The sequence below is a fragment of the Notechis scutatus genome, chromosome 1 (assembly GCF_049901735.1).
Source record: "Notechis scutatus isolate UNSWTSFEM ecotype Mainland chromosome 1, rNotScu1.2, whole genome shotgun sequence".
NCBI classification, from domain to species: domain Eukaryota; kingdom Metazoa; phylum Chordata; class Lepidosauria; order Squamata; family Elapidae; genus Notechis; species Notechis scutatus.
The window spans coordinates 315406575-315467522 of NC_142009.1; the positions used below are offsets into that span (position 1 = coordinate 315406575).

A 60948-nucleotide genomic window follows, 5' to 3' on the forward strand; every position below is an offset into this window, starting at 1 on the left:
ACTTAACTTTTTGTTCTTCCGACCACAATTTCTGCAGATGTTCCAGTACATTTAATGCATGCTTCGCTATCCTATTTTATTGGGACAACCATCATGGTGTGGTCCAAGGACACTTAGAGTCTCTCTTGGGAATATTGGAACCTAATATTCTCCTCCTTAGTAGAGCAGCTCAAATAATAAAATGTCCAAATTTACAACCCAGGAGCTCTCTTAGAAGCAGACTGTTTTCCTATTCACAGGAATCTTGCCCCATCTCATCTCCCATCTACTTTAATTGAGAGTTTTCTAATTAGATTTCATGGCAATCTTAACAGCAAAGCAGATCTTAATCCCTTTAAATAATTTGCAGCCAGTTTCTCAATCTCTGTAAAAGCTTCCTGATTTTGCAGGAACTGTTTATTCACCATGCAAATTTCTCTGTCCCATATAGATTTGAGGAGTATCCAGAATTGGGAGAAAAAACCCAAACACACCAGTCCTCAACTTACAACTATTTGTTTAATGACCTCCATTGACTTTGCTTGTTGAGACTCCACTGGGAAAATTGCAAATGGTGTTCACATAACCCAGGGATGCAGCGACTTTCATAAATACTGTACATATTGGTTGCCAAGTGCCCAAATTGTGACGACACTATAGATAAGTCAGAGTCGCTTAACAAATGTGGCAAAAAAGGTTATAAAATGTCCACATCATCTAACAACAGACTTCCAGTCCCACTTGTGATAATAAGTCAAGGACTACCTATAGTGGCTACATGCCTAGCCTATAACTATAGATGTAATTATTGGAAAAAGAGATCAGCTGCAAAATAAGGATGCCCTGCTATCATCACAGAATGATGTCATGCTGATAGCCAGATAGCTCTTCCCTCATAGCAAAATTCAAAACTTTTATAAATGCCCAGACAAATGGGCACAGTATATGCCCATACATGCCAGCAATTTACTTTTTTCGTGTTTCAGTGTGGAGCAGAATTAGCTTCCACTCTCCTGTTGGCTAACTGGAGTGAAGGCAGATTTGCTCAAGGTGCTCAGTGCCTTTTCTTAGTATTCTGAGGTCAGCAAGTACAAAAACAACCTTCAGCTAGGTTTAAAAGTGTTTTGGAAGATTTTTGAATGAAAAGGTAGCTGGATGAAAGTGCTATGAGATGGCAATATCTTTTTCAGAGTCTGATCCATCGATTTGTTCATTGATTCATTAGTTATTGGTTATCTGACTCCACATGTATTGTGGGGATCTGATGTGTATAACTAATCAGATCTTGGGATTGTTGCATATAATTCAATGAAGAGTGTATACAGAAACTGTTAAAAAAAGATACTTTTCATGTTAGGGCTCATTAGAAAAGAGATTCAAAATAAAAACGATATATCTGTATCTCAAGTACTGTCTATGGTTCTGATCACCACACTGGAAAAAGGATATAATAGAGCTAAACAAAATTCAAAAAATGGGAACAAAAATGATTAGAGAGTCATTATATCATCCCTAAAAGAAAAGGGCAAAATATTTACTCTTTAGCTCGGGTGGAGTGGGGTATAGAACAATTGAGAGGGGCTCTCATTCAAGTGCATAAAATTATGTTTAACATGGAAACAGTGGATTGGGAGAAAACTCCTCCTGAAAATTAGGACCAGGGCCATCCAGTGAAGAAGCTGATTGGAAAGAGATTTAAAAGAACCAAAAGGAATCCCTCTTCAAACAATACATAATTAACCTGTGCAATTCATTACTGTACCACAAAATGGGTAGTTGACCAGCCACTTTGATAACTTTAAAGAACTTTTGGATAATTGAATGGGAGACAAATCTAACAAGACCTATTGGTCTTAAAGATGCCAAGTTACATCTGATTTGAGGCAACATGACACCAAATACTAATTGCAAGAAAACAGTCACTGGAAAGTGCTAGATTTTTGTCTCCTGTTTATAAGACTACCATCCCAGATTGTCTACTGTGAAAAAATAAGAAACTTTGGAAATGAACTAATGAAAAAGCAGTATTTTTTAAACTAAAGTAATAAAGATTGGCCTTGACCTGAGCCAGCAGGGCTATTCTTATGCAAAAAATCTGCATTCATTTCTCTCAAATTTCATTGTTAGTTTCAGTCCAGTGCTTCACTCTGCATCTTAATGTCGTTTTCTGTAGTGTTGACAGCTTCACTTAATTTTGTGCTTTTTGAAGATTTAATAAGTGCATCTCCAACATCTCCATCCAGGTCATTTATAAAAAAATATTAAAGAGCAAAACAATCCAGGACAGAATATGCCATTTCTGCAAGTCTCCAAAAGCATTTGGTACACTGCAACTAATTAGATGGACTGCATATTGCACCATAATGGACTATTGCTAGTTTCTCTTGTGGGTGCCATTATAATCAGGAAGGCATTCTATTATTTTTTTTCCAATGGCTGAAACCACAGAGATCCTGGACTCCTGGGGATCCCATGTTGCAGCAGTAACAGAGAAGGATATAATCAAAGGGCAATACTTTGGCACTCCCTACCCCTTGCTGTTCCCTCTCCCACTGTTGTTTCTTTTCCCTGCATTTGTTCTGCTTTTTTACCGTTCAACCTCAGTATAAACACCAGTTAGGATTTCTCTATTGCAAAATGCTGTTCATTCGCCTCCAGGACCATACTTTAGATAGGATGAACTGCCCACATGAATCTGCCCTTGGTAAAGCTTATTTTGGTTTCTCACTCGGTGGAAGTGTTGATTACAGAAGGGGGGGGAAAAGTGGGGGAGGAGAGGAAAGAGCCATGTGCAGGGAAACCAAGAACCCCCTTGATGTAACTCAAATAGCTCCCCTCTATTTGCTTTTTTTTTTTCCTGGTAGAGTTGAAGTGAGAAAACCCAGGACGGTTTTAAGAATGAGCTGGCATCACCTGGGAATATACAACTGCCTTTCATCTTCTTGCTCCTCTTCCTCTCTCCCATGGCATGGTTGAGAATTTTGAGCTCCCAGCCGGCCTAACATCCTTGTTCTCCAAAAAGAAAATTTCCACCATAGAGTTGAGGGAGAACACTTCAAAGTGGCCAGACAAGGCACTGGCCAAACTGTGGAGTGGCACATTTGATTGCAAAGGGCTGGAATATGGCTGGAATACACACATACACACCTCTAAGTGTATAAGGGAGGGAGGTGAGATCACTAGCCTAACTGCTGTAAATGTCCTTGAACATTTTTAAATATCAAAGCAGATTTGCTGCTGCCTTTAATAGTTCTGATGATCAGCTGAAAAGCCACCCTGAGGAGAGGTCTTTAATACTGCCTTCCTTACACTTGATTTATTGCTGATCCATCTCCCTCTAAGGCATTAACTGTTTTCCTTATCTCCAGCCGTTCTTACAACAAGCTAGGGAGGTGAAATCACCACAATTTTCTTCCTTAAAGATAGGGAACTCAGGAGATAATGGCCTGCCAGCTACAGCCCACCCACTACTAAGATTCAAATGCAGCTTGCACAAATAAAGCATCACATATAATCCCATTCACATGGGCCAAGATACTTTAAAAGATAGCATTGGAGCTATGCACCATATAGGAACAGAGAATGAACCAGTGATGTCAGATGAAAAGTGATCAATGAGAGGGTGTGGAGCTATGCACCATGAATTTCATAGGTCTGGAGACAAACATATTGCTTGCCCATTTCATGCTTTTTACATAAATGTACATGAAAATTATATACGTAGAACCTCCTGTATACACAAAGCAAGGATGCATGCATGGCTCACAAAAGTAAAACGAGGACCCAGATTGTTGAGGACAATATGCTAACTCTGTAAACCACTTAGAGAGGGCTGTAAAGCATTATGAAGCAGTGTGTACTATAGTATCTATACTACTGTATATACCACAAAGAAGAGGGAGTCAAGCTATTCTCCAAAGCACCTGAGGGTAGGACAAGAAGCAATGGGTGGAAACTAATCAAGGAGAGAAGCAATCTAGAACTAAGGAGAAATTTTCTGACAGAACAATTAATCAGTGGAACAATTTGCCTCCAGAAGTTGTGAATGCTCCAAACAGTGAAGGTTTTTAAGAAGAGATTGGACCACCATTTGTCTGAAGTGGTGTAAGGTTTCCTGCCTAAGCAGGGGATTGGATTAGAAAACTTTCAAGGCCCCTTCCAACTCTGTTATTCTATTTGGAGAATTCTGTTCTAGTCTAAGTGCTATTGCTATTACTGTAGAAGTAAAACAACACTATCTTAGTCTTTTTCTAAAGAGAAAAGACACTCAACTGAATTCATCCTGAAAACAATCACATATCTAAGCCTAACATCATAACCATATATTATATTGCCAGTTACATTGAGAGAAGCTGTGTTTTTGTTGCAGTGTCATGGTTTAGTACTAATGGGAATCCAAGTTCATTTCCCTTGTTCTCTGGTGACTATGATCAGTATCTGAACTGGCTTATGAACAACATATTACAGAACATATCCACCTTCTCTCCCCCATCCCCCGTTCTGGTCTCCACCCATCCATCTTTTTGGTTATCACATTGATGTATTCTCATTGTGTTCTTTTTCATTGTTTATTCTATTTTGCTTCTGTTTACACTCCTTTAATTTTCTTCCTTTATTAAAGTAGCCTCTCAGTGAAATAGGCAGCAAATAAATTTAACAAATATTACGCTGTAAAATATTTTGTTTGGCTATCGATTAATATGGTTGAACTAGTTTTACTAGTTATAATTTAGGGTTTATAGGTTTAAGGTTATAATTTAGCAAGTTTGTGAATTCATTCCACTGTGATTAATTTAACTCAGCTGCTGTTGAACCAATCATAGCATTGCATGCTACTCTGATCCACTTATCTCAAATGATAAATGAGCTTCATACTTCTATAGTAAAGAATAGCATGAATGAAAAAGAATGTTAGATTTTAATCTCAGAAGGCGATTTTACTTGCTTTCCAAATATTCTCAATTTGATAATGTTGGACTAGGCATCACTTTAATGTGATGTAGTTAATTTAATTTTAATTTATCTTTTTTTTTTTTGGCTAGGAACTCTTTTGCTTGAAGAAGCTTTTTGTGGAAGTCATCTTGTGTTGATAAAAAGCATGATACCATTGATTCTGTATTGTACCAATATACTATTTGGCAGCCATATACTTTAAAAATATATTTAAAACAATGTCCTTTCTTCTGTTGTTTTTCTTAAGATACCAAAGTCTCTGAGGAAGATGAATGTCTGAGTATAAATTCAAAGCCCAAGTCTGTTGCCATTGCCATTGTTGCAGCCAAAAGCAATAATCAAGATTTCTATAATGTCTTTCAGCATGTGCACACCAGAACTGTTCACAAAGTGTCATTATGCTCAGGTAAAGAGAAAGAGCCAAGCAAAACAGCCATGGCTGGGACTTGGAAGGAAGTTTTTATAGAAGGCATCTATGAGATACCCAGCCAAATTTTCCAGGTGTTGTAACATGCCATTTGTAAGCTTCAAACCACTTTTCTTGAGCAATTTCATTTATGTCCTAGCTCAAGTCAGGAACTTGTGGTTTAAAAAGCAGGATTTTAAAATAACATTGTGTTCTTCAAGAACATCTCAGAAGATTGTGTGCATCCATTCCCACACACCCACACACCTCACAATCTCTTGGTGTGCAGATAATGTTCAAAGCAGCTAAACAGGCCCACAAATAAATTTATTTTTTTCATTATTAGCAATGTGTAGTAAAACCACTCAGTGTAAATGAGAATTACAAAAAAAAAGTACCATGTACATGCAAAGATTGTGATCAATCTTTGCATATACAACCTACACAGGTTTACAAACCAAAGGAAAACTGAACTGAGATCATAAGCCCAATCTTTACCTAGTGACTGCTTTAATAACCAAGTTGCAGGTCTCGATTATAATCTCTAAAGGAGGATTACTTGTAACCATCCCAACCCATCTAGATGGAGCCAAGTTGGAGAATTGCTTCAAAACATCATAACATTAATCCAACTAGCTTGTTACATTTGCCTTGATTGAATTGGTTCCCATGAAGATTCTGGCTCAGGATAAGTCACCATAAGACTGCCCTTGTCTCACAGATATCTTTTGGACATTTGGAGCCATTGCCTTTGACTATGTATTCAGGCTTACCTCATTTCCCGGTTCTCTGTGTTTGTTTCTCTGCAAAGATCTCAGGAGCAAAAGAGATGAAGCAAAAGGGATTTGAAGTCAATATAGGAATGTATGACAAGGTTTTCTCTGGGAGGTATGATTTATGTGGAAAGCAGGAGGTCAACAAAGATCCATCTGTAAACAGTGATGAAGTAGATGATTTGGAAGGAAAGGAGATAGCATTGAGAACATGCATCTCTAGATCTCATCTTTATCTAGTAATAATACCAGTGTTCACTTGAGTTTGAGTATCTAGCTGTAGCATCCATATTAACTGCTGGGTGTGACCATATCTGTGGGTGGATCTGCATTCTGTCAATGCGAGAACTTACTACTAACTGAGCATGCAGTTCATACTCTAGCCCAGAGGTGAACAATTAATTTTCCCAAGGGGCCACATGAGAAACAGGGACCTCTGTTGTGGGCTGAACCAATAGGCTGAAACTTAATTCTGTTCAATATTAATTTTATCACTTTATAAAAAGCAGTAAATTATATGGTTTTGACTAGCTGCTACTAGGTAAGAATATGCTGTATATTGTATCTTATTTACATTTGATTTTTAATTTCTGATTTACCTCATGCTGATCCGTCATGGACAGCCAAAGGGCCCAGGTCAGCTCTAGCTCAACCTGTTCTCTTTACTGATTCTGTTCTCCAAAAACCCGTTTTCCCCCATTGACTACATTCACAATGGAGCATTCAAGCAGTCACAATGCATACTTTCAAGAAAAATATGCTTCAGTGTTTATTGGTAGCTCTGGAAAGATATGAACTACTTGTGCAGGTAAAATCAAGCCATTTGTACAATTTTCCTGGCAGCATGACAGAAGCAGCTTCTGTTATGTCTCCTTTAGGATTTTCCCCACAGTCTATCCTACAGCTTTGACATATCCAGGTAGTTTCCAATCCAAGTATTAACCAAAGACAATCCTGCTTGATTTCCAAGCTCATCCAAGGATAGCCAAGTCTTGTTGTCTTTGGCCCTAGTGGCCAAAATATTTTTATAAAGGAATGTCTTTCCTTCAGTGTAGAAGTTGTTTACCATTTAGGTTCCATGTATCATATAATATACAGTATGTATAAATATAAAATAGAAGATCCACCCTGGACATTTTCCATGGTTCTTGGTCATTGTCTGTCGGATGTTGCCATGACACCAACATGATCTCTTATAAGAGATCTAAGAAACTAATCAAAGAGAGAAGCAATCTGGAATTAAGGAGAAACTTACTAACAGTGAGGACAATTAACCAGAGGAACAGCATGCCTTCAGAAATTGTGGGTGCTCCATCACTGGAGGTTTTTAAGAAGAGACTAGACAGTCACTTGTCTGAAGTGGTATAGGTTCTCCTGCTTGAGCACGGGGCTGGACTAGAAGACCTCCAAGGTCCCTTCCAGCTCTATTCTATTCTAAGAATTAGAAACTTAGCCTTGCTGGCTGCAGACCGGGCATCAGTTCTCCTATTTGATGTCTTACTAGTATTTCCTGTGTGTCTTACAATTGTAATTCCTAAAATGTCAAGCCAACTAAGGCAGCAGCCAAACTCCAAACAAACCAAGCTGATTTGGACATCTGAGAGTAGCAATACCAATACCTCTGGAAGGCACCTGTGTGGAAAATTTAACAGAACTCAAACCTAACCTCTTGATGGTGTGCACATGCTGAGTCCAGGAAAGACGTAAGCAAAACCTGGCCTTGTAGTTTTAAATCCATGCTTGAACTGAAGCATTCAAGGTAGTTTTTGCACATAACTTCTTCCATGCATCCTATTCCCAATTTTTTTTTTTAACGGCTTTAGCAGGCAGAATGCCAGATGTCCACTGTAGTTGCAAGGGATGCCTGGCAGGGAGAAAAGAGAAGTGGGAAACGTTTTCTTTGAGGTCTAGATTTAAGAAACTTGCGGGGGAGGGAGAGGAGGGGAACTGAGTTATGAGCTGCCAAAACACATGCAAATAACCACTCTTTTAATTTGCAAGAGGAATGGTGGGAGTTAAACTTTAGATCAAGAGGTGTGGGAGAAAGGAGAGAGCGCTATGAAAAAGGCAAGTGTTGCTCTCTCAAAGCGGTGGTACACACTCTCGCATCTTACTTTCAAATACACCAGAAAGTAATTTCAGAGCTTCATCATCTGCAGTCAGTTATACCGCAGATTCCTCTGTAAGCATGAACTGCTGGCTGTTGCCAAATCTCCTCTAACCGTGTGCTGAACAGGCCATTGAAAAGTTGTTCCCTCCAGATTATTGTGCTTTGCACCAGAATGACTGTCTGAAACCCAAGGTGGTCTGTCAGCAGTTTACCCTGTCAGCAAAATGCCACAAAATGAGGAATGGTAGGGAAGGGAGCATTGGAGTGCTAACACAGCAGGAGCAGCAGGCTGGATGCAGTTCCATGACTGAGTTTTGCTTGTTCAGATTTATAGTCCTCTCTGTGTCTTATCACAACAAGCCATTTTGCTAATCTCACACCAGTCTCACTCCTAAGCAAGGTTGCCCCCCTCCTAAAAATGAATTACAAATATTAGCCGTTGCTCAAAAAGCAAACACAGTGTTGCTCAAAAAGCAAACACAGCGTCACTGCTCCTGCAAAGATAAAATTATCTGTAGTAAGATAATTGCTTTTGCTGGCAACTTGTTTAGTCTCTCAGCTGTAGAGTGAAGAACGACAGAAGTCAATTTAATTCCATGCTAACCCCCATGCTGACCAGACATTCTGGATATTCAGCTCCGGAATTTTTTTTTAAAGAATATTAATTGTATGATTTTAGACAATTATTCCATTATTCGAATCAATTCGTGCACATGTAGTTGCTTGTGAATGATATCTCTGAAACAAAGGAACATTTTCTATTTTTAAATCCCTTGAGACAGAAAGATTGTCTTAGCAATAGAGAGATGACATTATGAGAGGAACATAGAGAAATGCTTTGTTTTAGGGGGAAATTGGCAATCTATTATCATTTGTTTTTAGACGTCTACTGCTTCATTAATTATGATTCTTTGAAGTATTTTTTATCTCTCTGAAATTGGTCTTCAGTGACACAAGAACGAACTGCACCAAAATGTTGCAGGATGCAAAACTGCTCCCAACTGGCTGGCAAGCCTCCTGTCCTTCTGCAGAATTCTGCATTTCTTGCTTTCTGTGCTTAGTTTCCTATTCGGGGTGACCTGATTTCTCTGCAGGCCCCATCCTCTTTCAACAACCATTTATTAGGGGGAAAGAGACAGGTTCCCAACCTTTTTTGCTTATTAGATCTGAACCGCTGCATTCTTTTGTCAGAGAATAACTGCCACTGCCCTCTCTTACCTGTGCACTTTGGCTTTGTTACAACAAGCTTCCTAAGGTTACTGTGGTTTACATAATATTGCCTTTAAACATGAAAACTTTTTATTAAATTTTTGTGAAAGGAATTCAAACTACATGACCAGTATGAAAAACGCCACGTCAATTATTTCCACACTCACTGAACTCTCGCCACTCTGTTATCCTAGGCAGCTATCTAGTGTGCCGAATAAAAACTACCAGCACCTCATCATTATTCCAAAGGTTGTTTCCCAGCCACTCCCGTCAAAAACACAATCTGTGAAGGAATAAATTAAAATTGACAACTAGCTCAAGTCATAGTTAATAACCTCTACTTTATTTTTGTATTTTATTATTTTCAGAAAAAAAGGACCAGTTGCTGTCAGAACTGAACTCAGACATAACCTATCTTCTAAATACTAACTTGAGATCATTAATCTTTCAAGTTTGAGCCTGACAAATATTTGAATGTAGTCATCTCAAAAGTCAATGTGTTTGTCATTGAGTACAAAGGGTTTTGTATGATTTGCTGTCATCTAAACAATGTTAATGAGAAGTTTGAAAATCACAACTGGCCAGGGAATAGTGTGAAGTAATAAATCTCTTATTAACTTATTGCATTTGTTTCAAATAATAAATCTTACAAATTTACTGTATTTTTTTTAAATTCCATGGTATATAACGGGCCTGTGGCAACAAACCTGAATCCAAAATGGCAAAAACTTCACAAGACTAAAAATTTGGATAGAAATGATTTCCTGAAATGATTTTTTTCTAAAATTAATTTCTTGAAATAAATTTGTATGTTTTCAATGTATTTTATTCCTAATCCTGCTCAACTCAATGAGAACTACTTTTTATTATTGAAGATGCTAATAGAATTATATTGATAATCTCAAATCCCTCAAAAGACCCACTAAAAGCATGGGATACCATTTTGGGGGGAAAGGATTTAAGTCGGGCTTACACGCCGCTTTCTTGCAAGAGCAGAGGGCGGGACTTCCTGTCCAGCTCTTAGTCTCCTGGGAGGGAGAGATTAGATTGAGAAATACTACTCAATTCAAAGTCACCTAATGTTAATTTTTTATGCCTCCCATTTCCTCATAAGGTGACTTTGAGCGGCTTACAGATTAAAGACAAATAGAACAATAAATAGGCAGATTAAAATTTGTTTGAGAATGGGTAGCAAGAGAGGTTTGCCACCAGATCCTTTCCTTGCACCTGCCAGATCTAGTCCACAACCCAAAGCCACAAATTAGCCAGAACAGCAGCTGACAAGCTCTGATGAGAAGAAAGCAGGACAAATAATAAGACAGGGGGGGAAAAAAGAGGTTGCTTGATGCTATCACTCTACCTGTAGCCATAAGCGCTTGATAGAGCAGCTTTTGAGCATGGGTTTAGCTGTCTTCTAATTTAAAAAAAAAAACATGTCCAAAAGGATTCCAGCATTCAGCAGTTAGCCTGGAAGAGGGACTATGGGAAGGAGGGGAGGAAGAGCAGATTACCAACTTATTTATTTATGTAGTGCTTTTCTAGCAGAATGATAACTTCATGTCTCCAAAGATCCTGACAATCTGTTTGATAGTCAGATTCTTATGTAGAAGGCTTCAAAGAATTGGCATGAGTTTGGAAACAGGGTGAAACATACCAATCTGGAAACAAGTCCAAAACAGCTTCTTCCCCAGTCTCACAAAGAAGAGAATAATTAATGGTTGTTTACAAGGCAATATAGAGATCACAATGGGAACAGCAAGTTTGAAGTTGGTTTCATTTTCTGCCAGCTGAAGGGCAGATTAATTTAAGAAAGTGTAGAACAAAGAATTAGTGTGGAGCATTCAGCAGCTACCTGGCCATGAGATCTAGAGGTCCCAGGCCTGATCTTTCTTTCTTTCTTTCTTTCTTTCTTTCTTTCTTTCTTTCTTTCTTTCTTTCTTTCTTTCTTTCTTTCTTTCTTTCTTTCTTTCTTTCTTTCTTTCTTTCTTTCTTTCTTCTCTGTATATAAGAAGTATCTTCCAAAGACAACACAAAAAAGAAAAAATCTGGAACTGGACATGAATGGCCTTATCTTTCTTTTTCAGCTTGCTAACCCTATTAAGTCATGGTCTGGTATGTATTTATGAACACATCAAAGCAGCCCGGGCTGACATTCAGAAATGAAAAGCCATCGATCAGCTGAGTAGCACTTTTCTGCCAGTGAAGGACTAAACTTTAAAAGGCAGCTTAAAGCTGTAAAGATTAAGTAGAAGTTTCAAGAGGTGAAACAGAAAATTTCCTGTTGCTACTTTTGCCCATTCTTTATACGGAACAACTTTTCAGTGTGTGTGTGTGTGAGTGTGTATACATACATAATAACAAGTGTGTGTGTGTGTGTGTGTGTGTGTATGTATGTATGTATGTATGTATGTATGTATAGATAGATGATAGATGATAGATGATAGATGATACATGATAGATGATACATGATAGATAGAGATGGGGGAGAGAGAGAGGGAGGGAGGGAGATCCTTTCTATACTTCGGAAGGATAGAATCTTTGGAAGCATAGATAAATTTTAATCTATCCATCTAAAGGATATGAGAGAATGTGCAAATGCAGGAGAATCTACGGGGTCAAAAAAGCAAGGTACAAGATAGAGCAGTGCAACTGAAACATGCATCACAAGCACAACACACATTAAAATGAGGCAGGTTTCGGTTGTATAGTCACACTGCCATCCTGATTCTTTTGATCCCAGAACATCCCTGAACATCCCTTTTGATCCCAGAACATCCCTGAAATTAGTCTACCTCCTTTTGTTGCAGTGTTAAGTGGCCATTTCATTATAGGAGAGGAAATATTTTGACTTATTATCTTATGATCTGGGGACACCTTTCCTACCCACCACAAGAACATGAAGACATCTGGTTGTTAAATATTTATTTATTAGATTTTAGCCCACCCTTGTTACTTAAAAGTAACTCAAGCCAGTGGACATATGTAATACTCCCTCCTCATATATTCTCCATAACAAGAACCCTGTGAGATGCCTTGGGTTGAGAGAGAGAAAATGTCTGGCCCAGATTCACCCTGCCATCTTTCATGCCTGAGGGACTAGAACTCAGTTTCTTGAAAGTCTGTAGAGATTCTCAGTCATCTAGGTCATGGTTGTCCCAAAAGTGTTTTTTCAAGTGGCAACTGGATTTTCTTGTTTTTTTCTTTGAAGACGTTTCACTTCTTGGATGAGACAAATTGCTCTCATCTTTAAAAGCTCAGAAGAAAAGGCCTTCTTAAAGAAATTCTATAAAGCAGGGGTGTCCAACCTTGGCAACTTTAAGACTTGTGGACTTCAACTCCCAGAATTCCTCAGCCAGCTTTGCTGGCTGAGGAATTCTGGGAGTTGAAGTCCACAAGTCTTAAAGTTGCCAAGGTTGGACACCCCTGCTATAAAGCAAAGCTACAATTGGTATAGGAATATCCCAGGCACGAATGAGCTGGATGAAATAACTTTCTCATTTTCATTCTCTACCATGTATTGTTTAACATGGAATAGTTCCCAACCTCCTGATATGCTTTGGTGCGATCCAACAGGGCATTTTTATTTTTGTTCTTATTTATGTTCCCACTGAAGATGGAGTCTTCTTCAGGGAAATCATGTATTCAGTTCCAATTTCTCCACCCTGTTTTTAAAGAATGAATAAACCGGAGTTGCTAATTTAAGAAAAGATTTGTAGTGAAACAAAATTGTTCTGATTAATTATCACATCTGCAGAGATAACCTGTGTTGGATAAAAAAAAAATAGAAACTGTGCTGCTGCACTGGTTATTTACGATCCAGCTGTTTTGGCAATGAGAATTTCTAATGCTTGCTCTTGCCAATAGAAGTGAAACTAAATTATTTCCCTCTCAAATCTCCACTCAGAAAAAGTAAAGAGTGGGACAGGGAACAAATTTGTTGCAATCACCGCATTCTTTTCATGGTAACTTTGTTCAATTTAAGATCAAAACAAATTGATTTGCAGGTGTTGATGATCACTTATTAGCCAATTACATGTCCATTTTGTTAGAAAACAAGGACTATAGAAGGATTAATTTGATATAATTCTTGTTTAAAAGGAAGTGATTACTGGAGAAAAATCTTCCTCCCTTTTTGAGGATTGTGTATTAAAACTGTGTTATTACAAATTTATTACAGAATGTATATGGGAATGTGCCTCAGAGATGCACCAATCCTTGGATTGCAAGCTAACAGAGTTGCAAAACTTAAAGAAAAAAAATCCTATTTATTGAAACTGAGTGTCAGCGTAAACTCTCTGTGATATGACCCAACTGAGCTCTTATATTCCTGTGTAGAAATAGCATTTCCATACATTCCTATGCCGTCTGAACACTGAAATAATGTTGCACAGTTCCCATTTTCATGAACACACAATGAACTCTGGGAATCTGAAAGACTAACAAAATTATGAAAGGGAGCGCTCACAAATTGAGTAATGTGTCGATGTCTTCACTATTCCCTTTTTAGGGTAAGCAAGATTATGCAGAGTGCTGAAAGGGAGTAACAAGTACAAAGCCAAAGAAATTAAACGCAAAAGGTAAGAAAAGGGAATACAATCTAATCTAGTTTACACCTACACCATTCACTATTCATCTTCCTGGCTAGCTATCTTGGAAAACCCACAAGTGTACACTGCTTCATACAGTGCATTTTGCTCTTCATGGGGAATCTGTATTTAGAAACTGCCTTGTTTAGTGACCATTTAGAGTTACAACAGTGCTGAAAAAGTAATGAAAAATGCCGAATCCTCAAATTTACAACTTCCGCAGGTCAGTAAAGCAACAGAAAAACTGAAATAAGATCATATGCACAATCGTAGCTTCACTCAGTGACTGCTTTGCTTCACAACCAAGTTGCCAGTCCCAACTGTGGTCATTAAAGAAGGACTACCTATACTTCTCTTTTTGAAAATCTCATCAATTCCATCCAACCAAAACTTCCCTTGTTTCCCCTTTCCTCTCCCTCCATACATTAGCTTTGCAGTTTGATTCTTGTTTACGCTCTTTATATGACCAAACCACCTGAATGTACTTTCATGCTGTTCTGACCCAAAGGTGCTTTTTTTCAAGAGGCAAGTGGACGTTCTGTAGGCCAGACAAGGAACAATGGATGGAAACTGAACAAGGAGAGATTTAACTTGGAAATAAGGAGAAACTTTCTGACAGTGAGAACAGTCAATCAATGGAACAGCTTGTCCTCAGAAGTTGTGGGAGCGCCATCACTTGAGACCTTCAAGAAGAGACTGGACTGCCATTTGTCAGAAATAGTGTAGGGTCTCCTGCTTGGGTGGGGGGTTGGACTAGATGACCTACAAGGTCTCTTCCAACTCTGATTATCTGTCTGTCTAGGTTCTTGTTTTTCTTTTGAAGACATTTTGCTTCTCATCCAAGAAGCTTCTTCAGCTCTGACTGGATAGTGGGGAATGGAAGGATTTAGATTCCTTGCAGATAGCTGGTCATTTGCATTCTTTTAGAGAGCCATTGAGGCCACTTGGAGGTTTATCTGAGTCCGCAGGGACAGCTGAGTAGTGCACATGGGTGTGGAGCCTCCAAGTGGCCTCAATGATTCGCTAAAAGGATGCAAATGACCAGCTGTCTGCAAGGAATATAAATCCTTCCCATTCCCCACTATCCAGTAAGAGCTGAAGAAGCTTCTTGGATAAGAAGCAAAATATCTTCAAAAGAAAACCAAGAAAGCCCAGTTTCCTCTTGGAAAAAGCATCTTTGGGTCAACCATGACCTAAATGACTGAGAATCTCCATAGACGTTTTTCATGCTGTTGATTTATTTTTGCATTTGATCCATATGCTCATAAAGCAACTATGCCTTCTTGAGCAGACTGTAATTCCTTGGATCACTTGGCTAAAACATTGAGACATGAAGGAAGCTGGTATTTCCGTGTCTCAGAAATATCGCGCAAAAGACACCCACACAGTCTTTTCCTATAATCTTCAGCAGAAGCAAAGAGAGCAAAAAATTCCCTGGCTTAAAATGTACAACATTAACTCCTGACTTGCTGGAGATGACTTGAAAAAAAAAATTGGTCTCTGGTGCCTTATGGCTTCCAAGGAAAGAAATCTGTCATTCTTAGGTATGAATATTTATGGATATTCAGTCTCCAAATGCTACAGTTCTTCCTTTGCAAGGTCTTTGGCTCAATTACAAGAGGGGTCGCTAACATACAGGCACATACACAAATCCTTTCAGAAGGCTTTTCAACCTCACTTAAAAGCGCCTGTGATTTAGTGGTATTTAGCAGACTTGAGGCCTCTTTGGCGCTTTAAGTCAAGGAAAGGAACCGGGTCGTAGGTGTAGTTTTGATTAAAGGCCGGCGTCTGAACACTGAAATAATGTTGCTCGTTTCCCATTTTCCTAAATACACAATGGACCCTGGGGACCTGAAAAGCTCAGAAAAGTATGAAAGGAAGTGCCCACAAATTCAGTAATGTGTCAATGCCTTCACTGAAGAGCTGGTTAACGGGAATGCGTAACAGCCATGAGTTTATAAAAATGGCGCTTTGTTTATAGATTCACAGAAGGGAGGTTGGGAGGATCATCTCCAATCCTCTTTCTGTTGGCTGGAAAATAAAACAACTAAGCAATTATAGGTAGTCTCAACTTACAACAGCTCATGTAGTGACAATTCAAAGTTACAATGGCATTGAAAAAAGTGACTTATGACAGTTTTCACACTTACAACCTTTGCAGCATCCCCATGGCCACATGGTCAAAATTCAGATTCTTGGCAAGTGGTTCATATTTATGATGGTTGCATTGTCCTGGGCTCATGTGATCAGCTTCTACAAACTTCCGACAAGTGAAGTCTATGGGGAAGCCAGATTCACTTAACAACCAGGTTACTAATTTAATAAATGCAATGATTCATTTAACAACTATGGCAAGAAAAGTTGTAAAATGGGGCAAACTCACTTAACAAATGTTTCACTTAGCAACATCAGGGGCTCCATTGGGGTTGTCACTCAAGGACTTCCTGTATTGCTGAAGTAAAAAATTTAACTTGTATTTTGTTGATTTGTTTTTTTAACTTGAGACACTTGAAAGTAATTTATTTACTTAATTATTTATTTATTTTTCACATTTCTGAACTTCCCATCTCCAAAAGGGACTCTGCGCTGTGCACAACAAAGTATTAAAATAGAAAAATGGTATCTTGAGTTTTAAAAAAAAAATGAAATAGGGCAAGGAGGATAGGTCACTGTTAAAAAATAATTAAAGGGCAAATAAAACTTTTTAAAGAATTCTAAGAAAGAAGAAAGTATCCCAAAGAAAGCAAAAAAAAAAGCTTCAGTTTGAAAGGATGGGAGATGGAGTGGCAAACAATTCTTCCAAATGCCACTGCCCAGACTGGCACCCTGTCCTGCACATGTAGCACAGTGACAAGAGGAAGTCTCTGGTTTCAGCATGGACAGTTCACTGTGGCATTGAACAGGCTTGATATTAAGCCGGGCTGTTGTGAAAATGTTGCTGAGTTGCCCTTATCCCTATTGTTTCTGCAGCCAGTGAAGATCGCAGAAATACCATGCTATAGAAGGGAAGGGGAGGCTAAGCAACTGAAAAACTCTCACCCTCTGGTAGAAAAAGAAAAGAAGAAAAATTGAACACGTGGCACCTCACCTGTGGTCCGTAGGACTGATGAGTTGGGGAGGCAAGAGACAGACGGGGGTGGGGGGGCACAGCACCCCAATAGCACAAAAAAGCTGGGTTTTGTGTAATATAAAGCATGAATCAGGGTGTGCAAATGCAAGTAATGCATCATGTTGAGTGAATGAATGGGAGTCCACACCTAACCAAAACACTCAGAGAAGAACAGCATCCAGCTAAGGGGAGGAAAATTCAACTGCCCTCTTTTGCTGATGTATAGAATGGTGCTCACCCTGTTTTTTTTTGGGGGGGGGGGTGAAAGTATTTTGCACATGCACAAGCAGGGCAGTTGGCTTCTTCATGTGCTGACCTCTATCCCCCAAAATCATGCAGACACCATATTCCATCATGTCATACTTCGGTCTCTTAAACTGTAAGAACTGAAACCAGAAAGTCCCAAAGCAGAGGTGCTATTCAGCAGGTTCTGACCAGTTCTGGAGAACCGGTAGCACAAATTTTGAGTAGTTCGGAGAACCAGCAAATACCACCTCTGACTGGCCCCGCCCCCATCTATTCTCTGCCTCCCGAGTCCCAGCTAATCGGCCTGAACAGGAGAATGGAGCTGGAAAGCAGGTTGGGGGGGGGAAGGAATGGAGATTTTGCAGTAACCTTCCCCTGCCACGCCCACCAAGCAATGCCCTCCAAGCAACACCACACCCACCAAACCACACCCACAGAACCAGTAGTAAAAAAAATTGAATCTCACCACTGTCCCAAAGGTGCTTTTTCAAGAGGCAACTGGATTTCTTTGAAGACTTTCCACTTCTCATCCACGAAGCTTTTTCAGCACCTTTGGGATAACCATCACCTGCATGACTGAGAATCTCCATAGACACTGAGACCAGAAAGGCAGCGATCAGCAGTTCCCAAGCAAGGGAAGGAGAACTTCTAAGTAAACATATATCAACTATTGCTCTCAGTGTATTTATCTGAAGGAATCTACTCTTGTTCATTTTGTAAAGGGCACTTCTTGAAATGATTGAAACAAATCCCAAAACTAACACATATGACAGCATATGCCCGTGAGAAAATAAGTGCAGATTGAAGTAGCAATAGCACTTAGACTTATATACTGCTTCAGGGTGTTTTACAGCCCCCTCTGTTTACAGAGTCAGCATATTGCTCCCAACAATCTGGGTCCTCATTTTACCCACCTCGGAAGGATGGAAGGTTGAGTCAACCTTGAGCCTGGTGGGATTCGAACTGCCAAATTGCAGGCAGCTGGCAAGCAGCAGAAGTAGCCTGCAGAAATGCGTTCTAACCCATTGCACCACCACGGCTAGTAGAAATATCTAATATCCTGATACTAACCCAATAACCTCAAATGTAATGTTTTAGCCTTGCTCTAACCAAATTTTGGTTCACATTAAAGGCAACCCACTAGCAATGTACAATTCCCACTAAATTAAATATTGTATTGTTTCAATGCTCATGATTCATGACCTAGCTGTAATAACATTTTAAATTACATCTTACTCTAGAGTCCGTGTAGGAAGAACACCACATTATTTTTATTGTTATATTGTTAGCTATTGAACATATTTATATTGTTTTCCTACTTAGAAGTTTAATTAAAGCATGAAAAGCGACTTTTCTTTTGCATAAACTCCCAGGATATCTGACAGTGAAAATTGAATTTTGCATTTGTACAGCACCGCATACAATGAACATGTCTAGGGAGCTGGGGGGAAACGCGTCTTTAGAACAGAAGCTCACACTATTTTATTACAATGTTATTGTGTATTTTAAAAATAGGTTAGACCAGTGGTTCCCAAAGTGGACGGTACCACCCCCTGGGGGGCGGTGGGATGACTTAGGGGGGTACTAAGAGGCAAGGGAGGTGGGGAGGCACTAAGAGGCAAGGATGGCAGCAGAGGAGTGCTGGAGGTGGGCCCCTCGCAGGGCGCATTCAGGGGTGGGATTCTACCAGTTCATTACCGTTCCTGGTAGTTCGGAGAATTGGTAAAACAGCCCCCTGGCTGGCCCCACTCCTCTCCACATTTTCCTCCATTCCCTGACCAGTCAGTCCTTACTGCACATGCACGACATTGCATGCATGCGCGACAATCGCTGACAGCCACAGCGGCATGTTGGAGAAGTGGAGCAAGCAAAGCCAGAGGTCGATAATTTTCACCGCAAAAAGCCTCCAGACACCGTGTCTTTTTTTGGGTGCGGCTGGAGTCCAGCCACACCTGAAAAAAACACGTGGTGGCTGGAGATTTTTTGCAGCGAAAATTACCGACCTCCGGCTTTGCTCTGCTTCTCCAATGCGCCACCGCTGCCGCATTCTAGGCGCCGCCCATGCAGCCTCACCCCATTGACAGCTGCACCACTCCACTCGGACTTGCTTGGGCAAGTCCCTCCAGTGCAGCAGGCTGAATGGGGTGGACTGCGGGGCCGGAGCCTAGAATGCGGCCACAGCAGCACATTGGAGAAGCAGAGCAAAGCCAGAGGTCAGTAATTTTCACTGCAAAAAATCTCCAGCTACCGTGTGTTTTTTTCGGTGCGGCTGCAGTCCAGCCACACCAAAATAAACATACGGCAGCTGCAGGCATTTGTGACAAGGGCAATGTGGGCTGGCGGGGAGGCAGCGACAACAATGGCTCAGCCCTGGTTTGCCTTCCCTGGCAGTCAGCCGCAGGAGGAAGGTAAAGTCATGGCTGTGGGATGATGAAAGATGATGAAAGAGGCGGTCCTGGGGGAGGAAACAGGGAGATTAAGGGCCAGGGCCTCTGAAAGGGGAAATGGGTGATGCAGGATTAGCCCAGGCCTTTGACAGTTTAGGCCATGCCTGCCTGGGCAGAAAATAGGTAGATAGGTTAGGGAAGGGATAGAGAGAGAGGGAGAGAGAGAGAGGTAAAGAGAGAGAGAAAGAGAGAGAGAAAAAGAAAGAGAGAGGGGGGGGAAGAGAGAGAGAGAGAAAGAGAAAGAGAGAAGGAACAGACAATAAAGTAAAGAGAGAAAAAGGGAGAGAGAAAGGAAGAAAAGGGATAGACAAAGAAAGGGGGGATGGAAGGGACAGAAAGAGAGAAAGAAAGAAAGAAAAAAAGAAAAAGAAAGAAATAAAGGGAAAGAGGAGAAAGTGAATGAGATATCTAATCCAATTAGAAGGGTGTGTGTGTGTGCATGGCTGTCAAAACTCCAAAAACAGGTCAAGTAGCTCTGGGGAGGTCAGTCATAAATTAGAACACTTGCTAAGCAACCAGCCATTAAGCGAAGACCACTTGTATTTAGTTTGCCAGTCACATGGCCACATGCCACACCCACCCAGTCACATGACCACCAAACCACACCCACCCAGTCACGTGACCACCAAGCCACGCCTAGCCAGCAAGCCATGCCCAGCCACTCACATGACCATCAAGCCACACCCACAAATCAGGCCATGCCCACAGAACCGGTTGTTAAGAAATTTGAATCCCACCCCTGGGTGGGGAGCACTGAGGATGAGTTTGTAGCACCAAAGGGGGTGGTGGACTGAAAAAGTTTGGGAACCACTGGGTTAGACAATCCTGTAGACTTTTATAATAAAGGATGCTGGAAAAAAAATAGCAAATTTAACAAGATTTCATTTGTTCTTGTCTTAAGTCACCCAAGAAAGTCACAAAAAGAACAGGTTTCAAAGACTGTATTAGAGGCTTGATTTAAAAAGATCACAAAACTTTAGTTCATGGTACAGGATTCCCTATACTGTAGCTATATTACTATATTATATATATATTATTATTATATATTATATAATATTATTATAATATATTACTATATTACATTTTAGGTGGTTTGCCTGCAGATTTGCTTTTAATTTGATTAATTAATCCAGCTGACAATTCTGCACAATGAGATGAAGATATACATAATTTAGTTAATTAAAATGTCAAGACTGGGTGCTAACTGTCTAGATCATCTAGATCAAATGAAAATTGATTAAGTACAGGTAGTTCTCAACTTACGACCACAATTGAGCCCAAAATTCATGTTGTTAAATGAGACATTTGTTAAGTGAGTTTTGCCCCATTTTATGACCTTTCTTGCCACAGTTGTTAAGCGAATCACTGCAGTTGATAAGTTAGTAACCCGGTTATGAAGTGAATCTAACTTCCCCCATTGACTTTGCATGCCAAAAAGTTGCAAAAGGTGATACGTGACCTTGGGACACAGCAACGGTCATAAGTATGAACCAGTTGCCAAGCATCTGAATGGTCACTAAATGAACTGTTGCAAGTCGTGTAAAATAAATAAAACAAATAAAACTTGTAAAATAAATAAAACATTAAAAGAATCATAAAAATCAATCAATCAATTAATTAATTAAAAAGAAAATTAAAAAAAAAACTCAAAGGGAAGACTCAATGGACCCCTAGGTCTTTTTCTGCCATCATTCTATCTTACTATTAAAATATTTTTAAGGAGGAATCCACTTAATAGCAGCATTAAAATAATTGGGAATGCTCTCTTTTGCCTCCTGTCACCCAGGTTTCTACTTTCCATTGATGTTTTCAGTTCTGATTGCTACAGAGATTTTTTTTTACATTGTTCTAGTCAGTGGCAAGATTAAAATTTGTTTACTACCAGTTCTGTGGGCGTGGCTTGGTGGGCGTGGCAGGGGAAGGAGACTGTAAAATCTCCAGTCAGAGGTGGTGTTTGCTGGTTCTCCGAACTACTCAAAATTTCCACTACCGGTTCTCCAGAACTGGTCAGAACCTGCTGAATACCCACCTCTGGTTCTAGTATTCTATTGTGGTACTTTATAATTATGTTGCTATTATTATAATCAGCTTTGTGATCACATTGGTAAACGTCCCTTTATTCCTCTAGAATTTTGCCTTGTTATGTGGCTGTATCTGTCTCACTTTGTTTTCACTTCTATATTTTCCCAGTTCTAAATTATCCTGAGTTATACCTACATATTAGAAAATTGGATAAAAATTTTTGAAAGAATGAATGAAAGCATTCGTTCATTCATTAATATTTATCTGAAAAAGAGCTGTCAGCTCTTTTAAGCCAAAAAACAAAAAGGCAAGATAGTATTTTTTACAATAATTATATCAAAGATAAGATCAGATTAAAAATCAGATCATCATCAGTTGTGACAAACGTTATTTTAAACAAGGTTTTGAAGCCCCATTATTGGGACCCATCGCCACCACTGTTCCCAGAAAGCACGACTGATGTAGAGGCGCAAGACAAAATGACCTCCCTCCTACATTTTCATATTCAAAAGCTGCCCAAAACTGCAGTTTAATTTTATTAAAGATCTTATTATCTTATTATTGACTCACTATTCTTGGCTGCCCTTAAAGACACAGGGTGTGTGTGTGTATGTGTATATGTGTGTGTGTGTGTGCGTGCGCGCACGTATGCATGTCTGTGTGTGTGTGTGTGTGTGTGTAGGACAGTGGATAGGGTTTGTGACCTGAATGATTCAGTCTCCTATTCTTACCCAGGCTCCAGCAAGTGTTCAGCATATGGAGCCAGCTGCTTAACAGGTGTTGTGGTTCACCGGCAGCAGGTGTGGACGACTGAGGTTTTGGAAAGCGAGGACTCGGATGAGGGACCTGCGACTGCGTGTGATGCAGGGATGGGGCCAGGATTATCACAGAGTGAAGTGCTGCCTTCAGAGCTTGTGGAGGCTGGCAGCAGTGATGCAGAGGACCCCAAGGAGCCTGTGACCAGTGCGCATGCGTGCAGGGCTGCTCGAAGGAAAGACCAGTAGCACAGGTGACTTGGGAGTAAGGCTGCAAGGTGATGGCACCTCCCTTAAGGGATAAAGCCAGCCCTCAGAGGTGGGATTCTTTGCAGGAAGCAAAGAAGTTCTTGCACTTCAAGTCTTGTGGAAGTTCGGACTATCCTGGTTTGTGTTTGGAGACTTTTGGTTTTGATTATTTCCTAGCAATTTAATCTAGTGTTCTTGGCAGCCTTGCACAACCATGGCAAGGCTTGTTCTTATCTGGGACAATTAGTTTTTAATAGCATTTTACTGTGAATGAACGGAATTCACAGAGAAGCATTAAAAAGGTTTTGCTTTTATCTCTGTTTGGTGTTTGTTTGCTTTGAACGAGGCTTGGGTCAGAACAACAGGAAGGTCGACCCTGTAGGGAAATGTAGTATAGTACAATTTATTTTGTGACTCTGAAAACACCATCGGTTCCCATTGGGTACTGATATGTATTGAATCTCAACAGGCTCAAGGTTAACTCAGCCTTCCATCCTTCTGAGGTTGGTAAAATGAGGACCCAGATTGTTGGGGGCAATAGGCTGACTCTGTAAATCACTTAAAGAAGGCTGTAAAGCACTATAAAGCAGTATATAAGTCTAACTGCTATTGCTATCTGCTAAAAAAAGGACTTGACTTCAGCTTTGTCTAGTATGTTGATAAGTATTAGAGCAGGGGTGTCAAACTCAATTACATTGAAGGCCACATCAGGGTTGTGTTTGGCCTCAGGGGGCCGGGGTGGGTGTGGCCAGGGTAGGCGTGGCCAGCTCAGCATCACTCCTGTCGGGGGCGCCTATGGTAGCCCGAGTGTTCTGCCAGCAAAAACAGACTTCCGAGCCCCATTTTGGCTGCCACAGCCTCCTGCAACCGTCTGCCAGTGAAAAAGGAACTCAGGAGGGCCACACGAGCTCCATTTTCACTAGCAGAGGGTTGCAGGAGGCTGTAGCAGCCAAAAATGGAGCTTGGGAGCCCATTTTCGCTCACAGAAGCACCACAGGCCGATCCTTTACTGTTTCCAGGATGGCCCCACAGGCCAGATCTAAGTACTCCATGGGCCGGATCCAGCCCCCACGCCTTGAGTTTGACACCCCTGCATTAGAGAAACAATTTGGATGAATGTTTCCCACAAAATCTGTATCAGAGGAAAGATATTAGAATCTCATCTTGTTTCATGTTCTGTACTGTATTCATTTTTCTATGAAAATGTTATAATAATATGTTAGTGTTATAAACTGAAGAATTTTTGGACACAGAACTTGGTTTTATTTTATTAGATTTGTTTGTCGCCCATCTCACTGCGAGGTGGCTCTTTAGACCTCCTTGCGAGCCATATCTGAACTTAATTGAGAGTTAAACATAGCGATATAGAAAATAAGCACCTTTGGTTTGTTAACATTTGAAGTTCCCCTTAATTACGGCTCTACCAGAGAAGGCTGGCAGAGAGAAGATTGCTCTGATTAGCTGCCTCTCTACTCCTGCTAGGTTTCAATGCAGTCTTGATGAAAGGTCATTTGTTCTTTTGTTCTGAGGTTTTCTGCCTAAGCAATGCCTCTCCATACCTTCTTAAAAGCATTTTTCTCATGGAGTTTGAACCTCCATGTTGTTTGCTCTGGTCTTGGATACAGAGTGGTTAGCAACGTAAGAGCAAAGCAATAGATTGTGTCAATCTAAATGAGCATTTATTTGTTTTATTGCAGGGATGTCAAATGCGATTTCATAGAGGGCCACATTAGGGTTGTGTTTGACCTTGGGAGGGTTGGGGGCGTGGCCAGGGTGGGCGTGGCCATCTCAACATCACTTGTGTCGGGGGGACACCTGTGGTGGCCCTCAGACCCTCCCTCAATCTCATTATAATCTTCCTTCCCCTTCTTCCTAGTGTTGTAAATTTTTGTAAATAGATCCTATAATGTTACAACTCTGTATTAATAATGTTAGCTTTTTAAGTGACTTTCCTACTTTATGCTTCAGAAATTTAATTATTACTGGAATGTTTGTAAATCTCATTGTTTTTAGGGAGCTATGAATGAAATAAGGATTTGAATTTAGCTATGCATGTCTAGTAGCTGATCTTAAACGTATGCTGCTATTTGTTAAGCAGGTGATTAACAACTGTCAGGCCTACTAGTCATTAATAGTCCATTGCTCTATGAATTTCTGTTTGAAAACTATTCACATTGACCATCACAATAGATGGCACTAAATTCTGCAATTTAATTAAGCGTGGAGCAAAGGAGCATTTCCCTTTATTGGTATTGAATTACCATCCATTGATGTCTGATAGGGGCATCTAACATTGTGTAACAGAAAAATTATCTCCGTCAACACTCGCTAGCCAGCGGTTCTTAAATGGTTGAACCAATTACAGTAATGTTGTCAACACTGATAAGTAATGTGTTCCTTCAACTCACATGTTGGTATGCCAGGGATTTAAAGCAAAAGATTTGAACCTTTTGCTTGAGAGCACTTGCTCTATCCCTGAGACATAGCCTCTTCCCACTTCCTGCAGCTCCTCCTTTTATAATCTCAGCAATTTGAGAAGTAGCAGATTATATTTATATAGTTTATATTATATTGTTATATTATATTTATATAGCATATTTAATACTGTATTAGTATTCTTCTTCTCATCCTTCCTATTACCTATCTCCTCCCACTTATGACTATAACCATGTTGCTTGTAATCTTTACAATTTATATTGTTTTATTTGTTTCCTAGCTTATTAGTAACTTATGACTATCACTAAGTGTTGATTCTTGATGAATGTATTTTTTTTCTTTTTATGTACACTAAGAGCATATGCACCAAAGACAAATTCCTTGTGTGTCCAATCACACTTGGCTAATAAATAATTCTATTCTATAAAGAGTTCTATTTGTTGGAAAGGGAACAATGACAATCTATCTGGCTTACCAGATTTGGCTTTAAAATTTTACAAAGCTTTCCACAGAGCCTCATTCATGCCTTACCTGGATTCTTCTCCCCCCCACTCCCCGCAAGCAGGGTTGTAGAGTTTAAAAGACAAAGTTACAGAGATTAGCTAGAAGCCCACTATAAATCACAACACTCTGTTGCATCCTCGGTCATTCATGTTTGACTCTCCACTTCTCCACAGTGATAAAGCACTAAAAGAAGAATGCAGCCATAGCTGTACGGAGACTGCTTTTAATTGCAATTGCCAAACCACATTTGGCATGTTAGAATTCCAAATTGCACAGTACCTGTGGGATGAAAAAAAAAAACCATGTGTTCCATGCCAACAGAGTTGGATTAATTTGGAAGTTTTAAAAATTGTCTTTATTTAATTTTTGAGGGATGTTTTCCTCTAGAAGTTATCGTGTCGATCTTTAGAACAAAAAAAGAAGTATGGGTAACTCATATTATTTTATTTTCATCATTTTACTTATATCTCTTTATCTTTCAGATTACCTTACCCAACTTAATGTCTCCATATGTGTCACATGACAATTCTCACTATCCCCAGTTAACCAGCAGGATGGGGATAGCTACTATTATATAACAAGAACTTTTCTGTCTGATTTGAAATGATAATTATTCCTTTTGTTTAGGAGCTCTAGATAGCATGCATAGTGCTGCTTCTCTCAATTTTCTCCCACCACAGCCTGTGAAGTATGTTGGGCTGAAAGAGTCTGGTCCAAGTCCCAGTGGGTTGTCACAGCAAAGGATCAACCAAATCCAGGAACCCTTGTTCTTAGTCACTCATGCCTTGGCTCTATATGAGGCTGCCTTTGAAGACCAACTGGAAACTTTAACTGGTCCAGAATGAAGCTATGCACACAGTAATGGAGGCTCCTAAGTTTGCACATGTAACACCTCTGTTGTGCAAGTTGCACTGCCTTCCAATTTTTTCCCAGGTGCAATTCAATGTGCTGGTCATCACCTTTAAAGCCTTATATGGCACAGGACCAGACTATCTGCTGTACCATCTTTCTCTAAAGGCATCTTCCTATCCTAGCAGGTCAGATAGGGTGGGCATGCTTCTAGTCCTTTCCCCTAAATATTGTCATTAGATGGGAGCTAGGAAGTGTACCTTTTCTGTGGACTTAAAGACCTGGCTTTCTTCCCAAGACCTGGGAGAAAATTAAATGATCATACATCAGAGCTAATTGGCATCAGATTTTGGTTGTTGTTTTTTTTTAAAAAACTTTTTAAATGATTGAGTTATATAATTTTAAAATGTTTTATATGTCGTTTTTGATTGGGAGAGTTGGTTGAAGGATAAAGATTGATGTTTTCAATAAATAAAGAAATCTTTTGTTTCCTTAGTGCCAACCCAGTGTCTTAAACTACTATTGTATACTGTTCCATTTGTCAACATTGTTTGAGAGGACATAATATGCCGCTGCAACTCCTCTGCCAGTACTGATCTACCTCTAGAATCACTAGTTCAGAAGGTGTGGAGAGAAAAGGAGGAGGGGGGGGAGAGAGATCCCTATGAAAAGCTATCACTCTTTTGACTAATGTAATATAACACAAGAGTAACGTTCTTCCTCTCTCACATGTTACAGATCACAGGTTGTGACCAATGCACTAATCACTTTGAAGCTTTCCTAGAAAGCCTACAGCTTCCCCTGAGAAACAAGTTATCTCCTTTTCTGGGCAAGTCATGCCATTACTGTAGTGTGACCGAAGTGCCCATGTTGCCAGATGACAGAGGTGCGAGAGGAATATGTCTGTTCTCATCTCCCACAACCTTCACATGTCCACTGTTTTTGTGGGCCTATTTCATTGCATGTGGTCCTCACTACAAACAGCTTCGAAATGAATCATCCTTTCTGGACAATTTTGAAGGCGTAAGCACATTTTCCTCTTGTCATTCAATACTGCACTGATGTGTTATTAAATAGCGTAGAAGGGATTATGCTGATGAAAAGCAGATTCCCACCTCCCCAGAGCTTCCCAGTTACTGAAGACTTCAAGGATAACAGTGATATAGTGGTGGAGAAACATGAGAAAGTGCAGCTCCATAATTTTTTTTTGAAAGCATAATCAGGCTATGTGTTAGTGCACAGTTGTAAATAATGGATCTTTCTTATTGTGGCTATGCTGGCTAGGAATTAGGACTTGGAATTCCAGATGCCCAGCACATCTGGAAAGAACCAGGTTACAAGTCAGAATCCCTCGTGACTGTATTACTAAAAGTGTTCCACACAAGAGGTTTTCTGTGGCCTGAGGATCCTTGTTCATTCTCTATTCACATGCCATCTGCATGATACAGCTGGGTAGAATTTATGACAATTGCTTTACTTTGTGTTTTCTGCAAACCTGAAAAATACTTTTTTTTTCTTAATAAAGTGCTCCATTTAGGTCATCAAGATTTAGACATTGTGAAATAATCCTCTGTTCTTGGAGGGCAGTCTTTCTGAGATAAGATCCAATATAGTCCTATTTTTTAAGCCTCAATCATGAGCTTCTACTGGGGTCATTTTTTAAGAGTGCTTTTCTGACCTCCAATTTTCTCTACCATTTACAAGTCCTTGTCTTTGTTTCCAAAGTTCATACAGTTAGTTCATTATGGAAGTACAATAGCAAAATAGATTTTTTCCCCCTTCTTCTAGAGAGCTCTAAATTGATTTACTTCTTTCCCCGTCTCTTCCCCTTTTAAAGATCACTCATAAAATACAGAGTCGAACACTCCTCTCCCCTCTTCCCTGAACTGAGCCTTTGAGTTGTACCAAGAACAGTTGTAGCTGTTTAATCATTATTTTGTTGTTGTTTTTTAAACTGATTGATAGACATGGCCCAGGGGATCACTGGTTATAAGGCTTTTGTATGTAGTCTATAATGTTGGCTATAACACAAAAAATATTTAACCCACTGTGCATTCGCCATCTTCAGGACACCTGATAATTCTGATGGACATATGCTAGGATCACACACACACGCACACACACACACACAAATGTATTCTACTAGCAGAAAGAGCAGATGCTGGCAAAGTATTAGGTATCTGCATTCCTCCTGAGGATATTTGGTATCGGTAATGCAATCAGGACTAGTCTCAAATTAAAAAAAGAAACTGAGGTTGTACAATATGTTGAACCAAGGCAATTAACAACTTAGTAACTACATTTCCATAATATACAAAGCTAGATTAATATTAATCTTGGGTTCATTTCCTTGGGGCTTAACACATTGATACATCCAGCCAGCCTGATTGACATTCACTATATTTTCTTGACTAAGAAAATAATTAACTCAAAAGCCAAGGTCAACATTTTGTGTTGACATAGAGAGCATTAGGGCAGAGGGTACGGGCAAACAGTTCCATTGCTCAGAGAAACTCAAGTAGTTGTAGCCTCAATACATTGGAAGATTTAGATTCAAGGTTACCCTAGACTGTGATGAGTGTCTATTATTACCAAGCCCAAGAGAAGGAGAATAGTTGGACTACTGATGATTTTGGGGTCTTTGGTGCTCTCTGAGCTTTGTTGCTTTCTTGCAGACATTTCAATTAGGTAACATCATCAGGGCTAGAATCAATTCCCTTCTAGCCCTGATGATGTTACCTAATTAGATAATGAAACAACTGCAAGAAAACAACCAAGCTCATAAACCACCAAGGACTCCACAGTTCAACCTGAGCTACAAATATATTTATATTACATTATTTGTGATTATGTCTGAGGCCTGAATGGGAGACCCAAGCCAAGAACTTCATGCATTCCATCATTGTGTAAGAAGCTAAAGTATGATAGCAAATAATGAAACTCATGTTTACAGGAACAAGACCCACCTTGAGAAGATATTTGAATGCTGGATATTGGACTATATTATTTCAAAGGTCTTAGCAAACTGAGAATTTTTGCACCAAGAAATAAGAGTCACCTAACAGTGGAAATGGGCAGCATTAAAAAGTAACAAACAAATTCAAGATGCCATTTCCCCAAAGAAACCTCCACAATCTTCTCCTGTCAACCCTTATTCTTCCTTAGCCTCTAGATTCAAGTTTGAAAAGGTTAGCCATTCTTTGTAATGTGCCCAAAAAATAGTAACTTTGGTTTCACTAAAATCCACAGCAAAGCACTGAGATTAAAGGTGCAGCCACTAGGTCTTTGAACAGCAGGGAGCTCCTAAATTGCCATCTGCCCAGAAAAACAAAACACAATCTCTTGGCTGTCAATCAGTTTTCCTTAAAGTGCCAGAGGCTGAAGGATAGAGATCACAGTCGGTTTCTCTGAGGAGAAGCTTTGATGTTGAGACTTTCATGGCAGCAGTCAACCATATTCTCTCCCCTTTCAGCAAATAAAGCAAAGATCTAGCCAGTTGCTAGAGGTATTAGATTTACCCTCGTAGATTTGGGGCAACTTTATCCCAATGACCTTTACGCAAAGCCTTCTACTACTTCTTGTAGCTGCTCAACCTTCCAATATTTGCCAAATAGTTTTTTTCTGCTTTTGAGAATTTGAAACTTTCCAGATATTTAACAGCATTTTAGAACCATTCTTTACTCATTAAATAATAAATCAAATTAAAAATAAATGGCAAAGTCTGTATCCCTTTTCAATGTGTCAAACAGTGATGATAATTGATAATCTATGTTATTATTAACATAAATTATAATACCAATAAAGGAGAATATTTGTAGCTCAGGGTTGAAAAGAGGGGTCCTTGGTGCTCTCTGAGCTTGGTTGTTTTCTTGGAGATGTTTCATTGTCCTAACTAGGTAACATTAGCAGTGCTAGTAAGGAGTGCTCTTTGCTGTCAGTTTATATTCTGGTGTCTTGCCTGTCTGGGTGGGTGTCGGTGGTCTTAGAGCCCAATATTTGTAAGACCACTCCACCCACACAGACAAACAAGTCACCAGAATATAAACTGACAGCAAACAGCACTCCTTACTAGCATTGATGAAGTTACCTAGTTGGGTAATGAAATGTCTGCAAGAAAACAACCAAGCTCAGAAAGCATCAAGGAACCCTCATCAAATTATAATTTATGTTTATTATCTCAAGTATCCCGAAAAGCAAGGATGCCCTCTTAAAAAGGTGCATTTAGTCATCTGCAAAGGTGGAGAAGATGAAAAGCTTTTATTCTGAGCCTTGACAACGAGTCATTTGAAGATGCAAGAACATCTCTGGATCTTAAAATGGCACAATTTGCATAGATTCTATCCATGTTTTAATTGTTTTTTTTTTTTTAAGGTCCACATCTTGGGAGATTTCAGCAGTCCCATGTGAGATTTTGCCACCATTGTCCATGCTTTCATGAGTTCTCACAGCAAAACACTTTAAATATAATTACCCCATGAGATTTCAGTCATATTTTTCATTGCATCTGGAGTTTAAAATATTGTCATCCTCTGCATTATTCTCACTCAGAGTAAAAGATTTGTTTGGATCTTCCATGAAACAAATTGGTACAAGAGAAAATTTTGGACTATCATATTTTGGCTGCAAATAATCCAGAATATCATGAAAGGGTAACAAACAGATCAGTGGTGGGATTCAATTTTTTTTTACTACCGGTTCTGTGGGCTTGGCTTGGTGGGCATGGCAGGGGAAGGAGACTTTGAAATCTCCAGTCGGAGGTGGTATTTGTTGGTTCTCCGAGCTATTCAAAATTTCTGCTACTGGATCTCCAGAACTGGTCAGAACCTGCTGAATACCATCTCTGAAACAGATGCCGAAAGTTCTTTTTACTGTAATCTAGTGGTCCTCTTGAATTTTGCAGACCAGATCCCACAATCCTACATAAGCCAGCTTCATTGTATTATTCATTATCTCTATGATTAAATGAATCAATGTATAGCTAGTTCATGACAATTTTGCATATATTCAGTCCTAAATCTGTTCCAGCCACTTTTCTCATCCATTATTTCGAGGTGTATATGGGGGAGTTTCTGAATTTTCTTGTTTTAATGTATGCATTTTACATGCCATTTCCCTTCATGTATAAATACAACTTTCCTCAATGTAGAATTTATGTTTACCGACAGAGGTGGTATTTAGCAGGTTCTGACCAGTTCTGGAGAACCGGTAGGGGGAAATTTGAGTAGTTCGGCAAATACCACCTCTGACTAGCCCCGCCCCCATGTATTCTCTACCTGCCGAGTCCCAGCTGATTGGCTGGGTCTTCTTTTGTTGCCCTGCACAGGAGAACGGAGCTGGAAAGCAGGTTAGTGGGGTGGGGAGGGAATGGGATTTTTATGTAACCTTCCCCTAGGAGTGGGGTGGGAATGGAGATTTTACAGTATCCTTCCCCTGCCATGCCCACCAAGCCACACCCACCAAGCCACGTTTACAGAACTGGTAGTAAAAAAATTTGAATCCCACTACTGTTTACCGACAAAGAAATAAAAGGGAGATTAGTATAGATCTTCTATTTCAAGCTATTTAGCTCTCATCAGCTAGCCATACCCTTCTAGGAGTCAAACCCAGGCTATTTGTATATTAGGTAAATGTATTAACCTCTAAGTCATGGGCTCTCCTTGCTTGTTGGCTCTACCAGGGTAGAAATTAAGTGTTTTTTCTGGTGAGACTGGTCTATCAGGGCAACCTGGTCTACCCAATTATGGGGCAGAGCATATTGCTTCCGCTTTCTCCTTTTAGCCCCAATCCAGGAGCCTTTGCAGGCAGTCACTTTTCACGACAAACTATGTTTGTGTTGAATTTATGTTTACCGACAAAGAAATAAGCTAGCCATACCCTTCCGGGATTCGAACCCAGACTACTTGCATTTTATGACCATTTTTAACACTTACGACCATTGCAAGCATCCCCCACAGTCACACGATCAAAATTCAGATTCTTGGTTCATATTTATTGTCCTGGGGTCACGTGATCAACTTTTGCGAACCTTCTGACAAGCAAAGTCTATGGGGAAGCCAGATTCTTACTAACTTAACAAATGCAAGGATTCACTTAACAACTGTGGCAAGAAAAGTCATAAAACAGGGCAAGACTTACTTAACTAATGTTTCACTTAGCACATACATTTTCGGCTACATTTTGGTCGTAACTCGAGGATTACCTGTACTCCAAAGAACACCTGAATTCTGTTCTGCATAGTAGTATGAAAAATGTGGATGTGCCTTGACTCCAAGCCTGCTCTGAGTTCCTGGAAATACAAATTTTTGCCTGGACCTGTTAGTACCAGGCAAATCTTCTGAACTTTGATTGCTGCTATTGAATGCCTTGTGTTGACTCCCTAATCGGACCTTGACCAAGTTTTTCCCTATTTATTTATTTTTCTTAAGTTGTCTTTGTTGGTCTTTTGACACTAGACTGTTTGACTCTGCCAGCAAAGAGTCAGAAGATTCTGAGAGGGCTGTAATATTGTGAAAGACACTAAGCCCATTGAGCTGTCATTCCCTCACCGAGTGGGAAAAATCCAATAATTTCAGGTTGCTTGTTAGAAAAAAATTGACTGTAGCAGTAAGAAATTATATAGATGCATGTTTTAAGTAGAGGAAGCATAGAGATACCAGAGCCATAAAAATATTCTACAAACTATAGTAGGTAAGGTAGAGAAAGAATCAGAGAGCTTCAATCTTTGGCAGGAATGGACAACTTTTGAAAGCTTAGGGAAGCTGTTCACCCATCAAGGCCGCAGAAAGTATCTGGTGACATCAGATCATGACGGGAAAGGTCATGGCCAACATTTTAAACTGCAGGGAGCGGGGATTGTAAGGCGGATATGGGAGTAGAACAGGGGTCCCCAAACTTGGCAACTTTAAGACTTGTGGACTTCAACTCCCAGAATTCTCCAGCCAACTATGTTGGAGAATAAAAGTTATTTTAACATAATACATATATTGTATCATGCATATTTTAAGTAGAGGAAGCATAGAGATACCAGAGTCATAAAAATATTCTACAAACTATAGTAGGTAAGGTAGAGAAAGAATCAAGACAGCTATGCTGTCTGGAGAATTCTGGGAGTTGAAGTCCACAAGTCTTAAAGTTGCCAAGTTTGGAGACCTCTGGAGTAGAAGGTCTCTGAAAGCAAGCTGCAATTATTAATCTTATGGCAGCATATAAATGGAATTAATGAATATGCACACATATCAAGTTCCTACATTGCTACTTGTAACAAACTGGGTGTACATTCCATTCAGTAAGGCTTAATTCAGATTATACCCATGTTGGATTATCTGGCAATTGATGCATGAGTTCTGCTTTTACAAGTAGGGAAATAATACATTATGTGTACTTTAATCGGTGTTGTTGTGCTGTCTGCTATTATTATTTCTTTTTTTTAATAATATTGTGTTTTGTTGATGGGCAAGGCTTTCAAACCACAGAAGCTGTGAAAACATTTAGCAATCATTTCAAGAATACAGGCTTTCTACAGCTTTCTATAGCTTTGTCATCTGCTTGCAAACAAAGCAACTTCTCCTTGGCCTTTTCTCCAGTGCTCTTCATTCTGGCTCCTTAGAGAGCATTCCTTCTCTAAATTGAAAAGTATCCAATGCAATTAAAGAACAGTGAAAATCCACACATTTCACAAAACTACTTGGAAGAATGCTGCAACAACAACTGGTGGTTTTTGTTTTTGTTTTTTGTTTTTGCTATTGACAGATGGCTCCTGTTTCTTTGTGATGTGGACAGGAACATCTCAAAGGGTTAGGGAATGTAGGTTATTTTGTTTTTCAAAGGAAGTAATATTTCTCAGTATAATGACAAGAAGTAGCAAAATGTATTTCGGCCCTTTAAGAGTCTAATTTTTCAAAAGGGGCCACAAATGTTGTCCATCTTAGCTACAATCAATGCATCACACACAGACAAGGGATTAAAAAAAGGAAATGTTTATTACAGCATATCAATGCATTATATTAATTTATAAAGCAATATGATTTATATAGAGATATAAAATACAGCTGCTTAATGATGTACAATTATTGGACACAAGACAGAAAAACTGACACAACTGACACTCATGCTTTTAACATGCATATTTGTATAAACTGTGAGGAAAAAAAATACACAATACACTTAAAGGGACTTTTTGGATTTTCCCCAAAGTCAAAAGGAAGAAGTGTCAGACAATTGCCATTGTATTGCTGCAATTGCAATAGTTGTAATTGCCATTTAGAATACTGAATTCTGGTTATTGCACCTCAAAAAAGATATTAGTGAGCTGGAAATGGTGCAGAAAAGGCCACCAAAATAATCAAGGGATAGGAAGCGCTCCCATACAAAAAAAGTTTCAATAGTTGGGATTTGTAGCTTCGAAAACCCTTATGAGAAAAGGGAGACATCTAGAATTAAAATGCTGGAATCTAAGATCTTCCTGAGAAACTGAAAGTCTGAGATTCAGGAAAAACAAAAGGAAGTTTATCATAACCAGATGAAATGGGATTGGTTTTATAAAAGTAATAGGCAAATCTCTCATGGACAAAGCTATCAACAGCTATTAGTCATGATGTCTATCTACCACCTCCAAGTCAGAGTAAACTGGCCTTTCAGTTCCATTGCTGGCTAACATGGGAGAATCCTATTGCTATTCTAACAAGCTTTCCCAAATTATTAGGTGAGTTTCTATGGGAAACAGGATCCTAGAATACTGGTTGATAACTCTTTAGTTCAGACCAGCCAAATTCTTATATTATAACATTAGAAGGGAAATGGAATAGAACTACATAGTAACTGAGTGGGATGTGCAAAAAAATCCCCCAACTTGACCTCAATGCATTTGTTCAAGACAGAAGAAGCTGTTGTAGTTTTATTGTCCAAGCTGTTATAGTTTTATTGTTGGCTTTTTATAAATTAAAAATAAACCAGAAACTGAAATCCTGCAAAACTAAACATCGACCTCTAGCATTGTCTTTATTTACTTTAACTCTTTATTCTTAACCAAAGAATTTTTAAAGGAGGAAAAAGAATTAACAAGATCTACAAGGTTTTCAGAAGTGAAATTATTGGGCTATATATTGCTATTCACTATTATTCCCACGGTTTAATTATAATAATTCATCAGGGCACCAAACATCTAAAGGTTGAAGATTTATATCTTCTGCAAAAATCTCAGTCCTAAAAGCACTTTTGTCTCAGGTGTCTAGTTTTGTTCAGGACAAAGCAAACCAAGGAAAAGTAGCACTAAACTATCTTTTTCAACCACCTCTCCACTTGCAATATTTACTCTTATTTGAAGTATTGTTTTAAAATCCCCACTTATGTACAGAACTACAAAACAATACAAAATACTGAACACATTTCTTTGACATATTAACATATCCAGCGATGGAGTATGAAAGCTTAGCATACAAATAGCATCTGAGAAATTGATATTTGGCAAGATTTGCATTTCCTTTAAAAAAAAGTCTCAATTTTAGAAGTTCAAGCACTTGAACATGGCTACAACTGGAATCAATGAACTCAAAATTCAGAAATGTTGCTAAACTTCAAGTTGTTACCAATATTCTGATTCAGTGGTCTTTTGGGGTTGGCGTTTCATTTTGAACACTTTTTCAGATTTTAAATCTTGGTTGTGAATGCTAGAACTTATTCTTAAAATTAAAAATGTATAGGAAATGTTTTTATGATCAGTGAAGTAGTTTCAACCCAAAGCAATCAGCAGATTAAATTAGAAATGAAAGACTGCAATCTGCCTGTCACTTTCTTTCCATCGGTTGCTAGAATTCCCATCAAGAATGCAAAATAAGTTCATTTAGTGACTGTTCGAAGTTACAACAGCACTGAAAAAAGTCACATGACCATTTTTCACACTTAATGACCTTTGCAGTATCCCCATGGTCGCATGATCAATATTCTGATGCTTGGCAATTGGCTTGTATTTACGACAGTTGAAATGTCCCAGGGTTATGGCATCACCTTTTGCGACCTTCTGACAAAGTCAATGGGGAAGCCAGATTCATTTAAGAACCATGTTGCTAACTTAGCAACTTCGGTGATTCACTTAACAACTGAGGCATGAAAGGTCATACTATGGGGGCAAAGCTCACTTAACAAATGTCTCGCTTAACAGAAATTTTGGGCTGAATTGTGGCCATAAGTCAAGGACTACCTGTATTTCAGGTTCCCTCCTTAAAGATGCTTATTCAAAGTGCTTGACCTTATACAAGTTTAACAAAGCAGGCTTAAATGGCAGAAGGCAGATCTTCCCACTAAATCTAAATCCTAAAGGATTTTGAAGTTTATGTCATTTGTTTCCCTCATCTCACTATTTAGATTGCCACCTCCTAATCCAATTTATTATTCAACACTACTAAAGCTTGTGCACATTGGTAAGAGATGAATACGGTAATTCAAGAGGTAGAGCAACTGCCCCAAATTCCCAACTTTTTAAGGATTCTCAGAAAGTAACATTGGGAAAAGCCATAGAGCAGTGGCCTGGATGGGACATTATCTAAATTCAAGGCAGCTTTAGGTGTTTATGGCTCAATATTGAGGTTTCTCCTTTTGAAGGCAGTTCAATCCCTGCTTCTACATTTAAAAATCATCCAGGAGAAAATAATGGGGAAAACCTCCACTCAAGACTCTTGAAGGTAGTTTTAATTCAGAATAGACAATGCTGAACAACATGAACAACTAATCTAATCGGCGTATAAGGAGGTGTCAAGTGAAATCTTGAAAATGGTCTCCTTTTTTTGGAAATATAAAATGTCTGTGGATAATGGAGATAATCTGAAGCAGAGATTTTCTGTGTTAATCAGTGATGCCACATAAATCAACACAATGCTTACCAAGTTTGCTTATTTAAAAAATGTGTATCCTGCATTTCATTTAACCATCTTTTCCCACTGATGTTTCTAACACTGTTTTTAAATCAACATTTGGTCTAAGTCTTCATTTCTCTGCATCTCAATCAGCCCAAGCAGTAAACTGGTGTCTTAATCCTTTGTTTAAAAACTAGCACGGTGGCTTTTGTTCTTACCACTTAAAAGGCACTAGTGTTGACTCAAAAATATGGAGGTTCAAGTGACATTAACTAAGCAGTCCATTAAGACTTAAATATCTGCCCTTAAAAAAGCATTCTAGAAAAATTATTTACAAGAAGCACCTTGTTTTGTTTACAGAGGCAGATGTGTGTTGGTCATATCTTCATAAGACCTTTTTGGCAGATGACCAAAAGCAGTAGCACCAGAGAGATTCCAAAAAGGTCCATATAAGGCAACCTTCCCTAATGGGCTGAATTGCTGCTTTTCCTGGTGGCTGTGAATTTTGGGAATTGCAGTCCCCACACTAAAAAAGGTTAGAAAAGGCTGCCATCGATTCTTCTTTCAGTTTTCTGCTTATACCAGTTTTGTAATTAGCCACTTGCCTGATTGCTTAAGGCAAGTGAGAATGAGAAGTCTATAAACTTAAAAAAAGAGCTGAGTCTTTCCTCCTCCAGAGCAAGCCCTTGTCATGCTAAAAATGGTGCATCAGAAGAAGGAGATAAAATTTGGCCAGTGTTCTGTTATTATAAGGGTTTGTTTAAACTCTAAATCAGAGGTAGACACCCTGGCTCAAATGGAGTCCCTCAACATGCTTTATGTTGTCCCCAAGATTCCCACAAAATGAACTAAATGGACACTTTCAATCTCTGGCATTGTTTGGAGGATTTTTAAGGTCAGCTTTCCCTTTTTGGAGGTTTCAAGGTCTAAAATAGATGACTTAAATCTCCGCCTCAATTTACCTCTTAAAATTGCCCCCAAAGTCTTGAATTCCCCCTCCCCCCCAAAAAAACAAGCTACCCATGTTTGGCCCTGTCCCCAAAATGTTGTCATTCCTTCACCTTACATAACCTTAGAGTCCAACCTCTGAAGCCTGAAAAGATTTGGAAACCTTGAAACGGCACAACATTATCACCTTGCAGGACGTGCTCTGCCTCACTTGCTTGATCCCTCTGTAGTCCTCAGCCGCAAAAGTCGACCTACGCAAATGTGGGCACTCCGTCACAGAAAAGTTGCTTGCGCTGCTCTTCAAGATGTTAAGGCAAGCAGTTCTAATGACAGCCGGTGAAAGGCTCTCTTGGAGTCAGCATAGCTGCACAGCTCCCAAGTCCTGAAAAAAAATGTCCCCAAGACCAGCCAGAATCCTGACACTCATTTCCCTTAGATATATACGTCCCGCCAAGAGGCAAGAATATTATCATTACTGTTATCATCTGCTTTTCATATCCGTTTAGACAGTAGTCATCAGTTTGAGAGAGCCAGACCGAAAGCGGAGGATTTTCTTCTTAAGGTTATGGGATGCTTTAATCTTAACAAAGGCTTTGGCTGCATTTTCATGGAGCTCCGAAGCAGCAGCCACTGCCTGGATGGGAAGTGTTTGAACAAACTGGGACCAAAGGAGGCCCCCGCTTTCCTCTGAGTCACTGGTGGTTGTGCTTTCACCAACAAACTCCACTCCACTTAAACTGGATTCGCTGTCCCCAAAGCAGTTGGTGGTATAATTGCTCCTTTCATCCTCGCTGGTGTCCACTACAGTGGAATGGAAGAGGGATTCACATTCAGCTGAATATTCTGAGTCACTGGCAACATAGGCATAGGGGCTAATAAAAGGATGCGGAACCTGTGAATAGACTCCTATAGCTTCTCTCCTGTTCCTCCTGGCCCGCCTAAGGGCATCTTCATAAGATACCTCTGTAGAGAGTTTCCAGCGCCGGTAATCCGCTCGCTTGTGCTTGGGCTTGGCAACGACTGGTTCTCTGCTATGTCCATGGGGCCTCAGCACAGACTTGAGTACGCCTGGCTGCCGACTCGGATGGCTGACATCTGGCTGAAAATGGAGACCTTTCTTCCCTCTCAAGGTAGTCTTTCTTGGCTTCTTATTTGGATCCAATTCATCCAGGAAGTGACACTTTTTGCCCGCAGGCTTGGCCCTCTCCCGCCCAGCCTGAGGTCCATTTTCTAGCACCGTGACAAGATGAGATTTGTGTTTCACCATAGAACCTTTGAGAATTTTGACACTCTTGGTGCCTTTGTGAAGTCTGACTGTTTGGGGCTGAGCAGGTATGAAGTGGGCATTCACTAGCAATCCCTCCTCCAAACTCTGGGATGATGACCCCTCACTTTTAAGTTCTACCAATGGTCTACTCTCCTGGCCTGACAAAACAGAGCAAGCTGACGGCATCCCACTACTACTTTTAAACGATAGCTTTTTGGGAAGCTGGACGGCTTTCTTTTCCTTCAAGGGTGTTACGTGCTGCCCTGGGCTTTCTTTAGGACATATCAAAAAGAGTTGGCCACTTTCCTTGGGAGCATCACTCTTAGTCACAGGGGATCGCATCGCTTCTTGAGTTTTGACGTTCTTCACTGAGGGCTTGCTTGGATCACTATTAGCATTTTGTGGGAAAACAGCAGGTGCAGGTATCTTTTTTAACTCCATATGCTCTACTTCCTTTGAATTCTGTTTTATGGGAGAAAAGGCACTGTTGTCTAGGGTGAGAGTGGCTCCACTGGAATGTGAAAGGGGCTGGTTGAGATTCTTAATGTTAGTGGTATTGCTAGGCGCGGCACTAGCCATCTGCCGAAGACACAAGCTTCCATGTCTCAAAATCCCCTTGGCCAGGTCTGCATTCAGGTTCGTTCTTGGTTTATTAGTCCTCACTGAAGGAGCCTTTTTTTGCACAAGGCTTAAAATATATCCATCCATTTTTCTGTTGGGCAAAGGACAGGATGGAGAACGAGAAGTGTGTGACGGACAAGAATCCACCGATTTTTCCAAGTTGACTTCCGGTCCAACTTCAACAGCATTGTCATCGGTTCTTTCTACTTCTTCTCTTGGGGGACAACTGGTCACCGGCAGAAGAAACATGGGACTCTGCACTGCTACAGCATGTAAAGGGCTGGGATAACGGTATACATCGTTTCCATTTTTAGATACCAGATCGCACTGGTATTTTGGATGTACATCTGCAACAATTTCAAAAGAATCTGCATGTGGCATTGATGGAGAGGCCATCCCCGCTTGGTCATTTTGTTGGGTTCCTTTGTTTTGCTCCAGCCAGCTGATGAAATCTGAAATTCAATGAAGTGGAGAGGAAATAAGTAAGGAATAACATTTGGAGGTGAAAGTGGAACTAATAACCTCCTGTTGAAATTATTATCGTTCGGATGAATCATAATACATGTCTTCAATAGTCCAGGATACTGTTTTCTATAAAATCTGGATTGGCAATTCCTACCTCAACATATTTATAAAGTGTTACATGCTGAGGATGATCCCCTTAGCCCACAGATTTGAGCCAGATTGCAAATAATAATACAATACAAACAAAGAGCTTTAATTTTACTTGCATATTATTCTTATAATATTCATTTCCTACCGATTTCTGTAATTCGCTTAAAAAAGAAAGGATATAAAGGTGGGGCTGAAGATATGTCCTAGTTCTCTCCATCCGTTACCAACCTTTGACTAAAGCCTATTTCTTTCTCCCATATCAGCTACACTTGGGGGGGGGGATGAGAATATGGAATCAGGGCTGAGCCATATTTTGTTTAATCACCTATTCTGCACCCAGAATAGCCCCAGCGGCTAACTTGATGGGTTGCACGAGCATGTATTGACCCAGGCTTCGTCAAATGTAATTAATCACAAACTTGTTTTAAAAGCAAAACCTATTTTATTGCAATCCTGGGAATTGTTTTCATTCCCAGCCAGATCTAATCTTAAATAGTTCCCCAAGATAAGCACACACCTTTCAGTTCTGTGGAATGCTGCCAAAAACAGAAGTATCCAATTAATTATAAAAGAAACCAACCACCACTTTGACATTTCTCTTTAAAAATCGCCGCTAAGGGTTTCCGGTTTGTCGGCTTCGCGAGCAGCAGGGATTCGCGAAGCTGCGCAATCCCTGCTGCGCTAGCCGCTTTTGGTGCTCCGATCCGGACGGGTCCGGAGCTAGGCTGCCCTGCAGGGGCAGCTGAAGATAGGGGGGATCCGGAGAGGGGTTTGGGGGTGTTGCAGACCCCCCCGGCCAGCAGAACCCCCTTTTCCCAAGACGGTGCAGCGGCGGTCCGTAATGGCCGGCACAAAGAAGCTGGCAGCCGGGTAAGAATGTGCAGGAGGAAGTGGAGAAAGTTTTTGAAAAGAGAAAGTTTTTCTTGGTTCCCAGGACTCTAAGACATATTTAACAAAACTCCTGAAAATTATGACTTTCTGAATGATACCTTCTAGAAGAGGAAAAAAGCGGCAGTTTGGTGGTGCTGAAAGGAAAGTTTACTCTCCTTCCCGATGGAATTAATAAGTGGACATTGAGAAACCTGTTTTTTTCAGGTAAAACTAGCTTTATGGGATAAGTCGGAAGGAGAGGACAAAAAATATATTCATCTGGTTTGATTTTGTTGGAGGAGATGCCTTAAGGATTTGAAGACAGAAATAGAACTCCAATAAGGCTTCAAAATACAGATTTGGACTTTCTTTTTTCTTTTATCTGATACTACCCCTGGAAGAGAAAGGGAGAATTTTGTCTTGGCTTGGATTGATTGAGGATTGTGGATTTTGGGATTGTTTTACTTTTTTTTTAAATATCTTGGTTGGTGTAAGAAGAAAGAGGGAAAAAAGAAAAGAAAAGAAAAGATCTATAATGGCTTTTTCTTTTGAGGAACTGAGGGAAGAATATGAGCAAATAAAAGCAGCCGGTAAAGATGGTATGGAAAAAGCCTTCCTATTTTTAGAAATGGCGCTGGTTAACTATCAACAAACAATACAACAGATGGAGGCAGAAGAACAACAAGAAGAAGAAGATGAAGACGCCATCTTTAATGAATTCCAAAATTTAACTAAGAAAGAAGGAAGGAAGAAAGCGAGGAAAATGAAGGACTTAAGATCTAAAAAAATGTTTAAGAAAGAGAAAAATAACATGCAAAATAAATATAATGATAGTAAACAAAAGAAAAAGGGAACACAACAGAGAAGGGATGCCAGCAAGGCAGAGGTTAGAATAAGGGGGGTAGGAAGATTTGGTGGGGGAAGAAAGAAAGGGGAAAGGCGGAGAAAAGCCACAAAGTTTTGAAATTAGATGGGAAAAGAGGATTTTTTTTTAGGGACAAAGGGTAAAGTACAATTTCCTTAAAAAAGATTTTGCAAGGTACATAAGATGGTATTGTAACATCTGTATTAGAAATAGAAAAATAGAATGGCTTAAGAGTTAATAAGAAATTAAAATGTTGAAATGTTTAACAATGATTGATTTTAAAATGTAATAAAATATTAAAGGGAAAGGCAATGGGAATGTTATGAGATTTAATATTTAGATTTATTATTTAACTATGTATTTAATCATTTTGGATTTATCACTTTGTTTTTATTGTTATTAAAAGAAAAAAATTAGTAGATAGAATGTACCAAGCAGAATCAGATTGGGTATTAGGTGTTATTTTAAATGTTAATCTAATTAATTTAGGGGGAGGATAGAAAGGCATCATACTCTGATTAGTGATTTCAGGAGAAATTCTTTTTTTTTTTTTATAAGGAATGAGATAGAGGGATAATAAAGAATGGGCAAAAGATACAAATATAATGATTTAAATTAAGATGGATTAAATAAGATAGAATTATGAAGAGTGAAATGTGTGGAGAAGTTTATATAGAAGATATAGAATGGTAAACAAAATAGGTAATGATACGTAAGATGAGCATGAATATAATTGAAGCCCATATAAAGAGAGGTACCTGGGGCCAAGTTACTTTCCTAAAAGATTTTTTATATGTTTGTTTGTTGTGTGTTTATGTTTTTGAGAGTATTAATAAAACCTTGTAGAAATACAGAATGAGAATAATGGTAATCAAGTCAGAAAGAAATAGATGAAATAATAATAGTGAAATTGAATAAGAGTAAAGAGAAGTAAAGAGAAACTGGATAAGAGGTATTTGTATGCTCATATGGAAATGGCTTAAAATAGAATTGTATTGTATAAAATAAAGTTTTATCTGACTTGTAAAATATATAATGGAAAAAGGTTCAAATATGTAATGGTTGATGATGATTTGTTTGTCTTTGAAATTAATAAAATTTGCTTAATAAAAAAAGAAACCAACCAAAGTACAAGAAAAAACCAATCAAAGAACACAGAGCTTCAAGGAAGACTTGGAACTGATTGAACTACTTTGCTTCCTGCAAAGGTTTCGTCATTTAGGTCTGACTTTTATCCCTTATGGGGGGGCAACCATCTCCCAGCTCCTTACTCACAAGTTGCTCTTTTTGTTTCAGCTGCTCTCGCCTTCTAGCAGCTCTGCGCACGCGTGCACTGGGAATAAGCTCCCCTGGGTCCTCTGGTTCACTGCTGCCAGACTCCAAAGGCTCCAAAGGCAGCACCCCACTCCCAGATGGTCCTGGCCCCATCCCTGCATTGGACACAGGGCCCTCATCCGAGTTCTCACCAGAGTCCCTGACTAATCCCTTTTCTTCCTCACTGTCTGATTCCACTGCCGGCTGCATCGGCTGCTGGCGAACCACAACAGAATATCCTGGCATATGCTGCAAAGGAAAATAACCATAAACATGCCTGGGTATTAGAAATTGTTGCTATACCTGCAGACTTGGGCCGTCCATCAGAGCCACTCAAGGATGCATCCAAAGAGCTGCAGAAGCAAGTACTGGAGTGACAACTGGATAAACATTCACTGAAAACAGAGTTGGACGAGTTGGAAAGCGATCCGGAAGTCCCGTCGCTCAGCTCATAAAACCCTATTAAAAAAGAAAAAGAATCCATTAAAGCTTCTTGCTGTTAGTAGCGTGTGGAAGGAATGGGGGAATCATCTAGCATACTCCTCCTGAACCTAAAACCCCATTCCAAATAAAACGGGAGTTTGTTTAAGAAAATGAGATGGACTACTAGAGGGAATGTAGCAGTTTGACAGAGCTGAGACTAGATCCCACATCTACCTCGTAATGAAACAACACACCTACTAATCTCTCGTTTCTTTTAGTAAATAAATGTCAAATGCTACATCTGAATACTGGCTATTGGTGGCTTTTTGTTTGGCAGACATACTGAAATATAGGACTGTAGATGCAATAGCTGTCAGATATAAAGGCCACTAAAAGTAAAGGGAGGCTTCATTTGATACAGTATAGACATCTTTCAGTTTCTGTATAAATAACTGAACCTCCAACTATAACTGAACCTGAATTAAGAAGCTGTAGCTAGAGTTCATGTCATCTGAGCAAGCAGAGTTTTGGCTGCAGCTTCCTCAGCTTGTTCCTTGTAGCATGACTGTTCCCAGTGGGATATAATTCCTTGGCAGTTGCCTTTTTCACACAAGATGGAAGGCATTTGACATTTTTATTTAATACTGGAGTTCTGTGGACCGTACCTAGGGATGTTCTAGATGCCCGGGCCCCCACAGAATGCCAGATTGCCAAGCCCCCTTTTACAAAACCTAAAGTCTGCTGATCATCATAGCCTAACGTAGCAACATAAAATGCTTACCTGAACTGGGACGGCTATCCATGTCAAGGTGTTCATCTGCTGTCTTTTCAACATCCAGCCTCAAATCACTGATCTGTTTGTCCAGTTCTTGCAATTGGTTTAATAAGCCTGCATCTCTTCTTCTTAAGCAGTTCTGAAATAATAGCCAGAGTAAAAACTGATTTCAGTATATGATAGGTTAAGGAAGAAGATATATATAGCAACAACATAAACCAATCCATTGTTGCTAGATTCTGTTGAACAAATATTATTCCTAATAGTTTCTAGTTTGGCTTATTTTACTTCCCGTCCCAAAGGCAAAAAATTTCCCCACTCTATACCACTTTGCTATTCCATGGATAAACAACAAAGAAGAAAGGACTTAAGTGTGCAAGGATGCTACATACAAAACCAGCATAGATATGTAAGACATACTTCTGGTTTCCATATACAGATCCAAGGCTCTTTTTGTTATTAAGAAAGAGAGATTACTCTTATAGTAAGTAGCATTGACGTATCTTCAATTGTTACCAAAATTGTATTTCTGAGAACCAGTGACAATTATGTTTACGCATTTGTGACTATTCCCTTCTCTTGTTTCATCTTATCAAATGGTCGAATACTCATCGACACACACTCCCAAAATTAACATTCTGCCTCCAATTAGCCCCACTCTAAAAATGGCTTGATTCCGATTCTTTCTGAAGCTCACAAATTCCCTATATTTGTTTTTCAGTCATTTAGCCTATCTTTAAGCCCCTGGCTATATAAATTCATTCACTCAATCAATGAACAAGCGAACGAAGAAGCAAGCAAGCAAGCAAGCAACCTGATTTTCAAGCATGCTCCATGTGAACCCAGCCAAGGATTAGGTCATTTTCTGGAGCTCTTTTCTAGACCCTTCCTGCTCTCAGAAACACTGTGACTGAACTCTGAGATGAAAGTCTTTGCACAATGCCACTCCAGCTTTGGAAACCAGAAAATGTCCCCTAGTTGTGGCATTGGAGTCATATAGGTGGCCAAATTAACTCTGTCTTGTTCAACCAAGCTTTTGATTAATGGAAACCATTTTAATTATGGAGGGAAGGTTAATGCACACAATATTTATGCAACAACACTGATGCTTTATTTTTAGCCTATGGGTAAGGTTTTAGACTTAGGAAAGGTTATAATTGCAAATGTTTATTATAAGTTGACAGAAGGGTGTATTTTTGTAATGGAAAAGATAACCTTTTAAAATGAGGCAAGAAACTGAGTTTCATTCAAGGTAGCTAAACGCTGAACCCTTGCTGACCTTTTCCTGAACTTGCATAGAATTACAGGCTTACTGTTATAATACAGCTTTCCCAAGTCTGGCGCCCTCCAGATGTGCTGGGTTACAACTGGCAAAATTCCCAGCTCTGCTCTTCTGCAAAATAAGCCACCCAAGACAGGTATCTTGGTTGAATAGTTGAGGCTAGATATTAGCCCATTCTCCTTGAATGGCAATTATGATTGCATATCTTTGTTACATGGTGTTGTTGTGATTAGAACTAGCTCAATAAAGCTGAAGCCCAAGTATTAATCCCCTTCTTCATCCTCAGTTATAGGGAAAGGATTGGTTGCTTGAAGCAATAAGAGCATTTCAGTAAAGGATATTCTTCATGCATAAGTGTTACGAAATGAGTTTAAAATAAGCTCATTAACTCCAGGTCACAGCAATCAGTTTTCCTGCTGAATCTTATAATTATACCTATCCCTCCATAACACTGTTGCACAAAGCTCTTGTTTTACGTATATACTCTGCGTCTTCTAGCATTTCATTTCTCTGAAAAACCACGGTTCTCAGAAAACAGAAAAATGGGGAATTCACTACCTTGTAGAGTTCCATCTGGCAGGCCGAGTGTGTCAACGCCCTCTGATTCTTGGCATGCTGTCATTCAAGGGCAGCTTCGTGCAACCCAAATCACTTAATAGTCCAAGGCCATTTGTGAATGTGGAAGCCCTTTTTGAAGTATCACTTAAGGGGCATACGCTCAAGGTTTTTGCTCTGATTGTCATATTACAGCATACAAGTTTATGGAACAATTTGTGACCAACTGGGGGGAAGGAAAATCCACCTATTTTTCACTTTTTCTCCAAAGCCACTCTTGGTCTATGACTCAGGGGTCTTCAAACTTGACAGCTTTAAGACTTGTGGACTTCAACTCCCAGAATTCCTCCTCCAGTCATGTTAGCTCAGGAATTTTGGGAGTTGAAGTCCACAAGTCTTAAACTTGCCAAGTTTGAAGACCCTTGGTCTATGAGAAAGCTTGGAAGCAGAGAATAGCAATAGATGTATTTGGTACACAATCCAACAGAGTGTGTTCATCCATTGGTGTGCAATGGGAGAGGAAAAGAGAACCAGTTTGGTCTAGTGATTAAGGTGCTGGCCTAGAAACCAGGACACCATGAGTTCAAGTCCCACCTAAGGCAGGAAAGCTGGCTGGGTGACTGGACCAGTTACTTTCTCTCAGCCCATCCACTTAACAGAGTTGTTGCTGGAAAAATAGGAGGAGGAAGGATTAATTGGTACATTCACCAGCTTTAATTACTTACAAAATAATAAAGGCAGGATAAAAATCTAATAAATAAATAAAATAAAAACCTTTTCCTAATGAAAGAAGTCCTAATTGGACATGGGTCTTCTCCCTCCATTCAATGGAGTGTAACTTTTTTCTCCATTTTCCTGAAGGACAGAAGAAATATTTCCCATTCACAAAGGTTTCTGTTCTCTCTCTCTCTCCTCTCACCCTTTTGGCAGGATAAGGACAGTTACAGAGACAAAGCAAACATCTTGGTGATTATTTACACCCTAAGGGCAACCATATTATAGCAGTACATATACATATGTATACAAAATGTAGGCCTGGTCACAAATAAAGGGCAACTGTAGCAGTGCACACTCCCATTAAATTCCCCACTTCAATTCAAATCTATTTCCAGCCTACTTTTCCCTGATTGGTTGGATGCCCCCCAGGAGTATCTGCAAGGAATGTGTGTGGGGAGGGGGGGTATCACAAAAATCTAGATGGTGGCCACATTATGCATTCAAAGCCCTACCCAAACCACTACCATCTTGACGTTTTAATTAATCTATATAACCAAACTGTACACCAAGACAGTTAAATTGAAAATTCATTCAAACAGCATGCTATGATGAGATAGCATTGCCATGGATTTGGGTTTTTTTTTTTTTTTTTTTAGCTTAAGGAGTTATGTGAACTCAACCTGTTTGATTAATTTATGATTTGGTGTAGTGTGAGAATCCAGAAAATGAGTTAATTTGGTAAGAAGTTAAAAAGCATGGTGTATGCACAGTAGCATATATCTTAACATCCTTAAAAGCAACAACAGAAAGTGGCAAATACTAACAGCCTCTATAACCCCCCAGCAGCTCCAAATCTTGTTCTGACAAACTGACATGGATAGAGAACACGTGTGCCATAAGTTTGGCCCTGTCCTGGACCAGTCCAGCTCTAATTCTGTATGTCAAAATAATCAATAGATCAACATTGCTGATCAAAAAAAGAGTAAAGAACAAGTAAAGCCTTCTTCTAGTCAAGTTCAACTGAGTTTGCATGTTGTTTTCTCAGAGGCTGTGTGGAAATGGATTGACACTGTCTTTTTCTGGGTGTTCACTTTCACTGACTTTCTGGCTTAGCCTATAGGTCTAGCAAGGATCTGAGGCCTCTATTCAAGTACTAACCATGTGTATCCCAGTTTACCTTTCTGAGATTAACCAACATCCCCCTCAGTACCAAATTATAACTGCTAATAAAACCTTTATCTCGTTTTTTCATTATTTCAAAAGCACCTCAAAATGGGGCTGTTTCAGTGTATCTTGAGCAAGATTCCCCCATTGTTATGCAATACATCTTTTTACACTGCAGCCATTTTAAATGAAAATGGATGTTCTAAAAATGGATACCTCTTGTTTAATGAGCACAACATGGGGAATTACAGAGCTGGAGGGAGGGTAACTGCTGCTACATTCATCTCTTCTATTGCAATCCGGAATTACACAGGGAAAAGACTAATCTAGGATCACTGGGAGAGACAGTATTTCCTGTCCCCAGGCAATCTCATCCTAGGTCCAATGTGACACTCCCAGTCCATCAATAGTTTGTTGGCTGACACTGAAAGGCTCCTTCTTCTAAACCAGGGGTGTCCAACCTTGGCAACTTTAAGACTTGTGGACTTCAACTCCCAGAATTCCTCAGCCAGCAAAGCTGGCTGAGGAATTCTGGGAGTTGAAGTCCACAAGTCTTAAAGTTGCCAAGGTTGGACACCCCTGTTCTAAACTCTAAAGACAGAGATCCTTATCGGAAGGGGAGCATGTGGATGTGGGGAGCCCTCTTGGTCTGGGATCTCACAGCCAGCCAGGGGATGCAACCAATTTCTTTCCCCCATTTTGCAACTGGCAACACAAGCACTGGTGCTGAAAATATTCAACTCTCCCATGCCTCAAAACAGCACTGAGGCTGAATGATGGGACAATGAACAGGATGTTGCAGAATCTAAGGCTTTAGAAAGAGCTCCATGGAAGGATGGGCTAAGGGTTTTATGCAAGAGATTATTCTCCTTTTGAGGGTTCAGGAACACTGTTCAGCTTGAAGTGCTCTATATAAAACCCTCGGTCAAAAGGAAATCCAGCCTCAACTGTTTTTACAGTCTTTTGTTCAGTCTCTCCTTGCAGGGTCCAGGACTCTCTCAGTTAGCTCATTGATCTTCTGAATTCTTATGGCTGCTTCACTAGATTTACAGTACAAGGTTATTTCATCATCATCACGGCCTGTTCACCTTGGTAGACCCATCTGGACATATACATGTCCGACGACATAGCCCATGATTTCATTTACCCACACAAGCCCCTTCATCTCGTCAGCCCCCAATCATAGAAGAAAACAAGATTGTTTATCCCTGCTATATTAAACCTGGACTGGACTTAGGCATCCTTGCCTTCTTTGCTCTGCTGCAAATTCCTCTTGGATTCCCAAAATCTTGGTTTGACCGGATGCACCTTTTCATTTTTATCTCTTTGGACTCAAGGCCTGGAAAGCAAAAAATTGCCTAGGAACAAGCTGATTTCTTCCACCCCAGCCATATGCACACTAAGCCTGTCCCACACATCCACCAATCTTTGCCTCGCCTGATGCTGCAAGTAATGTGGACTGGCAACTTCAAAAAATTGCTCACTTGTATCTTTAAAATCAGCAAATATCTCAACAAATTCAAAGCAGGCATTGGTCATTCTTTATTTTCCCATATGTTGAAAGCTGCACTCTCTTATGTGATGAGTTTGAGGAACAAAATATGAATTCTATAAAACAACATTAAGCAAGTGTAAACAGCTGAAAAATGAACAGTTGAAAAGGGGTTTTTTTTAGCACTGCAACCTGAAAATGTTCTACCTTTGCTATCACGTATCTTGCAATGTTATTCATCCGATGCTTAAAAAACAATTAAGTGATTAGGATTTGCCCATCCAACAATAGACTGAATCCTTGCTCCTCCCCATTTCTCCAGACAAGAAGAATGGGGGGAGGGCATGCCAAGCTGGGTGCATGAACTGGTAAATGTTTTTAGAAGGATGGCAACCTGCTATCAGCCTTGAAGGAATCTGTCATCTGACCTCTTTTGAAGAAGCTATTTCTCAGTCCAGCTGTAAAGGAGACTAGACTAGACTAGAGTAGAGTAGACTAGACTAGACTAGACTAGAATAGGACAACCACCAGTCTTAATTCCAGAAGAATGGAATTACTGTTCGCCAGGAACACCAGGTTCAGTTACCACCCCAACAATTGTTGCAAACAGAGTTGCTCTCCCTTAGAAGGAGCAGGTTCATAATTGGGAATTCTTGGATCCTTAATTCCTACTTGGAAAGTAGGTGGAAGCTGCAGCTGGAGATCTTCTGCCAATTGTGGCAATTGAAGTCCTACATGGCTGGTGAAGCCTTGGCCATGCCTAACCCACCATGCAATTAGACTATTGTAACACACTGTAGACAGAGCTATCTTTCAAAGCAATCCAAGAACAACTTTCAAAGCAATCCAAGAACAACTTTCAAAGCAATCCAAGAACACAGCCAGTAGGAAGCTAGTAGGAGCAAACCATTACTTTGATATAACACTTATTTTTTGATTCTCTGGTTGCTTCATTGGCTACCAATAGATCTCAGAGTCCAATACATGATGCTTCTTTGTTTGGTTTTTTTTACTTATAAAGCTCTTTATAGCTTGGCTCCAAGACATGGTCTATCTCTTCCAGTGGGAATCTGCTTGGCCTACGCACGTGTGTCTAGAGAGACATAAGAACCCATCCCTACATCAGCTAAGGGAATGTGGGAGTAAAGACAATCCTTCTCCATAATAATTCTCTGCCTCTACAGTTATGCCTTGTACCCTCCCTGATGATACATCACAAGGCAATTTAGACCATATTTGTAATTGGGCATTTGATAAATGACTGCTGTATTTTTGGGTTTTTTTAATATGGATGGGTTCTCCTGTTTTTGATTTTTGCTTAGTATTGTAAACTGTCAAAGTGAATGGGTGAAGCAATATATAACATTGTTAAATAAATAAATACATTTGGGCAACAAACTGAACCACTGAACTTTAGCAGCAACTGTGGCAGAGACTTAGAAGGAGCAACCATGAAGAGGAACATGAGGGTTACTGGTTGTTCACAAGTTTCTCTCTGTTCTGGAATATATAATTGCTTTATATAATTGATGGCAGCTTCACAGCAGAATGGCTGGCATCCCGGCCCACACACTTTGGAGACAAATTAAATCTTGCTGGAGTCTGCGCTCAGTGACAAGTGAAGTCAAGCCTGGCATCAATACAGCTGTGCGATCTACATTTCACATCTATTTTGGGGTATACTTAAAATAGCTTCGATGTATATCCCAAAAAAATTGTGGCACAGTCTTTGAATTTTATATCCCCAAATATGCAGAAAGTTGATCTTCCATAGTGTTACTGGAATTTAAAGTCTTCAAGAATGCAATCCTTGTCTATCGCCACATAACTATTTTCCATCAATGCAGTTAGAAGTGGAAAGTACCCTGGTTTTGGAGGATGTGGGTATCAGCAGCTGGATCAAACAGGAAACACAGCTATATAAGCCAATTTTATTTTATTAAGAAGCTATATTATTGGGATCTTGCAAGCCTGAAAATACACTTCTTCCGCCATCTTTTTTACAGCCCAAGAAACTAGTGAGAGCGCTTTCTGAGCCTCTTGCCTTCCTCGCTGGTCAGCTGAGGACTATGCGGTCTCTTATCTATTTCCCAGAGAGCATCTCTTTACCCTACCTCTTCAACCAAGGTCTTTCCCATAAATTTCCCAGAATTTGCTTCAGGTTTAACTTCAGGATCTGGGATGACTGTGAACTACTTAATGCCATCTAAAATTCCTCAGAGGACGTATTTCACTGTTAGTGTTAAAGCTTCTCAATACTATTTTTGGCAAATAAGTTAGACCTCCTGATTTGTCCTTTAGTGGAAAGGATAGTTAATTCCAATTATGCACAACTGTACCTCCTTTGCATTCCAATATCTACTATTTGTCTCAAGAAGCTGGCCTGTAAACTTATTTGGGCAGAATTGACTTGCTTAAAGTGGAACTTTACCACTAATTCATTTCAAAACATTGCTTGAAGCAGATGTTTTGCTGAAGTTAAGCCATGTCAGCTTCGATCAGTCGTGGGACTGGAAACAATCTAGAAACACCATATACAATGTTTCCAGTTCCCTGATGGAAGAAAATCACAGAATAGAAATATGCTAATTAAACAAAATCAGATTAGCTTCCCCCATCGTACGTCCTCAAATATGTTGGAATATAACTCCAGTAACCTAGCTGACTGGGAACTGTGGGAGTTGCAATCTGATAGCTCTTGGGAATTTAGTAGTCTAAAAAGAAAGTAGTCTCAAGTGATGCCATCTGTGAATCTGTTGGCCTTGATATCTGTACAAGTGTCTTGACATACAATTCTTTTTCTTTCTTTTCTTTTGCACCATCCAAATTGAATTCTGGGCTGGGACCAAATCTTGACGAATACAACATTTGCTTCAGCATCCCTTAACAAATTTGGAATGCTGGGAGCAGTTGCTTGCTAATTTTATTTATTTATTTGTTGAATTTAGAGGCTGCCCAACTCTATAAAATTCTGGATGACTTAGCACCTAGTGGTAATAAAAGAATAAAGCAACACACCCACCCCAACCACACACACACACACACACACACACACACACACATTATTGTCAATGGTGAGATTCAATTTTTTTTACTACCGGTTCTGTGGGTGTGGCTTGATGGGTGTGACAGGGGAAGGATACTGCAAAATCCCCATTCCTCCCCACACCAATAACCTGCCTTCCAGCTCCGTTATCCTGTGCAGAGCAACAAAAGAAGACCCAGCCAATCATTTGGGACTCAGGAGGCAGAGAATAGATGGGGGTGGGGCTAGTCAGAGGTGGTATTTGCTGGTTCTCCGAACTATTCAAAATTTCTGCTATCGGTTCTCCAGAACTGGTCAGAACCTGCTGAATACCACCTCTGATTAACATTTAGAAAAAAGACTTCCAGTGAAGATACATAGCAAACTTCATGGCAAATTAGATCTCTCTGAAGAGGCAGGAGTGGCAGTTAAGTCATGGAATGAAGATAAAAAAGACATGTTAAGATGGGACAAACTACAATTGTCATCGTTGGGAAAAAGATGAGGCCACAAAGACTCCTGTATCTCTGATTTGGAATGTCAGCCCTGAGGATAACGACTGATCTTTATATTACATAGATTGAAACTTTAGAAAGAGTGCAGAGAAGAAGGGCAACAAAGACGATTAAGAATTGGAGGCTAAAACATATGAAAAATGGTTGCAGGAATTGGGTATGTCTAATTTAATTAAAAGAAGGGCATGGGGTGACATGATAGCAATGTTCCAATAGTTGAGTGTCTGCCCCAAAGAAGAGGAGGTCAAGCTATTCTCCAAAGCACCAGAAGGCAAGACAAGAAGCCTTGGATGGAAACTAATCAAGGAGAGAACTAACCTGGAACTAAGGAGAAATTTCCCGACAGAACAATTAATCGGTGGAATGGCTTGCCTTCAGAATATGTGGGTCCTCCATCATTGGAGGTTTTCAAGAAGAGACTGGACAACCATTTGTTTGGAATGGTAGGCTCTCCTGCTTGAATTAGAAGAAGGTCCCTTCCAAATCTGTTATTCTGATGCAGTCTCGTTAAGAACTAAAGCTATTTTACACACCTTTATAGATCAGTAGCATAAATAATATTCAGCTTGTAATTGTCTCTTTTCTTACAATATCTTCAATATTTTAAAGAGAGAGGGCAGTAAGGATGGAGCATATGTTTAGACTATTTTGTGTCCATTAGTTTAAATAACATACTTGAATATATCCATGCATAGATTGATGTCCAACACTGGCAAGCTACATAACAGAGGTGGGATTCAGCAGGTTCTGACCAGTTCCGGAGTACAGGTAGCAGAAATTTTGAGTAATTCAGAGAACCGGCAAATACCACCTCTGACTGGAGATTTTACAGTATCCTCCCCCTGCCACGCCCACCAAGCCACGCCCACCGAACTGGTAGTAAAAAAAATTGAATCCCACCATTGCTACATAAGGCTTCCGACTTGCATATGTTAACAAAAAATATCTGACGACAGAATCAGAATAAGGTTGGAATTCTTCTAGAAGGCTCTCTGTCTTCTTCCCAAAAGTTGTCTTGAGGACTATAGGATCTAACTGCCTGCTCAAACAAATCACATTTAGCAAAATAATGTCTGAATGTATATGTATATGTGTGTATGTATATATATACACACATACACACGTACGCGTGTGCACACACACACACACATATTGAATTGCTATTGATTTACAAAGCTGACACACTATGAACCCAATAAAACCACTACAAAATCAGAAAGATCAAAATAAAACTAAAGTAAATAATACACAATACCAACAAAGTATTAAATCTGGTTTCAGTCACTCTCCAAAGGTTTTTGGGAAGAGTTCATTCTTCATTACCTTCTGGTAACCATCATCGGGGCGGGGGGGGGGAGGGCGGCAACCTATCTTCCAGAATAAGTTTTTTTCAGAGTGTGGCTGCCATGATTGGAAAATGGTATTTTCTGGATTAGCCGCCTTCACCTCACAAAACTGGAAGATCACAAGCAGCTTCTCCAGGCATGTTCTCAGTCAGGCCTCAGCATTAGTTGAAATAAACATTAAGGTACTTTGGGGCCAGACCATGTAGGAACTTCTGGGTCAAAAGTAGCACTCTGAATTTTATCTGGCCAGAACTCAGTTACGGTTAATTCACTAAACAATTATTAAGTAAAGCAGAGGTTGGCAGCAAACTATGTTGCATAGTAGAGAGTTTTTCCCAAAAGTCTTTTGCTATGACTTCCTTCTTGATAGATGATTGCTCAAACTTTGCATGAAAATTTGTGAAAAGGGAATTTGCTACTTTCCTGAGCAAATCTGTTCCTCTACTGAACAACTAAAACTATTGGTGTTTTTAAATGTTATTTTGCTTGGAAGCACTAATCGGGTTCCTATATTCTGTGCAATAGTTTTATTTTATTGGTACGCTAACAGATCTTCAAATAATCAGATTCCCTAGCTTAATATACTCAGCTCCTGAAAAAAGTCCTTACGCTACTTGTGGCTAGGTCCCACATCTTCTTTGGTTACTTCCTCTAGATATTTTCCACTTTGCTAAACTGTCCTTGAAGTAGAGACTCCATGAGAGCTTATAATATTGCAGATGAAAATTGATAGTAACCATGTGCATTAATTAACTGTAATCATTTTTCATTATTTAATATTAATTACACTGTCATTAAATCAAATCCCACATTCAGTTCCTGGAGTAGGATTTAACATGCTATCTAAATATGGACCATGGAATGAAAAAAGCTTTTGCATTCCTTAAAACAAAGAAACAACTTGTATTATAGCTGAATTCACTTCAATTTTTACTTAAGCATCATGTTTGCCACTGATACCGTCATTTACAAATCATAATCTATGACTGAATGCAATATTGAATCAGCTTTATATGCAAATCCCACAGCTATTGGTCTCAAAGCAAAAAGGGGAGAAGAATTATCTTTCTATTTCCAAGCCAATACCCACTTACTATAACAAATTACTTCCCTGTTTTGATCTCTTTCCTGAGGATATTAATAGGTGAGAATGGCTGGAACGATTAACATGCAAATGATCTTTTTGTATTCCTGCTCTGGGCTCAGACAGCAAAACATAAGTTGAATCACATTCATGCCTGCTCTGTTTGAGAATCAAACATCATTTTTATCCTAACCTCGTCTGGTTTCTGAATTCTAATTCCATTCCTTGGATGCCAACTGGTAAAGATCTCTTGGGATATTTCAAATGTGACTTTTGTATGGGAAGGGAAAGCTATGCAGTTGACTGGCACCAAATCCACCAAAATCCTAAAGCGTAAAATGAGGTTCTTCTTATCTCTAAAAGGACTGATATGCAAATGATGATGTCTGTAGGATTACAAATTGGCAATTGTGCTGGAGGGGAATAAAATTTCCTTCACATTGTGCTTGATTCCTGTGGTGACACCATGGAAACATCCAGTGTCTCCTTGATAAGAAGACTCAAGGGAATTGCCACTGGCTTCTTCCAGGTAGAGAAATGAGGACCCAAAACCACCAGGGTGAATAGTCAAAAGACTGAATTTCACAAATCACACACTTTTGGGCTTGTATCAAGTTTCTTACCACATCCTGTCTTTTATCCATTTCCTAGAAGTTTTTTGAAAGTGTTACATTTTGCATATTCTCTCAACCCATAATATCAGGTTCAAAGTCAGCTTTGTATCATCCGCAACATTTCCTCTATTTTCTGGTTTGGGCCTCACTGACTCCGCAGACATGAGTTTTGCTGGCACAGAAACCACAAGCACAACCACTCTTTATTGGCTGCTTTAAGCAACAGCCCCAAGGCTGTAGTTCTAACAATCCTTCCTTTTGATTTTGACTAAATTTACAGCCTTCCTGAAAAGTGATGAAGTCCAAACCCCTATTAAAATGATAGACAGCAAGATCTCCAGATTCACTGCTGGTTTACTACCTCTCTAGAAAACTGCATTCACATCTTCCTGTCAGGCACAAATAACCAGGTGCATTCGTGAAATTCAAAGCATGGAAGAGTTTATGAGTGCTACTTCTATACAAAAATCTAGTCATCTAACAGTCAAAATAGTCAAAACCTAAAGTGGTGCAAGACAAAGGTTAATGGAATTGAAATTCATAGGGAGCTGGACTTGGGTCTCTTTTGGCACCGCAATGACTCCAATTGCTGACACGTTTAACCCCACCTTCCAGCTCAACCTGCTCTTTTCCTTAGTTCCACTCTAGGAACTGGGAAACCGGATGAGATTCCAGTTGAGCAAAGCAGCACTCAATTTCGATTTCTCTGCCCCCTCCATCCTTCAAGCTCTTTGCAGCCTCTGTGTTAAATATGCTGCAGAGAGCACTCTTTATTGACTTTCGGCACTTCCCCTCTTCATTTCTATAGGATTTTTGCAGCAATGATGTTTCCTGGGGGGACACACAACTTCCATTATCTCCAGTGGCTTCCTTCAAGCCTTTTGCAGAGTAACAATGGAACTCAGCTGATGGCTGGATTCTTTTCCTCCCGCTGCACTATTTCTGCACATTTCCTCCTTTCCTCCTGCTGCACTACAGTATTAATGCAAGCACCCCACATATGCTCCTGCAGCCCTGACAGGAATTCAATAAGATAAATGCTTTCTTCCTGGTCCAGCCCCAGCTTTTGTCGACTGCCAACATCAACAACATTAACAGCATCTGCAGGAGGTGAATTGATTCCCTTCAGCAGCCAATCTAAGATGCAACTTGATGCCCAACCAGACTCCCGCAAGGCTCCTCCTAAGCCTTTACACATGCACACACCCATATCTGTAAGCAAATGGAAAAACTGAGCTAGCTGCATGACCAAAGCCTGAGCATGCTGGATTTAAGGGAAGGGCAAGGAGGTTATTCCCGCTGGTCCCATTCTGTGCAGTGGGAAGACAAAAAGCTCCTCATTTGGAGCTGCAGTAATTAATCACCATATACTACAGGTATGGCAGCTATTGTTAGCCAAAAGAAGGATGGGCCAAGGGCAGGCACTGATGCAGAAGGTTGGAAGGCGAAGGCCAGCTGTCCTGCTCCAAAGAGACCGTCATTAAGAGAGTAATGGAAGGTGGCCACACAGAATTTAGTTCTTCTTAATACTGTGTACACCCAGCCCTGGATCTGTGATGTTTTTAGGAACACAGAGAAACAACCCTTCAATATACTGCTTAAAAGTTCCTGGCTTTTCCCTTCTGGGCTCCCACCAAAATATACAGGAGGCACCTTCCATATTTCCAAGGGGTTTTCCTCTCTGACCTCTTAATGCTCCATTGGAGACCCTTCCTCCCCACAGGCCTGTTTGCCACAGACTTTGAGTCTAAGGAGACCCTCCAGGTACCTTCAGCACCTCATGCGGCAGCAAACTCATCCATTTCACAAATGGCATCTGCTTCGCCATTCTCTCTCTCTCTCTCTCTCTCTCTCCACACACACACACACACACACAGCATCCTCATTTCTGCTGAGGTTCTTCTTCAGAGAAAGGAGGGATGAGGAAGCAGCCCGGGTCTTCATCATAGGAGGATACAGCCCAAAAGGCTGCACTTCCCAGCAGCCCTCGAGTCTGGCACCAAGCCCCAAAACTCAAAACTGCTCGGTATGAAGGGCGGGGAGGAAGATCCACTCTGTTAGCAGCTTGAGGTATTTTTTACCTTGGGTGGGTCCTGGCAGATCTTAAAGCCTCCGCGTCCACCCACGCAATGTGCGTGACCCTCATTTTTCAAACCCTCTTCTTCCCACCGACCCTGCCTTGAATTTTCATTTAGCCAGTGTAATTAATTCCCTCCTACACTTATGCACCCTACACTTTGTACACGCTCAGAGACACGCTTCCCCCACGTGTTCCAAGCGGTGTGGAATTGGGTTAAAAAAAAAACCAAACCCAAAGCCGGGTTCCCGCCCACCTCCTCGTCCTTCCGCAGTCCAGGAGCCTCCAGTGCCTTCCCCCTCGCCCGTTTGGCCTGCCTGCGCCCCTGCATCGCTCCCACCGCCTTGGCTCGCTGGTCCAGCTCACCAGCTGCCTCCGCAGCAGCAGGATGTTCTCCTCCAGGAACTTCTCTTCTAAGCTGCGCGGCGGGATCCCGGCTCCTGCTGCGGCTCTCGCCGCTTCCCCGGAGCAGATCCCGGCCAGGGAAGCGGAGGGCGCGACGGCCAGTAACCGCTTGACGCGCAGCTCTTGGCGCTGGCGCAGGAATTCCAATTCGGCCAGCCCGGCGAGTGTGGCCTCCAGCCGCTCCCGGGTGCGCAGCCGCTCCGCCTCCGTCGCCTCGCTCCTGCCGCCGTCTCTTGCCCAGCGCGGATCGGGCTCTTTACCCGCCGCAGCTGCAGCCACCTGGCCCGGCTGCTGCTGCTGCTGCTCCGGCTGCTGCTGCTTCCCTGGCTCCGGACTCGCCTTCATACCCGAGCCCTGCTCAGCGCAGGCAGAATCCTGCACGGAGGGCACTGCGGGGCACCGAACCTCCGAGCCTCAGCGGCGCGCGGAGGACGGCGAGCCCAGCCGCTCTGGAACCGTGCGGCGCCTGCAGCCTCCTGGCAGCAGCATCCCCGATGCCCCGCCCGCAGCCTGCGACGTCTTCGTCCTTACTGCTGCTGCTGCTGCTGCTCCCGCTTCCCCTCCGCCTGGCTCTCTATCCCTCGGCGTCCTTCTTCCAATCCCCCTATTCCCTCCCCGGCTCCTCCCCCCCCTCTCTCTCTTGGCTCTTCTGCATTTCCTCGCCCCCTCCGTCTTCTCCGCCTCTCAGGCTCGCCGTGCAGAGGCGGCCCCCGGAGTAGCTCTCGTTAGGATCGCGTGCATCTGTCCGCCCGCTTCAAAGAGCCGTTTGGCCGCCCCGTGTCTCCGTCCTTGATGGACTTTTCTCTTTACCTGGTGGGATTTTACCTCAGATATTTCAGAAACACACATTCCTCCTTTCAAAGAAGGACTAGTGAGGCTCAGAATCCCAATTCCTAGTTAGTCTCCTCTGTGCCTGTATGAAATGAAGTCTTTCTTTCTCTTTCCTTCCTTCTTTCGTTTCTTTCTTTTCTTCTTTCTGCCTTTCTGCTTGTCCACCTTTCTTCTTTCTTTCTTTCTTTTTCTTTTCCTCTTTCTGCCTTTCTGCTTTTCCACCTTCTTTCTTTCTCCCTTTCTGCCTTCAAATCATCTGTATGCATTTCCCCCACATGCATTGCTTTATTTACTCTGAATCTCTTCTGTCTATGTTTCTTTTTATTCCTCACTCACTCAAAGGATTTCTAAAATATCCTTTTAAAGTTTTTAGGGTTTAAAAAAAATTGTCTTCAATTGATTTTATAGGCCATTATGTGGTTGAGGAGTGTGATGATTAATTCAGATCAATGCCACAGTGTTCAAGACAATAGTGAACACTCCCTTGTTATCTGATGAGGAAAAAAATAGAAGGCCAGGAGAGAAGGAAACCTGATTGTCAAAAGTCTTTGTCATCTCTGATTTTATGGAAGTCCAAGCATGTAAAATCTGTTGGATCATTTGGTCATTTGATAGGGAGCAGATTGGGAGCTACAAATGGAAGAGAAGGAAGTAGCAGCTTTT

The 60948-nt window shown here is 40.3% G+C and overlaps 1 protein-coding gene across 1 annotated transcript; it reads right to left on the reverse strand.

Moving 5' to 3' along the window:
- Positions 1-34593: 34593 nt before the first annotated feature.
- DACT1 (dishevelled binding antagonist of beta catenin 1) lies at positions 34594-60030 on the reverse strand. The gene is made up of 4 exons (XM_026670262.2): positions 59416-60030; positions 45185-45317; positions 44284-44439; positions 34594-40768 (listed from the first exon to the last, which is right to left on the reverse strand). Exons 1-4 carry the CDS (start codon positions 59797-59799, stop codon positions 38931-38933), a joined length of 2511 nt encoding a protein of 836 aa, XP_026526047.1. The 5' UTR covers positions 59800-60030; the 3' UTR covers positions 34594-38930.
- Positions 60031-60948: the final 918 nt, after the last annotated feature.

Excerpts from the sequence above, each read along its gene's own strand:
- DACT1 (XM_026670262.2), bottom strand. The coding sequence starts at position 59,799 with ATGAAGGCGAGTCCGGAGCCAGGGAAGCAGCAGCAGCCGGAGCAGCAG. Across the intron at positions 44,440-45,184 it reads GGATAGCCGTCCCAGTTCAG|GGTTTTATGAGCTGAGCGAC; the intron begins GTAAGCATTTTA and ends CTTTTTTAATAG. Across the intron at positions 40,769-44,283 it reads TGGACGGCCCAAGTCTGCAG|ATTTCATCAGCTGGCTGGAG; the intron begins GTATAGCAACAA and ends ATTGAATTTCAG.